Source organism: Fulmarus glacialis, unplaced genomic scaffold, assembly GCF_000690835.1.
Source record: "Fulmarus glacialis isolate BGI_N327 unplaced genomic scaffold, ASM69083v1 scaffold43505, whole genome shotgun sequence".
Lineage (NCBI taxonomy): Eukaryota > Metazoa > Chordata > Aves > Procellariiformes > Procellariidae > Fulmarus > Fulmarus glacialis.
The window spans coordinates 1-68,161 of NW_009215919.1; the positions used below are offsets into that span (position 1 = coordinate 1).

General features: G+C 38.9%; 1 protein-coding gene across 4 annotated transcripts; it reads right to left on the minus strand.

Annotated features, from left to right (window-relative positions):
- Positions 1 to 8,150: 8,150 nt before the first annotated feature.
- Positions 8,151 to 58,251, minus strand: EYA4 (EYA transcriptional coactivator and phosphatase 4). 4 transcript variants are annotated; one of them, XM_009579093.1, is made up of 17 exons: positions 58,131 to 58,251; positions 51,541 to 51,618; positions 45,601 to 45,667; positions 44,541 to 44,543; positions 43,526 to 43,668; positions 43,245 to 43,367; positions 42,174 to 42,253; positions 41,615 to 41,795; positions 34,022 to 34,158; positions 32,373 to 32,456; positions 23,346 to 23,435; positions 17,027 to 17,085; positions 16,759 to 16,919; positions 14,214 to 14,328; positions 12,293 to 12,414; positions 9,857 to 9,957; positions 8,151 to 8,231 (listed from the first exon to the last, which is right to left on the minus strand). In XM_009579093.1, the coding sequence occupies exons 1-17, from the start codon at positions 58,249 to 58,251 to the stop codon at positions 8,151 to 8,153; spliced, it is 1,746 nt and encodes a 581-aa protein (XP_009577388.1). The 4 variants fall into 4 exon arrangements, with proteins under 4 accessions (XP_009577388.1, XP_009577387.1, XP_009577389.1 ...); XM_009579092.1 differs by having other exon boundaries at positions 43,245 to 43,388; XM_009579094.1 differs by lacking the exon at positions 44,541 to 44,543.
- Between the last annotated feature and the right edge of the window lie 9,910 nt (positions 58,252 to 68,161).

The window sequence follows — 68,161 nt, forward strand, 5'->3', positions numbered from 1 at the left end:
TCTATGATTCTATGATTCTATGATCTCCACCCACAAGCTTTCTCCTTACTGTTCTTCCTATTTCCCCTGTCCCACTGAGGCGAGGAGTGAGCGAGCGGCTGGGTAGGAGTTTGGCTGCCCACAATGCTCCCCGCCATAAAAAACCCTGCAAAGAAGTCCTGCTGCTAAGTTCCACGGTTTGCTCAGCTATCCAGGAGGCTTACAATACTAGACACGATCTTCTTACACTAACCCGGCAAGCTGTACTTAATGTGTCGCCCCCAGCTCCACAAAGGGACACATTCATTCTTCCACAAACCCCTTATATTTATCTTTGTGCACAAGCCTTTGCTGCCAGTTTTCTGCTTCTGCTCCCACCCTGGAAGGACAACTCTGCTTGCCTTGCGTCCTGCTGCTCTATAAAAGCATATCGCATCTCCTGCCTGCTCTTACAAGAGTGACAGCTGGTCCCTATCACGCCGGCTGTAAACAGTGGCAGAGGGAAGCGTTTGCAGCCCTGCCCACCAAAGGGAAGTGGCACGTCTGGCTGGGCTGCTGCTTATGGCTGGTTCCATGTGTGGATCTCGCTCTCCTATAGCCCTGGTATCCCACGTGGGCAGGGAAGCAGGGCTGCAGGGACTCGCTCGCCTCTGTGGCCTGTGTAGCATAAGACCGCCGGAGCCCTCTTTCTTTTTCCTGCAAAAGCTGGAGCTGCTACACTTGAAAGGCTATTCAGGATCCTAGCAAATTCACAGACAGCAAAGGGCTGCAGCTGCAATGAGGTAACAGAAAGGTGTAAAACGAGAGAGAAACAAGGAAGCAAAGAGATCAGCCTGCAAAAACCCATGGACCAGAGTTGGTGGGACAGTTGGAGGGGGTAGCTGTATGGGGTGGGAGTTCAGAGCACAAAGAACACAAATGAGGCTGTGCTGTAAAACCAGAGAGGTCTACAGACACTGTCCAAGGAAAATGCCCTTTCTGGTTTCTGGTCTTTTCCCATGTCTTGTCTGCCCCCTCTCATCCTGCAGCCAACTGACCGACTAACCAGAGCTTCTCAGTTGCTAAATCCTTTCTGGGAAGATTTCTTTTTCCAGAACCCTTCACAATGGGCATAGTGGTTTCAGTGCTGGATAAGGAGGGAGATTATTTTTTTTTCATTTCTTCTTCCCTTCCTTTATCTTTCACTCGCAGTTGGTTTGTTTTTTTTTTTTCTGATTTCAGAAACATTCCTCTTCACTATTGGGACCAAATCGGGACCTTTTTGAGTCAGAAAGCTAGAAACCAAGATCCTAACCCAGACAAGTTGAAAGCAAAGGACAGGGGCTTGACATGCCAGCTGAGAGCCATAGTCACCAGACTCCTGCAATGGCTCAGACTTTCCTTCTGGCTGATCTGGTGGGCTCCTGATTCACTCTTTCTCTAAACAGGACTAGAAATGTTCCATTCATCAACGTTGGTGTGTGCAGTCCCAAATCACATTTTGGTTTCAATGAGTCAACAATTTCTAATATTTTCCAAATAGCTCCAGTTGTTTTACTTATATGTAGAAATAGTGTGTTCTTCCTGGTGAAGGGCACAGTAGGTTGTATAGTAGCCTCAGAAACATAAATCACTTTCCATTTGCCGCTCCTCTGCAGCACTTCATTTTCCCAGACACTGAGAGCGCAGAAGAAAAATCAAGTCTAATTAACCTCCATACTCAGTCTGACTCCTTGATAGTATATAGTTCATTTAAATCCTGTCCTTCATGCTTCTCTGCTCTCTTGCTTCATGTTTATTGAAGTGCATATGTGAATTTCTAATAAGCCATGTTTAGATGGATGCTTGATGACTAATTCATCAGGCAAATTGAGCAATGGCGCTTTGTGCAACAAAGGATTTTCTTTGCTTGTCCACTTAAAAATCAATTTGTGAAACCTTCTGGTGTTTTCTCCCTTTTCTTCCCAACCAGAAAAAAAAAAAATTCCTTCTTCATTTTTTATTAGTGGTTTCAAGTCAGAAATTCAGTTCTTGGAAAATCAAGCCTTGAAATTGGTAGAGACACTAACATGCAAAACCAAACTACTGAGATGTTTTGACTTTCTCAGCATTTCTCCTTCTGCCTGGGCTTTTGGCAACTGAAACAATTTGCCCAAATTTATAAACATTTGCAAAATGTTTCTGAATCCATTATTTTTTTGGGAAAAAAAAAAAGGATCAAACAAGTCAACCCTAAACGTGCATGCCCTGGAGATAATACGCTGGCAAAAAACGGACAAGACACACAACAAATAATTCCATTCCGAATTTCTGCTTGGTTTCCCTTGGGGAAATGGATAATGAGGAAGAGGTATTTTTGCACCCAAATGAGGAAGAGTTATTTCTCCACCCATAAATGCTCTCAGTATAATGTTTTTACTTTAGTTCAGTGCTGTGAATCGTCATGTGCAGAACATACTGACAGACATTTCACAGAATCATAGAATCATTAAGGTTGGAAAAGACCTCTAAGATCATCAAGTCCAACCATCAACCCAACACCACCATGCCCACTAAACCATGTCCCTAAGCGCCACATCTACACGTCTTTTAAATACTTCCAGGGATGGTGTCTCTAACACTTCCCTGGGCAGCCTGTTCCAAGGCCTGACCACTCTTTCAGTAAAGAAATTTTTCCTAATGTCCAATCCAAACCTCCCATGGAGCAATTTGAAGCCATTTCCTCTCGTCCTATTGCTAGTTACTTGGGAGAAGAGACCGATACTCATCTCACTACAACCTCCTTTCAGGTAGTTGTAGAGCGCGATGAGGTCTCCCCTCAGCCTCCTCTTCTCCAGGCTAAAGAGTCCCAGCCGCTCCTCATGAGACTTGTGCTCCAGGCCCTTCACCAGCTTCGTTGCCCTTCTCTGGACACGCTCCAGCACCTCAGTGTCCTTCTTGGAGTGAGGGGCCCAAAACTGAACACAGTATTCGAGACGCGGCCTCACCAGTGCCAAGTACAGGGGCACGATCACCTCCCTACTCCTGCTGGCCACACTATTTCTGATACAGGCCAGGATGCCGTTGGCCTTCTTGGCCACCTGGGCACACTGCCAGCTCATGTTCAGCCGGCTGTCAACCAGCACCCCCAGGTCCTTTTCCTCTGGGCAGCTTTCCAGCCACTCTTCCCCAAGCCTGTAGCGCTGCATGGGGTTGTTGTGGTCGAAGTGCAGGACCCGGCACTTGGCCTTGTTGAACCTCATACAGTTGGCCTCTGCCCATTGATCCAGCCTGTCCAGATCCTTCAGTTGAGTTTCTCAGCATTTTGAGTTTTCTCAGCATTGAGTTTCTCAGCAATGAGAAATGAAGCTAATGCTGTGCTAAAACCCAGACAAAAGCTTTTAAGTAAAAGCCCCCAGTATCTAATTTTTATCCTGATGTGAGAAGGGAAAAGTTCTGAAATCTGCCACGGTTTTAATGGGGAGGAAAACCATTTTCTGACAGCCTTTTATCTCACTCTCCTGAAACAGTACTGAATATCGGCTCCTCTTCTCTAGAGTCACATGCAAACCCATCTGGGAGACACAATGTTAAAACTACTGTTTTCTATGGGTCAGTCTGCTCAGTAGATGGGTCTTCTTTGTATTTTGTCCACCCTATTTTTGATGTATCTTCCTTTTCGTTCCTAAAATTGGAGTAGAAGGCAAATGTACATACAGAACAACAAGGCTAAGTACCACGTCCTGCACTTGGGGCACAACAACCCAAATGACATTTACAAAGTTTCATGAGGCTCAGCTTCGACTGGAATGGCTGCTTCCCTTCAGTAGCCCAGTCTTTCTCCTGAACCACCCATGTCCATAAGAAGAACATTAGCATAACATTAGTAAGTGAATTGGTAAGGGAATTTAAATGAATACACTGTGTGTCTAGATCATCAAATTGGTTTGTTCTGCATTTTGCCCCAAGGACACCCCAACGAAGGTGTTAGTTGTCTCCCAGGCTGCATCTGGAGCAAGGCACCTGGTGTTCTTGGTGAGGAACAGAGGGAGGTTCCCTCTAGTGGCTCCACCTCCAAGGGGTACGCAGGTGAGCCAGTATCTACCAGACCACATAGGCAGAGTGTTGCTCCAGGCATGAACCACAGAGGCAGTGCAGACATACTTAAAAAGAGTCAAAGGTCACGCTCAGTTCTCATAAGAGACATTGTGTACAGATGGTTTCAACCACAATCCAAACGTCTTACAACATAATACAGTGCAGAAAATTACATTTCTGAGTGTATTTATTGAGAAATAGTAAAGATGTACATAATTTTACAAGCTTTTTATTTAAATTTACATTTTCTTAAATTATGTACGCCCTAATAAACTATAATCTGCTAATACATGACAGAGACCCTTGGCTTCAATTACATCTCCAAAATGCTGCTATTGCTGGGATTTTGGCTCATGTCACTTCAGCTCCTCTTCAGAGATACTAAATACCTTATTTATTTAGAGCGTATGCCTGTTGTCAATCCTGTAAAGCAGAGATGACTTTTGAACCAAACCCCTGGATCTGGATACAACCTCACAGCTAAAATCCAGTCTTCCTATTGTGGGCCAAGTCCATATTCTCCATAAACTTTGCAATTCCGATTGGCTGCAGGACTTCATCTGCCCCAAGATGAAGTGTGCTTATATACAGGATTTTGATTCGGCCTCCCTTGTCAGTGCTTACACTGGAACATACTCTGCATCTGCTTTAGATGCAAACACTGCTGCTCACAGTGGTTTCTAATGAAAACAGATCTGCGAGCTGGCTGCCACCTATACCTTTGTGCACAATCTCCATAGGCATCTAAAAAGAAGCATAATTTTTAGTTTTTCTTGTCGTCTTTTACTGATATGCTGAACTGCACGGAGTTATATCTACTTAAGATACTAGCTTGTGACTGCGATCACACCGTATTTGTATTCTGCAAGCTGACTATTCAAATGCCTGATGAACGTTCAAGTTCTGTACTGACTGAGAACTGCTAGAGCATCAGCAAAAGGCATTCTGTACTTCATTTGCCCAAAATACTTGCAAACATGACATTGTGCTCAATCTTGCTTCTTGAGGAGAGGTTGAAGGGAAGGCAGTTTCTGATTAATATGCTGTTGAATTAAAATGCACTCAATGTCAAAATGACCAGCCTTCAGTTTAATCTACTTAGGCCCATCTGGAACAGTCTGGCGTGATGTCTCTGCCTTGGTTATTTTCTCCTCTGTATTGTTCATGCAGGAAAATGTATCAGGGTAATTTCTCTCTAGAAGGCAGGCATGTACTACGCACTTCTATTTAAAAATATATAACAATTTTTGCTTAGCAAGAAAGTATTTGTGCTCTGAAATTTTGTTTTAGAATTTTAGTGTTGTGAAGGCTTTTGAGCTAAATCCTTGAATTTTCTTTGGATTTTCATTTTTGTGGATTATTTATTTTTATAATTAACAACTTCTATGGTAGCACACAGATTCCAAGTTAAAATCAGAACTTTGTCATGCTCTGTAAAACTTCCCTCCTTTTGCCTCCATCTCCTCTCTAGAAGTCCAGTGTATTAACTGAGCCATACCTGCCACCGAGAGCTAAGCACAGCTCCAGCGAAGGCACTGCAAACCTTTTGTAAGAACCGACCGTTGTTGCTGGGCTATTGTTTGTTCTTACATCTGATTAGGAAAAGAGCACTGAAAAGCTGAACAAATATAACCTGAGAAATAATATTGCTTCATGCATTTAAATAACACTATGACTTGTCCAAAAAAAAAGAAAAAGAAGCTAGTTCACCATACCAATTTTTTGTTTTATAACAGCTTTTATGTTCATATTCTCATGCAATGTTATGATGCTGGAACTTGAGAAGGGCTTTGTTTCACTTTTTTTCCTATTCCAGTAGAAACACTTTTTTCCCACTTGAAAAACAACAAAAAGCTGGTACCACAGCTTTTTATGAAAAATGTACGTCCAGGCCAAATTTGCCTAGACAGGTACTGTAAATATAAAGAAGGTATGCATCATTTTTACTTGTTGGACACACAAATCTGTCACCCAAGTAACTGATGTATAATGATTTCATATGTGGCAAGTCTCGTGTGATGGCTTCACACTGTCCAGTAATAACAAATCATCATTAGTTTGTTGTGTAGTGACTTGTATATCCAATTCCAACAAAACAAAGAAATTCCATTTTTATGAATTTATAGAGGAGTTTTGCCTTGGACTTTTAGTGGCTCCAGGCTTTCACCTAGCAACTAACTTTCATATAACTTACAAAGTTTAAACCAACAAAGTTACTACCTGGTAACTAGACATATGGTGGCTTCACAGCACAGAGAGGGAAGATCTTCACCTCAGTGCTGACTACTGTGCTGTAGGCATCCTGGAGTTTACATTTAACACCTTCTCTTGCACACACCTCTTCACGCAGTCAAAGCACAGGCAACCTCAGGTGTCCCCACGTACAGTGTTAAAAATCAAAAAGCAGTTTCCATCTTGCGCCATGAGAGACGAACCATTTGCTGTTGTTTCAGAGTGCTCGAGCCGCACGTATAGCGCCAGGGACCGTGTGTGCAATATGGACCTTGCTCATTTTCCAAAGCTGAAAGGTAGCATGTTCGAAACTTGCAAGGTAATTATCACTGTATGGACTGTAATTTTTAATAGAAATGATGAAAATTAAGGTATATATTTCTCAGTATTTCTTCATAAAAATCCCCTCCTTATCCTCTCCTCAGATGCCTATTGACATGCTATTGAAATTTCTGATTCAAAAACATTTAGGATTGCTCCTGTGTAATATTGTTGTGCAATCAAAAACGGGTGAGGAAAATAATGTTGATCTGAAACAGAAGACACATAAATGTGGAACAGAATGGAAAAGCTACCAAAACGCTGTTATATTTACCAAAGTGGACTGTGCTCCTGAAATGGCCAATGTCATCATGCCGGCAATTTCAGCAGCTTGTGTTGACCCTGAATATGCTAAATGTAGCATCATTTGTGCATCTGACTAGTCAGAGATTCTTTAGTAATTTTTCATTCCTATCGAACTTGTGTTTTATTCCCCATCAGGGCTTAACTTCACATTTTCACCTTCCAGTAATGCTACTTGCACACTTTGTCTGCTGGGTGGGAATTTGTTCTTTTATACACAGCAGATGCACTCACTGTATGGCTTTCAGTGGACTAATTCATGAATATGGCTCTTAGTTCTTTTGTTGGAGAATCAAGAAATGATGCTGAAGGTGTTAAATGCTTTTTTTTAGCTTTCAAGGTAGCGGTCCCCAGTATCAACCTCCCAACATACTCTTAACTTTCCTCAACCAATCAGTGGAATTATTCAGAATCCAAATAAAAACACAAACTTTCCTTTATTATTTTTTCTTACTGCAACAAATACTTAAATGCTTTGGTGCAGCCCTGCTCTTTGATTTCTTTGAATTTCAAATTTGGTCATGTCAAAAATTATCACAAAGGTTTTTTTGTTTATCTACATAGTTTTTAACCAAAATTACATTATAACACACAAACACAGTCTTCTCTTTAAGGCACAACACATCATTATGCACATTCTGTTTGCCAAACTTATAAAAGAGACAATATTATATAACCCTCTCCCTCCCTCCCCCCCCCAAAAAGAAAGAAAAATTGCATCCACTTTCAAAATCAGCTGCTAATAAAGTCACAGTAAATTATTTTCATCAATAATTTACACAAATTACAGGTCTAGACAGGATTGTCATTATACAGTCTGAGTGCATTCCAATTCAGATTTTTTGGGTTAGGTAGGCTAAAGTCTGGTTCAAACCTCAGTGCTGAGAATATATCCCATTTTGAGGAATGTTGTTGAACACCACCTTGTCGGCTGAAAAACGCATGTTGGTGTTTTGCCAGTTCGAGTCCTTTGTTCACTCCTGTCAGGGCTCACTTGGTGTGTACCAGCAACCTCCACAGTTTTAATTCATTTAAAAACGTTGCATATATAAGACCATAGAGCTTCCTTACGTAGCACTAATGTTTTAACTCCATTCAGCAATCTGAATTCTTCAATTTGGAATTTTTAATTCCAAATATTTCTTCCCTTCTTAAGACAATTCATATGTGTAAAGCCAGAGGCATTGAATCACACATAAAAATTCAGTGTACTTGAAATATATAGATTAAAAAAAAGGATCGCCAACTTTAGAACACAGTTACAAATACTCTAGTTCCAGTGCTTGATGGAGAGCCAAGAGGTCCGAATGACTGGATATCCTCCAGAAAGGCATGTTGTGCTGTGTTTGTTAGAGGGGGGAAAAGGTCAGGAACGATGAACATTGCGACACAGAGCGGTATATGACACACGAGGCTAGTCAGATTACCACCATGTATTTTACACCACTGTGTTTCTGGATTGATTTTTGCTAGTAAAGTACTGACAAAAATCAGACCAAAATAGATCTGAGCTTAATAGTTCAACTGATGTTAAAATAATTAGATAATCTTTCTTAAAAGTTTCTTTGGAAAGAGCCCGTTATTTAGTAAGTGCTATTTGCTTGTTGTTAGCATGCAAACCCATACGAAGGAGCATTAATAGGAAATCCCTTTCTGCTCCACTTATTAGACTTTGCAAAATACTGAATGATCATTTAAAGGGCTATAAGACTTTCATTAAAAGAGGCTTCACACACAACACTTTCAAACAGAGTTGAATTACATTTTTCTCCATCTAGGGGGAAAAATTAAATCTCTTTGGATAAGAAAATAACAATTTCTGGTTTAAAAAAAGATAATTTGTGTTGCAGAAAGCATCAGTGTCTGTGAGAGATGCAGATATATGCACTATTATCCTTCAGCAATTCATCAGAATAGAAAAAAAATCATACTTTCATCTTGTGTTCAGATCTATTTGTAATGTGCTATATTCATCCACCTCTCTGAATTCTGTATCTATGCATGCAATATAGCCAACGTTAAGAAAAAAGCATGCCAAACTGGAAAGTACACAATCCAACCACCTTTGTTTAGCACAAACTATAAAAGACCCATCACCAGTACTGTACCTATATTAAGGAACCATTTGGAATGAGCATTTTGGTTATTTTCATTTTGTTTCCATTCCAGCTACAACACTAAAAGAACACTTTATTTTGCTACTCCTAGCACAACAATATTTACATCACTTGTCCTGTGCAGACATCGTGAGGCAAAAATTTACAACTTCTGCACACTTCCAAGGTTATACTGGGAAGTATGGTGCAAATTACTAATTTGATCTGTTTCTGAACACTGAAAACTTATCTGGTGAAATTTACACTTGAATTATTATCATGAGAAAACTGAGTATTTCTGAAGAAACAGTTCTTTTTTTGAAATACAGGTTTGTTGCACAATCTCTATGTTGTGTTCTTTTTCCTTTTGCAGATATGTCTTTCTTGAAGCAAATTGTATGTTCATCATATTTGCTCCAGTAAAGTACAGATCTTCATCTATGTTAGCAAAAAATTTGCACAGCCCTTTAGATGTTTTCCCACATTTTCTGTAACAATTCTCTTGAAACCTCCCTGATTTCACCATTTAAAGAAAACCACCACCCAACCATCATGCCATAGCCCTTTCTATCTCTTCTGTTTATCTTTAATTTGCTTGAAGCTAGTCAGACATCTTTGCTGCAATAATTTTTCATTTGTTTTAAAAATAATTTTGAATTTTTTTTCTTTCCAAACTGAAGTGGAGCAAATGCTAGAATCCAAATGGTTCATTTTACTCTAAGTTTTGATCTCATCATGCTCTTGTTTCCTTGCATCTGTGGACTGAAATTATTTGTCATTCTGTCATTGTGCAACACTGACAGAAATGCAAACAGAAAGGCTTGCATTAGTAGCTATGTATCACACCAACATTTCAGGAGACAGGTTACCTTTTTTGCTGCCTGTTCTTCTTCTACACCATCCCCAATTACAACATATACTACTTTTCTGCCAAACCTTTGCATTATTCGTTCAAAGCAACTTTCTTTTCCTGGAAGATAAATGAGATAAGAGTTCAGAGTGAAGTTACCTGATTAGCTGCATGTTCTTCATCTCGGCCATCTCCAATCACAACATAAGTTATGTTAGTGCCAAATCTGGACACTATACGCTCAAAACAGCTCTCTTTGCCTGAAAAACAATGCACTACTTATTCAAGCTATCAAGTGAGTTATGGTGAAGCCCTACAAAGGATTATTGCAGTGGTAAGACATTGTTGCTACTCCTTTTTAAAAGTTCCCAGCCTTGGGATTTAGAGCCAAAACTGGTGAGAAGCAATTAATTCCCTTAGTGACACTAAGCTATTCAGGTAAAACTAAATGTCTTTCTTAAGAGTTACAGGAAAGCCACTAAGATAAAGGAATTAGCAGCAGTGCAAAAATGAATAGGTCAGTGAATGAATAATTGAATTTAAATATTTCCCTAGTATTGTAGCAATATTTTTTCAAGGAAAGCAAAAATTTTAATTCTAATGTATCTGCAACAATGAGTGATGTAGCAATGGAAAAAGTGTTCAAAGAACAACGGACAAGCAAGATAGAATCAGTTCCTGGGAGAAATTCCGTGAAGCATTTGGGTTTTTTTGAGAAATGTGGAAGCAAGCACGCTAAGCCAGTAACAACAATAAACAGAATTGAAAGGGACCAAGCAAAGACATCTACTGATTTTCTCATTGTACTGGAGGTTCAGTTTTACCAACAAATGTTTGTGCTATCAATCCTAAAACTGTCCTAATATGATGATTTCACTGTTTCCACAGGTGATCTCCATATTTAATTAGCCCTTTCCATTAGGAAGTTTCCCTTTGACATGCGACCTACACATGCCCTATTGCAAAGAAATCATCGCCTATTGTCATACCTCCCATCAACGTAGAGAAAGATTATTTCTCTCCTCCCTGCGATAGCTTTTTACCCTGTTTGTTATTATGTCTATCCCTGCCCCAGGTTTTTCAGTCTCTTCTCACAAGCTCATGATTTCTAGATCTCCGATTCTTACTGCTCTCCTCTTGCTTTTTTTCAGCTGGCCCACAAAAAAGAGCTTATGATTAGGAAAAGCATTGTGTGTATTAACTGTTGAGTGAGGACCAGATTTCAGTGTGTGCAAGCAACAGCTGCAATTATAGTCCTGTGTTCAGCACAGCGCAGAGATCACTGAGATGAAAAGTAGAGAGAGATCTTGTACCCAACAGAGTTTTCTGTGCTCCTTACAGGGGTCTAACAGCGGCCACACCGTTCCTAGAAGGAATTCCTGGTGCAGAATTACTTCGACAGAGCCTCCAGAGACTGCTTCACTTCACCACCCCTTTCTGTGCTGTCGACACTATTTCTTAATGATCCTTCCTTTGGTCCGAGTGCAATCTCAGTGATTGAATCCAACTTGTACAGGCTGTGTGACAGATGACATTCATTCCAGAGGCTGCTCAGTACCATGTGGTATTTGGGATACTTCATGCCTTGACTTAAGTTTTTAAAGTTTTTGAGACATTTCTGTCCAGAGGACAGCTACAGCTAATTAAAGGATGACTGAGGTAATAGTTTTTCCTGACACTGTTAGAATATGCATTGTTTTTTCACTTGTGAAAATCATTTAGGAAATATATTGTAATGCTTTTGTCAACAAAGTGTCACACTCCATGTTATGTAAGGCATCATAGGTATAGAAATTAAGCATTCTTGAATTAATAATTGGTAAATCACAAAAGCTGCCAAAATTATCAGTCATTGTAGGCTGTGTCACATTTCACAGGAATGATAACTTTTCTTGGTTTACAAGAAAATTTTGGATGCAATTTCTGAAAACCATAAATTTCCAAACTGTAATACACAAGAGGTACAAAGTTATCAACAGAATAGGGAAGTGCTCTTGTGGCATCCATCAACACAGCTTCTGTTGGTAACAGTTGTCATTACCATCACTGATGTACTATGCTTCCAGAAAAAGCTTGTGAAGGGATGGCCTAGCTTACATAGAGCTTACATAGAGCTGAAGATCAGAGCAGAGACTATTTTAACAGAAGTTCTGCTTAGATTTGAATACAAAACCCACTTTTATTCATTCTTTTCTACACATTTTCTGTTTTCTGCACCATACTTAGGAGTTTCTGAGGCTTTTAATCAGTATGGGGACCTTTATTCCTTTAGGCATCATTGAAAATAAGCTGAATTTGGAATTTATCGACATAAACACATCTGAACATATGCAATGCCTAAATCTTATAACTAACACTGTAAGTGTCAGGGAAGTGGCTTGGAATCCATCCATTACTGGCAAAAAAATATTGGTATGCAGTGTAGTCAGAATGGATGAAAGAGTAATTTTCTTACCTATTTTGGTTGCACTGTAAATATTTTCAATAGGAAAAGCTCCTCCTAAGCTGTATAGCAGAACTTTTGCAAGTGCTGGGATAAGCTGGGTTGTTGTTACCAACACGTTTACACAGTTACTCCTAAAATGAGAGAAATAGTTTCAGTTTAAATAGTTTAAAACCATTACCCAAATGCTGATGAGGTGAACCAGCTGTGGAAAGCATATTCAGGATTCCTCAACATTTACTTTCACTCAGACAGCAGTGCTGCTCGGCACCATCACTTCCAGAAAAATGTACATAAAACTTCTGGCAATATCCTTTAAAAAAATACGCAGGCCTGATTTGTAGGAAATATTTCACACTGGTTTATAAAAAACAGGTCCTTGAAGACGGGTCCACTAAAATACAGACATTTAAGATCACCAACTATGTCTGAAAATAGGCATTCAAATGCTTTGAAAGCATTATTTTCATGCTGGCAATTAATTAGTAGCTACCAGCCAAATAAAAGAGTTAGGAGAATGTGAAAACATCATTTGTTACTCCTGTCTTGGGGGAAAATAAACAGCCAATATACATTTCTGCACAATGACATCACTTTCTTCATGTTTTAAGAGTAAGAATATTTCTGAGAAGAGGGAGAGATAAGAATAATCATGTTAATAAGCTAGCATCGAATGGTGAGGATGAAGACTTGAATGGAGAAGTTGTGCTAGCAGTTACACAACAGAAGACTCACAGCCAGGCTACTTTAGGCACTGACAGGCTGGAACATGAGCGTGACCATGGTGTGAACATGGAGCTGAGAGTAAATAGTTGTGATTTTTCCTCCTGGTTCTTCCACAAACTCCAAGCAAGACCTTAGGCTACTATTTCTGCCTTCATGTATCTCAATTTCCTGTCAGTAACATATAGGTAATGTTTAGCTGCCTCACGGGTAGCTTCTGAAGATTTATAGCTGTACAGTTCTTTGAAGACAAGACAAAAGACTTATTTAACAGTCCTGAGTAACTGATAACAGTTTTCCAGACTCATCCACCAATGCTCAACTGGCCTTCATTACCAAGTGTCTTTTTGAAGACTAGCAATTCGGAAAGAAATGCAGAGCTAAACACAATGACTTACACAAATTTTTTACTTTTTTTCTCTCGAGCTGCTTAAGATACTGTTAAATAAACAACAATTAAGAGATAAACATATTGCAAAAATTGTGACGTTTAAAATAAGTTTTTCACATCTTTCCAAGTTTGCTCCTTCCACTTGACACTGAGTCTTTTCCCAGACATGTTCAGAAGGCAAGATAGCTTACCATTGGCTTTTTTTTTTGGTTTAAAACCAGGATTTTTGAGGATTTCTGATGCAGTACATATTGCATGGCTGACTAAGCAGCAGCAGTGTTCACAGTTTTATTGTTTCAAAGGAACAATTTATTTTATGTCTCATTACTGGGAACCCAGACTTTTAACTCAGTTTAAACAGATTTTTGCTCTTCTGAAAACTTAGCTATATGCTTAAGCATACTGATTTGTCTGGAAGGACAGAAGGAAAATGATTTTGTGTTCTGGGATCTATACAGTATTTAGGTAGCACTGTGAATAGGCACAAACATTGAAGCACAGAACAGAGAGACGGGGAGTTCAGAAGATGCTGCCGGAAGATAATAAATTAAAGGCTGGCTCTGAATTCTACAATACCCTTTCAATGTACTCAGGGACATTTATCACATTTTAGAAGACACTTCCTACTATCTTTAGTAAATGCTGCAGTCACTGAAAATGAAATCACTTTCCATGGAATTTTTCCTATGTTGTATTCAAAAGTTGTATTAGACCTGTTCTGTTCTTTAAAGGCACTAATTTATCGTAACCTAAAATGTCAAAAAATAGCCAATACAAGTCCAAAACTAGAAAATTTTTACAGTAGACTCAAATACATACCTTGTGCTGATAATTGATAATGATTTAAGTGCATTTGTTAGCCAGGAGTCTGTCAGAGCTTCAATCTCTGCTCTTAATTGCAACCACGCATCTCTTTTAGCGGGACCCAGGAGTCCTTTTATGTAAAAAAGCAAGAAAAGAAAAAAAAAAACCAAATTAAATTCTGTATTAGCTGGAGAGTATAGATTTTATGGTCATTGTTTTTATTTTCAATTCCACTAGAACTTGAAAAAACATCAAAGAGAAAATCTATTGTCTTCAAGGCTCAGTAAATTGCTCTTTTTTATTTGCACTCCACTATATCAAGCAATGTCAGAGAGTATTGCAGATCCTCATAATTAGTCGTCTGATTTTTTTTCGTCTATTCAGACTACTTTACTACGTTTCAAAGTACACCCTTCAGAAATACACATTTTTTAAACCAACTCCTCACATACATCTTACTCTCTAATTATCAAAGGCAGTGACAAGGAGATCCATGCCATAGAGATGATAGGCAGAGACACTCATAAAAGAAGAGATTTTAGAATAAACTTGCCTTTGCAGTATCTGCATATGTTTAAAACTGCCCTTCTTATGACTCTGTATATAAGTGAACATCAGGTTACACATATGGAAATACATTTGTTTGCCGATGGCTTGCTCTTCATGTCCTGTAGTAGTTAGTAATGATAGCTCCTTTTATAGCATTTACAGCTGTACATCTTATGTTCTCATATCTCAGTTAATCCTTAAAAGCACCTTAAAATCTCCTTTTGGAGATCTGACCATGTGAAGGTCAGATTTTTAAAAGTAACCAGCCTATTCAATGTTGAGACATGAGTTCTTTGAATCCAAGCTATTTTAAGTTTAGATTTGGTCCTGGAAGAGCAGGGAAGCAGGTTTCATGACCTTTAGTACCCCTCCTCTCTTTCACACCCTATGTTCCCAAGAAGTGGTGATGAGTGTCTTAAGAAACCTGAAATGAAGCAACCTAAAAATACCTAGTTTGATCTAGCCTTCTGTTGCCTTCTAACAGCTATTTTGAAATAAATAGACACATATGTGATAAAAAGATTATTAAAAAAGCTAAGAAGTAGAGGATGAATGAAGGAACTTGCCCACTAAGGATGGAATATATTTCAGAAGCAGGATTTGTGGGAGAGAATAAAAACCTTAATACGATGCACCACATATCTGCACTCTGCCTTTGCAATAATTGTTCCTCTTAGTGTGTTTCCCTATGCTGTGCTCTTAGACTTAAGCTCTTACTAATGTTAAAGGTTTTATGAAATGCAACAGCTTTAGAATCTTAGATGCCTTAGGAGATGTAAGAAAACCCAGTAAATGTTTGGATAATACTGTTTCCAGTATTCTTAAGGTATAAAAACTCCATTCATGACACCAATGAAGGGCAAGGCAGGGCAAGTGAAAGCCAATCATTTACTATCAGCTTTTGCTCCTATTGCTTCATCCTGTGGCAAGGAAAGACTTTGAGCTTCTAAGAGGAAAGATATATTTCAGGTTTACATAGTTTAGGAAATGATTAAGGTAATGACTAATTCACTGTCCATATTAGTAGTACTGTTTCCCATTTTTGAAAGACTGCAGGAAGGGAACACCAAACTGTCTGGTTTTGCTGAAGGTGAGCTTTACTTGAGTTTCAGTTTTTGGTGAGTTTCAGGTTCCTTTGAAATAAATTTCAGATGAGTTGAAAAAGCCCATGCTATAGAATGGGAGAGTGTTCACTTGGACTCCTTCCTGGTTGGGTTATCCTCATCCTCAACTGTGGCTGTTAGCAACACTTGAAGACTTCTAAGTATTCCCTGTTCTCGCAGGCTCTTCTTGAGTGAGCCAGTTGACATACTCCCCTCCTCAGAAGAGGGCTGGCTGCCTCTGCAAGTCACACAGGACTTTCCAGGACAGATTCTTTCAGTTCTGCTGCTTGATTTTCTACAAGCCTGCTGGCACGGACATGAGTGAGTCCATGAATGAAAACAGTAACAGGAAAGCTCTCAGTCCAAACGAGACTCAGATTTCTTGCAACACGATTAACTGAGTAAGCTACAGAGTCAACAAAAGGGGCTAGTGGTATGGCAGTGCTAGAGTTTTCTTGCACCCACCAGTGAAAATAGACTAGCAGTTACCCAGCAGAGAATTTAGCAGACAGTATGTTGTTACCAACTAGATCATGAAAATGTAGGATGGAATAGGCCAGCCACAACCAGTTTGTGCTGTGGAAACCATACAACCTCTTTCCTAGAGTAACAGCATATTTGAGGTAGAGTAAGTGGCTCAACCAATTGGGAGCTGGGACTGAAGGAGGAAAATGGGCTCTGTGGAAGCTAAATGAAGCCTGCTCCGTTTCCCCATCTCTGGTTCTCCTGCACAACAGCACAATGTTGGCTCTGCCATTACAGTCAGTAGCTTTCAATAGCCCAAGGTCCAGTCACATCACTTTCCATCCACTCTGTGGCTTCCAAGGCACATTCCCTCGGGCGGGAGTCCATCGCCATGCAGTTTAACCTGTTCAGCATTCTAAATTGGTTTTGACAATTAAACTCACCTCCTATGTTGTTCTTGTAAGTATTATACAACTCTTTTACTCTTCTGTAACGGAAAGCCAGCTTCCTCATCCAGTCAACCCCTCCTCTTACACCTGTTGGCAGACAAAGGTTTGCACTACTTGCAGCTGCATGGAAGCCATCAGTTGCAAAACTGTAGGTACTGCAAACACCCAAAATACAGTAAAAATAAATACAATGTATTCCTGTAAATGCTCAATTTATTTAATCTTTGAATAAAAAAAAAAAGAAACGAATGCTCTATCTTACCTTAGGTCTTGTCCATTATCATCAGAAGAAACATCATCTATATGAACTTGATCACACTCCTGTTGAAGGAAAAAAAAAAAGATAAATTATCTGATAAGAGAGTATGCTCTCCATAAGCTTAGTACAGATGTTGAAGAAATGATCGGTGCAGGCCACTAAGTGCACCAGAAGATGGCAGCATATGTACACTTACAGCTTCCTATTACCACCAATTTCTTTAAAATAACACAACCTTCAACTCCTTCTACACTGTATAAATTATTAGTTAAAATAGGCCTTTAGAAAAGCGATATGTAATTTTAGTGTGATTTTAGATTAAAATTATTTTAATTGAAAAAACCCCAACAATTACAAGTCTCATTTATAGTCTCTCTAGCATACCAATATTCCAAAATCACCTAAACCTTATTTCTCCACTTCCTAAAAGCTAATGATGATGAATCTTCACAGGCATGTAATTTCTCTTAAGTCTCTAGGAGTTTGGATGCTTATCAGATTCTTTTCTTGATTTATCCAAATGGCTTTGGCTGGAAAATCACAGATAATCAAGCAGTCCTGGAGAATTTCATTATTTCGTGGTTTCGGAAGGGATGGAAGTAACTCCAGGGAACCAAGGTACCCTGGAAAACAGAACTCATCTCCAAGCTGGTTTTATAATTGGATAGCTATCAAATATCCCTTTCTGCACAGTGGTTATGGCAGAAAGATAGGAAAATGTGGGGAAAGCACAAATAAATAAATAATTCAAGCCACCATGCAACAGTAAATATGAACAGGCATCGTATAACTGTTTTCTGTAGTTACTAGAATTAACATCTTAACCCAAAGACACACCTGAAATTCAGCGTCCAGAGATTTTACTTTCCTGTATGTAAGTAATTTTTTAATATCTAAAATAGCTATGTTAACATAATCCTAATATAATTTATGAAAAAGTTGAAGGACGTATTTAAAAATTACTCCCCAACTAATGTTTTCAGATAATTTAATCTCATCACTAAGACAAAATGAGGCTGAGCTTTCAAAATGCACAGCTCTGTGCCTAAAATAAAAAGTCGTCTGAGTCATCTACTTCAAATAAAGTTGCTGACAAGCAGCACTTAATTCAGACCCTCTGTGACATGCAGGAGTACACAGTTCTAAGTTTCCAATCTGTCTCGTATCAGTGCTACATTGTCCAGATAAAGGATAAATCTGAACAGGGGAGTGATTTTCAAATGTGTATGCCACAAGTTCCTACTGTGAATTCCGGGAATTACCATTTCTTCTTTCTGTTTTGTTTGCTTTGCACTGAATGAAAACTTAACAGACTTCTACCCACATGAAGTAAGTTGCTAAAAAAAAAAATTAGCAACTTTTGTATAAAATAAATACATATAATTTTATTTTCAAATACATAATTTCATTGCATCGTACAAGCAATCATAATCTAAAATTTTCTGTCAAGACTAAAAGAATGAGTGGCCAAACTCTGCTCATCTGGCTTAATCCATTAAGACAGGCTTGAAAGAGCTGCATTCAAGGAACAGAAATGAAGCACTCTTCTCCCCACTGTAGAAATAAAATTTTTTTAGGAGATTATCTTGAGCTGTAGAATATTTTAAAGAAGCTGCTTTTGGATGTAAATAGCAGATGAAAAGAGAAAGAAAAGGGGAAGTAGCAGCTGAAATAAAAGATTCATTTCTTTATCCTTATTTATTATTTACACTCCAGAAAAAAAATGCAACTATACTGCACCCAGTGTAAGACAGGAACTTAAAAATCAGACAAAAAGCCCCACTGGGACAAATTCTAACTCTGTATTTTGCAATATCTGAGTAATATATGGCTTCCTAATCACCTTCACAGATCTCCCTGGAACTGGTCAAAGCGTAAGATAATTTAAAATGTTTAAAAATTAGTCCTGTGGATTTGAAGGTGTACTAATTAAATGGAGAGCACACAGAAGCCCTGATGGATAAGAAGGAGTGTCTGCTCCTGTTTGGGTTTTGTTAAGCCTTTCAGCCACATTGTTCCAGCCTTGAAAATTCCAGATAACTGTTCTGGAGGTAATTTCATTATTAAGTTAAATATGAGTGGGTGGCAAAGGCTGAGCTGTTTACTTTTAGTTTTTTATCTCACAGTTTGTTCATTGACTCCAGGAACAGGAGATGAGGGGAACATGCAGTTTTCTGATTCCTTCCCCCTTGACCCTGCAAGAAGGTTCTTAAGTTTCCAGCCACATAGAGGATCAAACCCAAGAACACTCTCCAGCCTCCTCGTTTTCCTCCTTCCTCGTCTCCTCTCAGATCTATGGCTCACCTCCTCACCATACTGGCAATACACATTTGCTGACCAACAACAAACTCATGTGCCCACCGCTCCTTGCTTCGTTTTACTTTGTTTTCTCGTTTACTTATCTACTTCAACTAAAATGTTTACATTTTACAAATTCACTTACATGGTGTGAAAAAACTTTCCAGAAAAAAAGAAAAACCAGGCAGTTTGAGCAGATTTGAGATAGTTCTCTACTTTTCCCAAAAGAAACAGGAAACTGGTGGCACAACACTAAGTCTGAGTTTGCTTGTAAAAGAGACCAAACAGTTGCAGGGAGGAAGGAAAGCAAGCAAGCTGTCTGTCACTTTAAATGTTAAGGTAAAATACTTTTCACATCAGCTACAGTACTGGCTACACTCAAGTTACAGTGGCTCACTGTCAGTACAAGGTCAAAACTAAGAAAGATAAAATATATTTCCTATTACTGAGAGTACAGGAAAGTAATCTAGGTACAATAACTGGCTTTTGCTTGAAGCAATACTAATTTAAATTATATCTGAGTGCAGTCAATTCTTTGCAGCAATTTTTAAAGCCTGAAAATTTGAGAGTACAGAATCAACAAATCATCCATAAAAATTATCCTCCTGGAATGGACAGTAATTTCATTATCCAGTAAAAACACTGACTCGCCACGCTGAACACAAAAATGTTATTGCTGAGAGGATATTCAGCACTATGCTTTCTCAGGCTATACAGAACACCCCTTTTTACGTATATGCTTCAGTCTCTCTTAAAACTAGTTTGACCTGCCTCCCAAATTCTGAGACTTACCTAAATCCTATTTTTTATTTCTCATTTCCATTTCTAATGAGAAAAAAACAATGACAAAATCTTATTTAAATTATGGTAGGATTATCACAAAAATGGAAATGTAATTCAGTTTGTTTGAAATAAATACTCTTTTTTCTTCATCATCGTGAGAGTGGAGGGGGATAATGGAGTTGGAAGATTCATGTCCAAATTCCTGCTTGCAATTTGTAGAAATTGGGGTTTTTTGCATGCATAGTATGCCCTACCAACATTTCTAAAAGCTGTCTTAAAATCAATACGGAGATAGGGAGAAAAACTTAATTTCATTCCTTACTGGTTGAGAACAGAATGCATTAGTCTGGATATTATTACAGAACTGAGTCCCATCTCTGAGCATTGTTTAGGCACATGAACTTTCTAGCGCACCAGACTCCTATTTTCATGGCAAAACACCAACTGCCCTCCCAAGCGATATTTCTCAAGCTAACTAAAATTTATACACTGAGAGTGAAATAGCTGGAGAACAGCCTAGCCTGAAATAAAAGTGCAGCTTGGCTGATTAGAACATCGGTTACTGGGTCAGCGGGGAATGTCTCAGCAGATCGGAATTTCTGCATCAGCAGTCATTGTAGTGAGACAGATTTGCATAGAGGAAGGAAAACTTTATTTTTGTATGTGATAGCTTTCAATAACTTGGTTATTATTACTAGACCTTGGTATGCGGTGTTTGCAACCAAGAAAGACAGGGAAAAAAGAGACCTTAGAGGATATAGTGACTGGAGTCAATATTATAGGAATATAGGTTCACTAGTACATTACAGTTGTCATGTCCGGAGCCACGAGGTTTATTGTGGGATGAAGATGAAAGCAAGACAGAAGGTATGGGACCTGATGGCTCAGCATTAAAAAAGTGAGATGATGAAAGGGTGAGTAATCTATCTAGTGAATAAAGGCCTATCTCACTTCCTCCAGTAAGAACTGAAGGTCTTGTGTCTTGATAGCCATGACAATCAACAGCTCAGCACTCACCTCCCCTCTCCTGGGGGAGGACAGAGAAAGAGAGATGGAGAGGGGGAGAGATGAGAGAGAGGCCCCAAGTCAGAATTGGGGAATTCTCAGAATTCATTACACATTCATTATGCAGATGCACTGTAATATTCAGCGCTGGTCATGTGCTCTGCAAACATATATAAACAGACAGATTTATTCATCTGCATATTAAAGGATCCCTCTATGTACTTTGTCACAGGGTGCCATGCAATTATATCTTAGTCACTAAGAAGACAGAAAATTTTTGGTCTTCCTCAATATGCCAGAATGTGTGCATACAGCTCATTTCAGAACAAGAAGTTTTGAATTTTGGTAATCTTATAAGAGATTATAAGATTGTAAGAAACAAAGATGAATTCTGGGCTAGAAAATACTTAATTGCATATAGAAATTGGTTTTAATCAAATCAAATTGATTGAGTTATGAGATTCTCCAAGAGAGTCCCCAAGTAGTATTTTTTGATTTATCTAAAACTGAAAAGTGTTTGGATACTGTTCAAACTCTGGAATGAGCTGGACTATGAATTTTTGGGCAGGATATTAAAACCACCCTATGAAGAATATACAAAATGTGATGATCCACCTATGGCAGCTGAACCTGAGATCGACAAAGAAAATAAATAATGAAAGAAAGGAATGAAGCTTCAATGGCCATAAGCAAGAATAAAGAGGTATGGAAAGTGGGCAAAGCTCCATTTTGCTGAACTCTTCCACTTGAACTCAGCACAAGACCGAAGAACTCTGGGCATATGCTACTGAATGGCTTAAAGTTCATTGGGTGCCCCATGAAATCTGAACACGCAGGGGTAAAGGTCTGCTAAAAAGAAATGTAAGCAATGCTTTGAAAAATTCATTTGGAATCTATCGCTGGTACGGGGCACCAGAAGGAGAACATTCACCGAATGCACTTGCATTGTCAAGCGATTACTCACTAGGACTGTGATAAAACACTGACTGGTGAAGGCATGTTCAGGGCTTTACTTTCTTATGTTTCTGCTGCTGGAAGGAGGAAGTGCAGCTCAGTTATAGGGTGAAGTAGATCCCCGTTTCTTGACTTAAAAAGAGCTAAGAATAAATGAGGTCTGCAAGGGACGACAAAGACAACTGCAGCCTGGTACCTTCTGCTTTTCTTATTGCCTACAGTCGACAAAGGAACAAAAGAAGTGCACACTAAAAAAATCAACATCCCAGTGAATGGAAAAATCTCACTTATCCTCATTTTTTCTGTTCACTCACCAGAGACCTTTTTGTGGCATTTTAAACAAAACCTCGAAGTCTTCCAGCTGCCATTAGTGGCAAAATAGCTGTCCACAGAAGGAACTCTGGGTTACACTCTGAGTACAGAACACAACTGATTTAGACTTGGGGAAGGTCTGTAAGGCCCATAGCTTAATTTAAGAACGGTTTTTCACCCCGTCTCTTGACACACATGGTTGTAAGACTGTCACTTTCCATGTTAACAGATCCAGACTCCCAGAGAGAAATGAAAAGTCTGTGAAGCCCAACTGATGGGCCTGCTTCCCAGACCACTGTCCCTGCAGCAGTCCATCTATGTGTTTCTGACAGGTGAGCGGTCCACAGTGGTCATCCCCTAGGAAAAGGTCTCTTCCTTTTCTGACCGGATGCCAAATTGCACACCCTGGGTACATCGTGACAAAACATGTGGTCGCCTGGTTACCTCGGGAAGAGACATCACTGATGAGTACATCTATCATAGTCCCAGCTCTCTGATGCTGTGGTCTTTGAGGTAGATGAAGAATATTCTACCTTTGAGCAAGAAAGCGGGGCCTGTGGCCAAAAGGCTACTCAGGTATGTGAAGAGAAGAACACAGTCTCTTGTGGTCAGATGATGGCACCCATTGAAAGCAAATACAGAGAACTTCAAGAGAAAGAATGGGAGGCACATATGTCCCCCTCCTGGAAATGACTGCAGACAGCTCTAAATCCATGGAAACTGAAAAGATGGCCATAGGACAAAGAAAGTACAGGGTAGTTTGCAGATTCCCTCTTTCACCCAGTTTCATGGAAGGACTCTGGTGCCACAGGAAGTCACTGCCACCTGGCTAACCTCTCTCTGATTAGAGTATGAGAAACCCAAAGTCTAGATAGGCAGAAAATGTCACACACAACAAACACTAATGCATAGCAAAACCACTATGTTAAAAACCCAGGCGTAATGGCGTTTATGTTCCTTTGATTCTTACCTCTAAATCATTAAAAAACAAATGTGTGTCAGCAAGATTAAAAATCATTTCTTCCATTCGCAGTCCAAGGGTCACTGCCATTGGTGGATCCTTGAAAAACAGAAAGCAAGGTTAAGTACTTAAATACCTTTAAGTTATATCAGAATTACTTTAAAAGCTGCTATATAGAAAGTGTTTTGAAAAATTAACACTGCAAAAAATTTCTCTAAAATCCTTCCAGTATTAAGCTATTTTAATATAATGCTACAAGAAGAGACTGCTGAACTTCTGTGGAACGTTTGGGGAGCTGGGGATGTTGAAACATCAAGGTCTTTGAAAGTCAAGGCATTTGTAACCTGGCTAAACTGACAGGGGAAAACCTGGTGGCCATATGTAAACCTGCATAAAGAAGGCTGTAAACAGGGAAGGAACTTCTCACAAAAGATATATGTAAGAAAACCAGTATTTATTATAATAAGGATACACAACATTTTTCATCCCTGAGCCTTTTATAAAAATATGTATCTTGACTGTCAATTTGTGGGCAGAAAAAAGCTGAGTCATGGAGCAGTAACTAATTTTTCTGACCCGATGCATTGAGTCAGCAGCAGAGGTAGGAACGAAATTACTCCATGTGACACCCAGTCCACTGCACAATTCCTCTCATCTCTTGGCTGTTCTTCCCAACTTTTGGGCACACAGAAGTTCTCACCAAGGTCATGCTAAACCGAACTAAGAAAGGTAGTCATCTCTGCCAAATGATTACTTTGTAAGCAATTATCCTACACTGTGATAGGAAGGTATGATTTAAGAGGCCTTTTCAATTTCCAATGTCTCTGCTTTATAAAAATACAAAAGGTAGGCTGAACCTATACCGTCTTCCCCAAATTGAGTTTCACTTTGGATAAATCATCACTGCCTTGCCTATGCTTAGGCCTATATCACTTATTTCCCACACTTTCTGCTGCTCCAGTACGTATCCTCAAACGCTGCGCTTGGTCCTTCTCTGTCTCAATATTTAACCTTCTTCCTTGCAGGCTCTCACTGATGGATTTCCAGGCTCTCCTTTATGATTTTATTTCAGGTATTCATTCAACAAAGTGCCTGTAAGTGATCTTCTAAGTGTTCTTCAGTACCCCTACAACCTATGGCACAATTCTTTAGGTGGTTCATAGGAATGGGAAAGCATATGTAAGTTCGTTTGTTTGCTACAGATCATCCCTTCATTTCTGATGAAATACAGGATTCCCGTCCCTGGATGAGATTCATTCAAAATGTTGCATCTGTTCGTAGGTCAGCTTTCACACTATCAAATCACTCTACCTCAGCAAGATACCACAGATCTACTGATCTGTAACAACAGTTTGCCTGAGAACATTTAGCATTCAGTAAATGTGAGATAATTAATTTAACTTTGCTAGGCTTGCTAGGAAAGAGGTTAAGCCAATTTGCATTACCTTACATTTGTTTTAGAATACGAATGCACACGGACAGTTCCTGATGCTTAGCTGACACCTGGTAACTAGTTTTATCATTGCCTTGATCATCTGCCTGAGTTTGTGGGTTCAGTTAACTTTTTTATGCTTAACGTACTGCAACGGACTTTTAAAATAGATGCGATCCTCTCCTCATTAAAATAAGAAAAAAATCTGTATTTCATCATTATTTAAACTCTGATTGACACTAGCAAGTTTTCAGAAATCCTTTCTTAAATACCTTGAGATTAAAAGTCTAAAAGTTTACCAGCATCTGGCAACAAAATCACACAAAACCTCATATGATCATTTGTTAGTATTAGGATCAAAGGCTTCCCAATCAGGATCAGACGTCCGCTACTCCAGGGCTTCGCAACGACAGAATAAAAGATGGCTTCTGCCCTCAAGCACTTAAAAACTAATGGTAAAATCTGAAACATAGACATATTTTGACCCTTGCTCATGAAAAAGTCAGACTTGAAGGGGAGAATAACGTACAAGAAATTGTAATGATCCAAAGTTAGACCCAATTCTCTGGCAGTGAAAGGAAATATTTTTCTGTTGACCCTTGACCTGGTCTAGACTACCTTTCAGAAGTAAAAACCAAATGCAGTGCTTTAGTAACATAACTTCATCCCCTACATCTTCTGCAGCCATGTTCACTGGATCTGAAAGTCACATGGCTGAAGGCAGCAGTAAGTGCAAAGGTCAGTTTTCCAAGGGAATGATTAAGGAACACACGTTAACAGATTTGCAAAAACTCATGTAAGATACTTAGAACACAAATCATCAAAATACTCTGGACTCATGAGATTCCTCATCAAGCCATAATGCTTTTATCAAAATGTCATCACATATAAACATTTGTTTCTCTCTCCTTTCTCTAGCGTTTTTTTCTGTGCACAGTAAATTATAAATTTTTCTTCCTAGATACAATATAATAAAGAGTATTTGCAATATGCTGCTTTACCTCAATCCTATGAACACTAAGGCATGTGCATAACTTTATGCACAGGTGGTAACTCATTATTATTTATGTGAGTTAAGTTATTCACTGGAATGCTTCCAAGACTGGAATCTCAGACTTTTGATTCTCAGACTCTTTCTTCCCTTTCCTGGGTAGAAGCAGACTTAAATGCGGAAATTTGCTATAACATATTCCATTATAATCCAATTTATTTTTACAGAAACTACCAACTACGTATCACAATTTCCTGCCTTGCCTAGTATAGTTGAAAGATGTAAATGTGACAAAGCTTTTATGATTTTCTTATTAGTAGTATTTTTGTAACCAACCATGCCTGACTTTATTACTGTTAAAATGAGATTTCCTATGTTCCTGTTTTGACAAAGGCATGTGTAGGATATTGCTAGGTACTATACGTAAAATAAAATAAAGCAAAGAGAATTCATTTCAGCTTAGCATGAAATCAGTCTGGGATTTCCCCGCTACAACTTCTGCTAAGAAGAGTCACTGGAATTGAATTCTCAAGACATGAACAATTCTTCCTTTAATAAATTGGCCAAAACTTGCACTGCAACTGTTTAACAAGAATTAAACATCACGTTCCAGCTCTTCCCATGTTAAGTTCATTCCTTCACATACAAAAATAGACAGAGAAAGCAAATTTGTCAGGGTCTTGTGGTTTTATAATGTTTGCACAATGTGGAGGAACATCCCAATCATCGTTTTACTGTCTTTCAACTTGAAGCAGAAGTTGCAGGCTGACTCAAGTGGCACAAAGAACTGAGTGTTGAAAAGAAAGCAAGAAACATGTGCAGCTGATACAGATTTGAGCACAGCAAATTGAGAAACTGAATAAAAGGCAGACTGAACTTCTGCCAAAATGGTATTTTGTGCTACTCTGCACAAGCATACACACAAGAGGAAACAATAATAAAAAAAAACCTGGAAGTTTTCCCCAGATAATTTGCAGAATAAAGAAGCACAATTCTTTGGCCCTCAGAGGCATGATTTTAGCCAGATATCATTAGCGTGCAAGAGTCAAGACCAGCTACAGCACTTCTATATACCAAAACACAAATTACTTTAGTTACGTTAGTATGAAGGCACTAAACTGGAGCCAGACTGTCTGTCTGTGGACTTCTGCACTAGACTGGTCCATCCACTGGAATGCCTCTTGGGAGACTAGGTAAAAATATCCTGGGAGGACCAATACTTAAATGTTTTGACCAAGAGGAAAGTGACTGGAATAAAGCCCCAAAAGCTCAGTGTCCATTAGTGGAAGAAAGCTATTTAATATTGTCTTGGAAGGTCAGGTTTCAGCACAAGACGTTCAACATAATTTAATTTCATGGAAAAAAATATAAACACACCAAACTCTTTTTTATAAAATCTCAGAAAACAAATAGATAAATAGACTGTCAGGCAGATTCATTGTGACAGGAATTTGTATGCATGAAGCCTTAAAAATAAGCAAGAAAACAAGCCAAATGTATGAATAATATTGTAAGAATAGATTTTCAATGGGTGGTTGACCTGAACAGACAACAAAGTGGAAATGCTTAATTTAAGTACCAATATTTTTAGCTTAAAGACACTTCCCTACATTATGTAGAAATCCCAGATTTAAGTTCAGCCCTCACTCTCTCATAGGGGACACTTGTTCCCAGGAGAGCTTCATGTGGGTGGCAATGGAGGAAGAGAATACATCTCTTCTTAATAACCGTATCTGGTGGCTGATGAGGGAAAACTCACGTACTCCATAGGGAGTTTCTGTCCCACGCTCTCTAGAAGGCGGTAGGAAAATGGACTCAGAGGTCTCAGACAACGAGGGAGTGAATGGAGAGGACAACTGGAGGTCATGAGAGATACACTATTAATACAGGCGGACAAAAGCGTATTTATGAGTGAATTTGGGAATGTCACCATGGGTGCTAATGGTGACAAAGTTTTTCTGCTTAATGACTGGACAAACAGAGAATGAGCAATAAAAAGCTTCTGAGCCCTTTCCAGAGAAGTGTACAAGGTTAATGTGGCCTCCCTGACAACTTTCTGTCATTGGCAATGCTATCAAAAATGTCCAAATGTGATCATCAGGTGTGGATTTGTTTTGGTTTTTGCACTTGGAAATCACATTCTCCCCCTTCTAAGGTCACAAGGGACTTTCACTCTTTTTTTAACCGATTGCACCTTGAGTCACAGCATTTATCTGGGCATCCTTGCCCTCTGGATTGACTTGAGAGAAATGAACGAAATACAAATGCTCGGAGGTAGACAAAACACCAGCTTAATCAGCCTCAAATCAGCAAGAATAACTGGAATGTAATGGAACAAAGAATATACACTGTTCACAGGGAATAAGAATGTACCTCATAAACTTTAACAGATGATGACATCTCCTAACACATGTCCTGTCACATCAACAAATCCTCACTTAAGAGCTTAGCATTGTAGAAAACTGTATCTGCCAACTGGTGCTCAGCTGCAAAAACCATCATCAGCCACACAAGTCACAATATAGCAGCTCAAATGCCAATGTTCATAATTTGCTACTGCAGTAAATCATTAAAAATAGAAATGTACTAGTTTTATGAAGTACGAAGCAGATGAGCAAATGAGCTGAACAATGAGAGGTACTCTTACTTCTGGGAAGCAGCACCGTCTCCCTGAAACCTAACAGAGGTGTAGTGTAGTTTTTATTCTCTTTTTGTGTTAGCTCTGACCAGCCCAATAAAGTAACTACTACACCAAAAGTCAGACAGAAACACCCACAGGTAGAAAACAGCAAGACATAGAATATTCCTCTGGATAAGTTTTATATTTTAAATATCAAGGTGATGCACTGACCAACCTCTGGCCAGATCTCTCCCCCTTCAGTGGAGTTTACAGCTATAATCTACTGGTGCCTAGATAAGAAGGAGCACTGTGCCCTGTGTTTCAAATGAGATGCTTACAGATGCATCCAACAAGCTAAATTTTTCACCTCATCACTAGTTTTGTTTTTAACATCTTTATTATAACTGCCCTATATAATTCTGAAATCAAATTAATATCATACCATGCAAAGTGCTGGACAAGTATATACCGAGGAGAGTGTCCATTCTCAACTTCAGAAATCCTCAGGCATAAGTCAGAAATCTGATGTTCTCTTGACAAATACATGACCTGAAACTTGACTACTGAATCCAGGCCTTCCCACATAATCTCTGCCAGTGCATGCCCCATTGCCTGATTTGCCTTTCCCTTTTCTCTTCTACTTCAACTGCTTGTTAAACTGTAGAAATCTTTTGAAAGAGAGACTGTTTGTCTCCTGGTACTACTGCAGCTCTCAAGTGTTCCTGCACACATACATTGGTCTCTCCACTGGCCATAACAGCGTGACGGCCACCTCCACATGCTGCACCTCCCCACACTGCGTTTCCTGCGCAGCCTGAATTGCAGCAGAGCAGAGAGATTAAAAGACTCATTTCTGAATGTTTTGTTTTCGCCCAGTTACTGCAAGAAATAGGGTGAAGAGCTAGCGGAAAAGGAGGATGAAATTTTACATGTCAAGGAGTAGATGGGAAAAAACTGAAGGTGAATATCCTTGCCTGTCTGTATATTCACACTAGCTCTAAATCCAGTATCTCACCCCTTGAAAGTATGAAGTGAGCATACTTGGAATAAGAAGATGCCTTCCCTTAAAGCAATGTTCATATTAAAGACTCACTAATCTCATTTAGAATACTTAAATATGGGGGAAGGGGAAAATTCTGCTTTCCTGTGAGATTTTTTTTTTTGTTTCTTTTGTAGTAACCTAAGTTACTGGGAGTAACCTGATTATGTTATACAAAATGGGCTCACAAAATACATATGGAAGACCATAGCATGCACAGTGAGCATCTGTGCAACATTACACGCCTTTATTTTTTAAAATCAGATAGCAAATCACCACAATTAAATAATTTAGCATCACCATTATTTTACACTACCCTGAAATTTTTTTCATTGTGAAGTAACAATTTTACACCACCTTTGCAGGATAAACAGTTCTCTCAACACCTTTGAAAGATCTATGTGCTCACAAGACTTCCACTGAGAACCTCACAATTCATGGACTATTTACTCTCATAGCAACCCAATTCTTCTAACAATCCAGACTCCAGTCTGGATTAAGACCTTGTTTACAGATGGAAATCATATGCAGAAAAGATAAGGGCCACAACTGCTAAACAGGTCATGCACCAGAGACTGACTGAGGTCCAGCTGTGCTATCTTTCCCTTCTGCCATGTCTAACCTCTTAGGCACTTAGGCTCGGACACATCCCATCTTAAGTTCAGGCAACAACTTCAACGACATGCAGAAGTTAAAGCCTACTCATGATAAGCTCTCCCTGTATTCGCTTTCCTACTGCTCTAGCCTTCTTGCAGTCAACAATATAGATATATTGAGTTTCGTTGGCAATTACTCATTACTTTCCCAATGAGTTCTCTATAAACATGGCAAAGGTAGTCACTGCAGGAAGGAAAAGGAAAAAGTCTACTACTTTTATTTTACAGTCTCTGGAAAGGAACACATTTCCCTACTTGTATGGATGCCACCTATCAGTACAAAAGAAAAAGGATTTTACTTAAGAATTCCTCTCCTTTTGCTTCATGGTTGCTCATGACATTTGTTTACTGATTCTGATCTCAGCAGTGTAACTACATTAATTTCACTTGCCCTTGAGATACTCTTGGTTTATACAAGCCAACTTTATCTGCTGTTAGTACTACTGGCTGTTAATACACCATTACTGTTTCTAAGGACTCTGTATGGAGAGTCAATTACAGCAGCAGATTGTGCTCTTAAAGAACAGTGGTACTGGGATTTTTTCAAATACCCCTACTCATAACAAAATGAGAAACCAAGAGGAATTACATTTCTGCTGTTGTCTCGAAGACAGTTTTCAAAGTTATTCACAGATATTTGTGAGCTACAAAATGTGCTCTGATTTTTAAAACTTTGTATTAAAGTTGACTTAGACTTTACTCATATATTATGTGAGACGGTGCATGAGATGTAAACATCCTAAGGGCACAATCAAAAAAGGATGAAAGGAATGACTGGGGCAATTCAGCAAGTTCTGTGGCAGTCTATGGGCTACACTCAAAAGTGATAAAAATGTTCATGTTCAGCTAGTTTCTCTCTTGTTTTGATAACTATAATTTAGAAATGGTCCTGACAGTCACTGTTGCTACAGTGTTTGAAAAACAGCAGAAGAGGAGTTTTTGACAGAACACTGAAATGTGCACTGATTTGGCACTGTGAAGCTGCAAAACAAGAAAGGCTGTTTTTTACAAGACATGAATCACTACCCTTATCTTAGCATTCCAAAAATTCAGATTTTTGTCTGGGCCTGTGAGTTTTCCCATTAGCTTTCTCTTTTAATAACCACAAACAGCTGTCTCAAAACATGGAGGACTGGCCCATCCGTGGTTATAATTCACAGATCTAGTTTTGGACATTTCTAACCCACTGGCTGCGGAGGTGTCTGTGGAAAGCATTTTTCTAATGCACTGTTTTTCACATCCTTTTCTTGAGCATCTGATTCTGGCTGGAATAAAGAGGCAGGAAACTTATGCTAAATGAGCCCTTTGTCTGACATAGTATGGACACAGTTATGTTCTTAAAAAGAATTACCTTTGTATTAATTACAATTGAATGGCACAACACCTAGAAAACCCACATCCACGTACGTACATACTAATATTCTCCCTGCCCATTTTCTTCCCTTCCATACATATGCCCTAATTTTTTGTTTTATCCAGGCCTTTAGCTCTACCCCTCCCAGCAATCTGCTCCTGCTGTGACGGACTGGTCTTCCCACCCATCCCTTCTCCCCTTGCCCAGGCACCCTTCCTGGGGCTCCCACCACCAGCCCAGCGGGGCTCGCTGCTGACTCGGCAGAGCAGCTCCCGCTCCTGCAGGCTGCGACTGCCTCTCTCTTCCTCCCTCGCTCTTCCTCCCACTCTCCTGCTCACTGCTCGGTGACCTGAACTGCTTTTGGATCTCATCGGAGGGGAGAGGATGAGTACAACTGTCTGCTTGGGAAAGGGATTCACTCCCCAGCATTACTCACCCCAGAGCCAGCCAAGGGAACCGAAGATTCAACGGAAAAGATGGGGAGTCAAAGAATAACATCTGCAGCTGGCATTGAAGCAGGTCTGTCTCTTACTTGCTCATTCTGATTTATCAATTTCTCCATAAATTCACCCATCGCTCCAGTTTATTTCTTATTTCTTCCACTACACATCCAAATAGTCAGTTATTTCCATTTGCCCATTACCTCTATTATCTCCCTGCAACGTCTCTTCCAATGTACCTCAGGAACTTACCCTTGTTCCTCTGTAAACTCTTCCCTCATTTGCAGCATCTGCTTCAGCCCTGCCTCATATATTGTGCATAGGGTTGTGTCTCATTTCTCTCCTTGACTTTCTCACAGCAACCCTCTGAAAATGGGGTTTACTGTACACTTTCCCTCTACTTTCACCCAAGCCATGATGAACAGGGAAGGTGAAAAACACGTACATGTGCAGGCCAGATCATTCTGATACAGTGAATCGATGCAGAATTCATGGCTCACATACCTTGCCATACTTCTGTGCATAGGATCCTGTGAGCAGCGAATGAAAAACTATGATTGTTTCATCCAAATCCCAAACAAATACACGCTGAAAAAAGAAGTGGGGACAGTATTATTAAACAAATAACATCAAAGTCCCACCACCATCCCACCCGGGGGGCTAACAGTCAACTCAGTCCTAAAGTTTAACTAATCACTTAACCAAGCAGGTTTTCTCTGAAAATCAGCAAGAACAGTGTATCATATATGGTAAAAAGTCAGAAGGAAAGTAACTTTTGAACGCTTAAACCATTTCTTATTTGTTCCCTACAAAGCTTTTCAAAACAGCTGCGTAACACAGATTTCAGAAACGTGATGGGGGTCAAACATAACTGTGAACTTAAGGATAAACAGTACTCTCAGATACTTCTCTGCAAGTCTTACTGATTCAAGGTTCTTCTTTATTTCTCTTGCATAGCTCAAATTAAGTCTTGGGTAAAAGTGCTATATGCCACGTATAATGTCATACAGAATTTAAAAAATATTGTAGGACAAAACGGATTATTCTAACTCAAAAAAAAAAAAAGGAAAAAAACTCCTTATATTGATAAAGCGTTCATTTTCACTGCTAAACTATAAAAGAAGCAGGGAAACTGAAATGTAAAAAGTTAGAGTCTTTTCACTGGAAAGTTAAATCCTTTGAAAAGCAAAAAATGTGTAACAGTTTCTGTATAAAAGCAAAGGCATTTACATTCAGTGCCTAGCGCTGTAGCCCACCCGGCCACCCCATGAGCGGCTGCGCGGCCAGCCAAATCCCAGCAAGAGTCTCGTCTTCTGCTGTACCCGGAGCAGGTCAGTGAAGGCACAGCAGTGGGGCTGGCCAGGCTGCTCGCTCCCAGTGCCGGTGTGGTGGCAGCAGGGGACACACTGCACCGGCGGGCAGCATGTTCCCCTGAGCTGGAGTGTTTCACACACACACAGGCACTCTGCTTCCTCCTCCTCCTCCTGTCACTGTAAGGCAGCGCACTGCTAACACAGGAGTAGTAAGACCATAATTACTCCGTTGCTAAGAGGTCACTTGTGTTTTAAAACGTCACCCCATATATTAGGCAGATGTATTTCTTCACTAAGGCACTGATCTTGTGCATACTTAAGTACAGCCATAACTTCACTGATGTAAGCTGCCTCACTAAAATCCACTGACATTACTTACACGCACAAGGACAAACCTGTGCCTAAGTATTTGAAAGGCTATGGCCAGATGATTTTGCATATTTACACTGCATTCATAAATACATGTAATTAAGCTGAGCAATATATTTGAGATTTCCTATTCAAAAAACTAAAAGAAAATGTGACAGTTTTGAATACAGAAGTCTCACAATTTTGTGGTTCTATTGCATGAGAAACTGAAAGACATGCAATCTTAGAGCTAAAAAGTGCAAGGCTAAATCACACTTACTTTTCTGCCTAGCTTTGTCATACAGAACAGTAATATCTCATTATACATCTATGTTAAAACAGCAACTAATATCTGTTATATTCAGTTAGTGAGACCGAGTCCATGATGTTTTCTAAAACGCTTTAAGCTATTTCCACAGCTGTAGTCTTCAGAATTTACTTTTCGTCAGAAGAAACCTCCACATTACCATTCATCAATTACTGCAGTCATACCTCCAAGTCACTGTCCGGAGGGGGTGATGGATTATTCTTCCGCCCTCTACCCCGAGACTTTGACCCAGAACTCCTACATGTTCTCTCATCAAGATCTTTGATTGGCGTGGAGGGGCTCTGCACTGTGTCAAACTCCCCTGTAAAGTCAACCATTCATGGCAAAATTAGTGCTGGATTTTTAAATAATAAACTTTTTTTTCTCAAAGCTAGACATGTCTGTATGCAAACTCAACCACAAGATGCACCTAAAAAAGTTGTATAAAATGAGTGATAACGTGGTTTGTCTTACGTAGATGGAATCTGCAGATGCCACACACACTTTTGACTTTACCAAGGAAACATTATAAACCTTAGCAGAATAAGAGACTAAGAAGAGAAAGACATACACATGTGCAGACATATATACAAATACACATGAGCCCACTCAAAATATTGATATACCCAAGGCAGATGTAATTAGAAGTCACACTAATGACTTCTCAAAACATGAAGTGCCTTTTAGTTAAGTTGTTCATTTCCCATGTTTGGAGTTCAGCTAGACTTCTTTCCGAGTCCTGCGTCACTTTTACCAGAACACCCTTTGGCACTCGTCCACGCAGCAGAACAGCCAGTCAGCTTCCTGCTTCACCTCCTCCTCCCATGTCACCTGCTCTTTAGTAGAGTTCACTGTTTTTTTCACCTTACCTCTGCCCATAAATTGGCAGAGGAAAGTCATAATATTAAATGCAATATTCCGGTTACGACCAGAAAGAGGGTGAAGTCCTACTTCTTGTATTCTGATCATCTTTCTCTAAGTATCAGCTATTGTCTGCTGTCAGAGAGAAGATGTGCTGGAAGGACCTTTGGTCTGGCATGGCGTAGTTGCTCTTAACACTCAGGCCTATCCCTGACTTACCCATTTAATCTACTTTGCTTCTGCTGGTAACAACAGGCTTTAGAGGTGATCACAAACCAGTAGCTATGTAAGACAGACAGACTGAAGAAGGTGTCTCCAAGAAGGATGGAGTGGAACTTCCCTTTACAAAGTACTTTTATGCCCCAGCTCAGTAAATGGAAAATATCCTTTTCTTCATAACACAGTACCTTCAGCGCCCCTTTAAAACTGCTAGCAATAAATGCAGTTTGGCTAGGTTCCTAAGTGCTAAATGACATAAAACCTCCTTCATCATCTATCCTGTTAACAATTTTATTTTTCTCCCTTAAAGAAGGAAAGGGTACAGCTTTGATATGACATCTACTACAGAGTTTGATTCAAGGGAGTCCTTGTGCTGCATGTAATTGTGTGTTTCTAGGCCATGTTGGTAATATTTGTTAAAAGTGCTCATGATGGCACATCTGCAGAATAAATTAACACTTGGTACAAACACTTCCCAAGAATCATCTATGATGCATCTGATTTTGAGCTGGAATCCGAACATTTTTCATTTTTACTAAAGAGCATCACTAAGTGACCAGCAGATCAAGGAAAGTGATTTTTCTGCTCCGTTCTGAACTTGCAAGACCACGTCTGGAAAAATGTCTAGTTTTGGGTCCCCAAGTAGAAGGGAGATATTGACAAACTGGAGTTAGTCCAGGTGAGGGCCACCAAGACAGTTAAGGGGCTGAGCACGTAGGAGGAAAGGCCGAGTGACTCTTCACAGAGGTATGCAGAGAAAGGACAAGATGCACCAGACAGAAATCACAGCAAGGGATATTCCTGTTAGATACAAGGAAAAAATCCTTCACTGTGAGAGTGGTCAGGCCCTGGGACAGGTGCCCAGAGAGGCTGTGCATTCTCCATCCTTGGAGATACTCAAAACTCCATTGGACACAGCCCTGAGCAACATGATCTAAGCTGGCTCGTCCATAAGCAGGTTGGACCAAAAGACCCGCAGAGGTCCCTTCCAATGTGAATGATTGAATGTTTCTGTGATCTTCCCTGAGTCATTCACCTCATTCTCCCTCCACAACAAAGGAAAAAACAATTCTGGTCTAGCAGGCTCTAAGAAGAAAAAATAGACTGCAGTCTCAATTAAGAGTCTGTGCATAGTGTAACACAATAGTTAAATTCTTAATCTCTTCCATCATTTGTTTATACCTTACAGTGAACCACATACAGAAGATTATTAAAATAAATATACAGGGAGATATATTTATATATCTTGACTGGAAAAATACTGTTGTATTTCTTGGAAGAACAAGATTTAAGCCCATAATGTCACATTCCTGAATGGGAGATCTAGACATTGTGAGGAAAAAATTCAAGATTCAAGGAAAGGGGAGGCTAAGAAGAAAGTTAGTTCCCGAGCGTATTGGTTACGACATTTACTTGGAGAAGGACATATCTAGGTTCCATTGCCTTCTCCGGGGTACACTTGTTTATTTGACTGAATGATTGATATATATGAAGTATATAGACATATTTTCATGGCCCAGAATCCGCATCCCTGTACCCCCAAGTGGAAGGTGATGAATCCTCCATGAAACATGAGGAAATCAAATCTGTCTCTCACTTCCTGGGAAAGTACTCAAATTATTCTGCTATCGCCTGGAAGAACATACTACTACTTTTTCCTTGAACTAGGTGATGACTACTTCAATGTTGCAAAACCAACGTGCTCCTCTTAATTGCTTCTCTCTTAATTGCTTGTGCAGAGCAAAGCCAAACTTTCAGGCAGCAGCTAAGAAGAGATTTTCAAAACTGCAGTTTGAGAATTTATTCCAGATATCATTTTAGATAGGTCTGTCCTGATTTGGATAAAGATCATATGCATTCTATAGTAGTTTCTCTTTCAGCAAAAACTCTTATTTGCCAAGAAATGATGGGAAAATTATGCAGCGATAATAATATCTAATGAATAATGTTCCCATGGTGTTTTCACTCGTCCTCACAGAACGGAGAGAGAGAGTTCTTGTTGACTAATCATTTCTATTCCCAGTTCGGTGTTGATGTCAGTGAGGATACTGCAGGCAGTGCAACGATCAATAAGGTCACGTTATCTTAGTTCTTTCCTCCTAAGAAGAACAGCAAAATATACTTCAGTAAATGTACAAATGTACAAAAAGATGCTTCATAACCAGAATCCTCGTGCAGCAAAAACCTACACTGGCTTCAAAAGAAGTTCTGAATGTGCGAGAGTTCTGTATGAAAACATAATTTCCTAGTTTTTTCTGACAGAGTGGAAAAAATGTCCCAAAAAAAACCCCCAGAAATGAAAAGGCAAAAATTAAATAAGTGAAGATGAACGTTTACATTCTTACCACAAAAGTCTTCATATTTATAACATTTCAACATTTTACAACAAAATCAAGACTCATTTCTACAGTAATGTATTAAAACATCTGTTCTCAATGACTGTGTTTACTCTAATCTACCGAAAATAAAATATAGAAAAAGCCATGTTCTAAATCTTCTCTGAAAGTATCCAACAACTGAAGTAAATAACTTCAATTTTCATTTAGCATTAGCTATTACCAGTTGCCCCAGGCTTCTGCTTGGGTCAATGCTGTACATGATTGCATAATTATCCATTAATCAGTACTGTAACTAATCACTGTACCTTGTAAGTTCTAGATATTTAAAGCCAACTTTATTTCATTACACTAATCTCTAAATCAGAATGAGCAGCTGTCTCTTACTTGAACGCAAGGTATGCATCTATTTTAGAACTGCAGAAGTCAGTAGTGCATGTTTTTTTGAACAACTGTAGGCTTAATTGCTTGATTTGCTTTTTACCAACAGCAGGCTAAAGGAGCAACTGCATTTTCTTATCCTCCGTTTCCTTTAGAAACAAGGTCAATGCTGATAAAAGGAAAACTTATTAAAAATTCAGCCATATAACATAAAAGAATGTAAGAAATTCTAGTATCAAAGAGTACTGAAAACATTACCCTCATGAAGAGTTCCTACTGCAGCTCACATTAGACAGAAATTTTTATTGCAATGTTTGAAATTTTTTAGCTTTTCCAATATTCAACACATGCCTAATAAATATACTTCATAGCCTCCTCCCACTGGAACTATGAGCAGCATCAGAGATCCAATAAAGCAAGAGGAAAATGTTAAAACCAGAACATGGAACGACCACTTTATCACAGATGTTCATACACATACTCATACACTGGTTCATGTCCAGCACGAAGCCTTCCATGCTGCAGAGACCTTGCAGCAGCAGCTGCAGTTAGAGGACAGGGAGTTCCAGCACCGCCATTACAAATGGAGGCGGTCTTTCATAGCCAGAACGTTGTTTCCCACCTCTAGTTTGATGTGAACATCCCCTCCTCCCTGTTAAAACACAGTTGTACCACTTAAGCAGGAGAAAAGAGATGTGGGCACAGTCTGCATATAGACCTAATGCCATCTCCTGGAGAAGCTGCAAAGGGTGACTTCATTGTGGGTACCAAATTAAGAGAGACCAAGCTCTGCTGCATCCTAGTAACCAAGCTGGAGCTAATATCCTGTAGGATATTAGTGATTCACCTCGCCTAACTCTGGACATATGAAAGTGAGGTGCCTAAACATGAAGCATTTACCCAGGCCTATTTTCTCTGCTAGGATTTTATCTGCCCTAGATGAAACGTACTCATGTACTCATCAAATGTACTCAAATGTACTCATCTCCTGAGACCTCATCTCACGATTCATCTGACTTATCCCAATTTGAGATTAAGTGCCATGGAGATACCTATTTGCCTCACAGATACTCTGTGGTAACGAGTGCATTTTGAAAAATCTTAATATAGGGCAGGCACAATACAAGCTCCAAAGAGAAGTCCATGGGAAGTTAAGGAGCTGAGCCTTACACAGATGTGAGATGGATGAACTTCTGAGCCCCTTCATACTCTCCTTATGGATTGAGTTTTGTTACATATTCTTACCAGACAGAGCAGCCAGAAAATGGCTTCGACATTACAAGCCTTTTTTCTCCTGGCTTGTAATGTGTTATTGCTTGTTATGAGTAGCAGAAAGAGTAAAGCCTATTTCAATTTTCATCTCATTTTCTTTACTCGGTCAATAAATAAAATTGTAACTGATATTAACTCTTGATCTGATGGGGCTTTATTATGAAAACAAGAAATCCTGTATGTGTGGAGAGTACTAGAGGCTTTGATTAGTTATTTGAATTAATAGCTAGCAGAGGTGGCAGGAGAGCGAAGTGCCTTGCTGTGTTTAATCTCAGGTTTTAATTGGAGTAAGTCTTAAGGACCGAGCAATAAAGGCCTGTTAGACAGCAAGTGAACAGAGTGAGTGCTGAAGCTCTGCAGTATGATCTACTGCATCTGAAGTGATCTCCAAGACACTGCACCTCACTGATGGAAATTTATTTTTACAGTGACGCAGAAGGGCACAGGCATGTCATGTATTCGCAAAGTGGGTGTTTCACTCTCAGCAGAGGGTCGCATGATCAGTGCAACACTTCACAGAAATAAGGAGTGTGTGGGCAGATTTGTAAGTTCAGATGCGCAACCTACTTAACACGAAAACAAGTTCATGTGCTTAAACAATCCACAAACAAGAAAAATCCTTACTGTTTCATAGATGTGAAGATTTCAATATTTTTTCAACCTGTTCAAACTACGTAAGATTCCTTTTCTTTGCCAATGCTATTCAATACTAAGGGAGTTTGTAATACATGATAAATTTACATAGCATTTCTAGGAAACACAGATACACAAGGGAGAGACAATATGGGAAACACTGACTGATTTTCTCAAATAAGAATATGGAGGAATAACAAAGGGACAAGGAAAAGTACACAGGACATGCGCAGTTATCAAAACATCACTTGTGAGTACTGTTCACACTCTCTTAAAAATACTTTACATGTGATTTGTGTCTGTTATGGATGTCCTGCGACTGTTGAAATTTCACTTGATTTCAAGTTACCTCTTAGCTTTTTCTTCCTAAATTTGCATTCTGAGACTACTGAATAACATCTTACACTTTCATCAAAAACGAAGGGAATGTGTATCTCCCCATATCCATTCCATACCACAAACACGTGCATGCACACACACACACACACACTCTCTTTAAAAATCAGCCTGAGGAAAACAGCTGGCTAGGAAAAATTTCAACTCATGCAATTAAAATTCCATGTTTTTAGTAAATTTAAGCAGCTTATATGAAGTATAAGGCTTTGCTTATACTTTTCTACACAGTATTACCCTTCCTTTGTACAAATTCATTATTATAATACATTAGTTTTTCTATTATACTTTTCAGTGAGATGGTGCAGTTGTTAGGATGAGAATTAGGAAGATTCATGCAATGACTCGATTTTGTGATTAAAGCACTTTTCCCCCCTATTCAGAGCCTAATCCAAAACCCGGTTTGTTAGTCTTTTTAGAAATGCTCACAGCCTGTGGGTAAGGCAGACACTACCCATGCTGCATGAGTGAAGCCAGTGTCCCGGGAAGAGATTGCTCTAAGAGCGCTGAGCCAGGCGGCTGGCAATTGATAACCTCTCTCATAGATGCTCTGTGCAGCCTTAGTAGGCTACTTAGGTTATGAATATATGACATAATACTGTGCCAGATCTTTAAGAACTTCCTGTATAATAGAAACAATACAGGAAAGTGAGCATGAAAAAGCAGGCTCTGTTCACCCAGTAAGGATACCACACTTGTCTGACTGTGGCTGTGAATTCCTAAACTAGCCCATGAAGATCTTCATAGCTCTGCACTATACTATGCAAAATTTCAAATATATAATTTTAACTTATCTTTACTTCAGTCCCATTTAGATTAAATGGGGGAAAATAAATTGGTGAGATGTTCAGGAACTTACAAATCTAGCATGAAAAAAAAAGAAGAAATCCGTATTAACATTTGTGTTTGCAGAACACATAGAATGGAGCAGGTAAATGACTGGGAACTGGGTTATAACGATAATGAGAAAAAATGAAGAGCTGCCATTATGCAGCGGCGGTGCCCTAGGAATACCCCTGCGTAACAAAATACTGCGTGGAGGTGGATGTGCGCAAGGGGGCAGAGTTGGGCAGGCAAAGCGAGTCTCCTGATGCCTCCTGAGAACTTTCTTTTTGCAAGTTCAACTACTTCAACGCTATTTCATTAAAAAGACTTGTGCTAATAACCGATTGCTCTATTCTTCGTTACCTAAATTCGTGAATTAGCAAGCACGGCTTGTATACATTTGAATAAAGCCCACATACTCTTGCTAGCATGATTGGGGCATAATTAAATGAACAACAGTATCTTGTTTCAGATTCTTTACAGCAATACATCAGAACATATAGGTGGATACAGGAATGTTCCACTGTCAGTGATAGGAGAGCTCACTGAATTTTTATTTCAAAATTTGCTAAAGGTTTGTTACTGTTTTGATACTAACAGATCCCTACCGGACTGCTGTAACTTTTTGCAGGTCTACTCCTTCCACAGACAACCATCTCAGTCTGCAAAGGGCTTTATTTAGCTAACAAACAAACTAGACAGGTTTCCTAACTAAACAAAGAAAAAGCTTATTTTGGTTGGTTTGCATGATAAAGTTTTCTGGAAGGCATGAGCTTAAAATGTCAATATTCAAACAAGGTGGATATGGAAATCTTGTCTTTATACAAGTACAGAATAAAATACAAAAATTGTTTTCACCTGAATGTAGATCTGTACCTGGTTGACTAGTCAGGCCAGGGAGAGAGTCCTGTAACTGATAGGTTGATGATGATGAAGTGCCATCAGCCGTGTTGTTTGAGGTCATATATGCACCATATGTTGATGCTGAGTAATACTGTGCATACTGATTTTGGCCAAAAGCTGTGTATGATGGATAATCCTGAAACAGCAAATGCAGCAGAGTACTTAATTAAGTAGAGTAACGACTGATTCTTCCATTAAGTATTTCTAAGCGTGCAGTCATGTGACTTTTGCAAGAGTTTTGGAGGTTTAGTTTAGATTTTTTAAATTTAAGGATATTTAACATTTTTAAATTTAAGGACATTTACTACAAGACTACAGCGAGGTTGCTGAAGTATTTAAGTGCCAAAAGATGCAGCTAGGCTTCCACTGGGATTTTGATCACTTTCCACAGAAAATAGCATTGAACCACAGTGAGTCTAATTCAACATAACAGTTCTAAATTAAAACAACATGCTATCATTGGAGTTATATAAATCCTTTTGTAATTGATAAACAAAAATGTTAATATTCATACCTGTTGTGAACTACTGAAGTTTGTAGAATTTGAAACAGAATTGTTTGCATAAATAGTGGACGATGGTGTAAAACTAGAACCTAAAATTAAAAAATACAATTAAGTGTGAGAACTTGCTTGTGAATCAAAATAAAATTCTAAATACAATATTCCATGTTAAAATATAGACAAATTGGAGAACAAACTACTTTTATATTCTGTTTAAACAATAACACACTGTAATGAAACTTTAAAAGAAACGAAATGCTACTTCCATGCATACAGGCATACATTCCTCTTCACACCATGCAAGGAAGGTATTGGCAGTAACTCATTACACCGATGGAGAAAGCATTTTTCAATTTATTGCAGTGTCTCACCTCTCCTCAAATATTATTTTTGTCTTTTGCTTTAATTTCTAAGTTCTAGCACTTTAGTGTATGTTCACTTATGAAACAAAAAACTTTTCAAAGAATATTTTAATGATCCAGGTGTTTTTAATCGACCTGTAATGAGGCATGTCCTTGTTTTCAACATGTCAGATGATTCATATTGTAGTTTGCAATATTTAAAAGATTAACTGTTGTATAAGAAGTTTAAAAATTATCCACATAAAACAGGTTATCAATGACCAAAGGGTAATAAGTGAATTAATAATTGAATAATAAATGAAAGAATAAATATGAATTAAGGAGAAATTCTAACAAATTATATTAATCCAAAGAGAAACAAGTATCAAATGATGTCAGACACACGGGAACAAGGAAAAATGACTTGTGTACGCTAATAAGCACAACAAATGCTTCCAGTCCTGCCATGTGATTTCACCCCAAAAGAAAATGAAGGTGCAAACAGGGACTGCATTGCATGACCCGATCTAAATTAACAGATAACCAAAATTGATAAATATATGCATATCAGTACTGGAAAAAAATACTTTGCTTTAAATTTTAGAAGTAAAAGGAGCTGTCAGCGACAAGGGTACTTGCCAGAGTTCACAAAATGAATGGAAAATGTATCATAAATGTGAGGGAAGAAGGGGCCGTCGGCGGCAGCAGGATGGGATGAGCCCTGACGGTGGTGGCTACTCACCTGGCATCTGATAAGAGTAGGGTGTTTGGCCTGGCTGCGGGGTGGAAAACCCTGGGCTGTAACTGAGGCACCCGCTCTGCAGTGGTGATTGGGTCTGCGAGAGCCCACTTTCCGTCTTGATGCCTGGCAACATTACACCCAAATCTGTATAAGAAATTAATTTTCAACCGATTCTTTAAAATACTTTCTTACAGTTGGGAACATAAAAAAGAAAGCGAAAAACATTCACGTCGGCATTGCTCTTACTTCTACGTAAGGTGAAGTAATAAGAGGTCAAATACCGTAAGTGGGTAAGCTGTACGGCTGTCCTGTCTGTGAGTAGGCTGTATAGACCGCTGGTTGCTGCATTCCTGAATACTGGGTTTGTCCGGCATAGGCAGACATTGTTTGAGCTGCTGGTGTAGAAAGAATGTGTGGATAGGGCCTAAATATTAGGAAAAATAGCATTACTGTGGCAACAAATACTTTGTATGTTGATTCAAGCAATAAAGTAAAGAAAAAGGTTTAAAGATGTCCAAAGGCAGTTCATTATTCTGCCAGCTGTTCCTCTTCTGGGATTTATTCCATCACCCACTGAAATGAGCTGAAAACCACTCCGGCTCACATTCCCCAGGGCACGGTGAATATTTTGTGCTGTCCCATCACTACAATTTAATTCTCAAGCTACTGTGTCCAGCTCTAGGTGGACTGTGCCACCGCTGTATGGCTTTATATGGATTTGACCCCTTTGAGCCAAGATCAGCCTCCTTAAATCAGAAAAGCCCTCACGCTTTTTTAATCCAGTGGAGGGAAACTTGGACTAGAAGACTAAAGGAAATATGGAGGTGAACATTAAAGCTACTACATTATGTCCTCTGTGTACGGTTCTGCTTCAACAGACATCTAGCCTCTGGCTTCAACGGGAGATGGATCGTGCCCATTGAGAGCAGCATGAAAAATATTGATGGCAATACTTTGGTAACCAGATGGGCTTTAAACATTTGGAAAATATGGGCTAGGAAAATAGAATGGAAATAAAAAAGGTCTTTTATTTATAAATACTGGGGTTTTATAGAGAGATTGAATAAAATCAAGTTTTAAATTTTTGCCCTCCAGAGTTACAAAAACATACAGAGAAACATTTGTCTTGGATAGTATTGTAAGTCAAATAAGACTTTATGGACCAAGAGTTGAATAAACACACTCTGCAGAATTACACTAACTGAAACCTGACCATTAAAAGCCATGACTAAATTTCAGATTCTAATTTTTTTTAAAATTTTTTCTTTCTAATTAGTTCCGTACAGTTGGCAGCACTTACTATCAGAAAAGGATTACTCATTAATTTAGATGCCAGTAAATTATTACAGTAGATTAAAAATTCTATTAAACCTTGTAATGTATTTGGCCAAAAGTATCGGATATAGTTTGCCAAAACCTGTTTTAAGTGGAATAAGGTGGACTGTTCTTAGTTCAGGCTCCTATTTTCTGTATCAAGCATTGGCTATCATGATATGAATGAAAATTTGCTAAAGAAACTTGAAAAAGACTTATCAGCTACAGTTTCAATGTTTTCTCTGTATCAAAGTCACATAGGTAGTTGTATCAAATACATGGAAACAAATAGATGGCATTCTGGAATCAAGCACCTTTGTGCACAACACTGATTGTAGGACAAGCAAACTAATAGCCTGCCAACTGCAGCAATTTCATACAGTATCTTCGGTGCTTTTTCCTAAAGTTCCCACTCCTGGATTCATGTGATTGCCCATGAGTCTGTTTTCCTCAAAAAAAAGTGAAAGAAATTTTCTATTCCTAACAACGCCCATTGGCTTAAAAATAAAAAAAAATGAGATTAAAAGCTAACCCAATGTATTTGATTTTTAAATCTTATAATACCAGAGAAGGAAGAAGAAAAGGTGGTTCATGACTGTGGAATGTTTGGAAACATTTGGCAATGCTGGCGCTGGGAGGGTCTGTGACAGAGTTACCCCTCAGTATGCATCTTGCACATGCAATTGTGATTTCTAAATATAAACTGTCTTCTTCAAGATATGTCTATATATGTTGCCAGCACTGTTAAGATGCTGATGTCTGAGAATGCAATAGTCTGATTTTTTCCTTCTGTTGTATGCAGATATTCAAAGGTATTTCTTGTGCAGCAACACTGTACTGCACAGAGCAGGATCTTACTCTGCAGCCATGTGAGGAAAAAGAAGTTGGAGAGAGAGCTATAATGGAGTCAGTACTAAGGCTTAAGTATTTTCCTTTCTCTCTGTTTCCTCTGCTGATGAACACTTGTTTGCAACAAACCACAGAACTGCCTACAGCCAAGGTCAATTCCCTATAAAAGACCAGAAAAGCTGCAAACACTAACTTGGAGGGATATATCTGCGGAGAGTACTGGTGCGCTGATCTTGGGCTGTAGCCACTACTTGTTATTACTGCAAAACAGAAAACAAGAGTACAGCAGTTAGAAACATCACGAGACCAATACAGCCAAACAGTCTGAATACTAATGCAGCAACATTAGCAGAGAAACTCATTGAAATGGACAGCTTTTCAACAAAGTAGATGTCACCTGAACTGCAACACCTTAACACAAAAATTAAAAAACTCCCAAATCATTCATTGTGTACAGAACTCTCTAGTTGATATGGGTATGTCATGCTTTTTCAGCTTGACTGGCTTGTTTCTGAATACATTGCAGAGGCAATTTCATATATAATCTGATCCACAACCATAGATCTTTCAAATTTGCAAGTTGTATTAAAATTGGTAGTTAAAAAGAATCTTGTGATTTAACATATGGTATTGCACGGGATTGAAATAACAGACACATACTTTTAAGTCTCACATTAACAACTTTAATACCGGGTAGGAAAAATATGTTTTATATGGGTGTGGTTAATTTCAGTCAGCTTAGGTGATGGAAGATACTTGATTGACAACTAGAAAACTAATACCATTCCTTATCAACAGGCAGACTAGAACATAGCCACCAATAACAATATTTTTATTTCAAAAGTAAGCATAAACAGTCCTGTCCAGTAGCCATCAAAACTGTGTATGTCTATACTATTCACAGCTGCATTCGGCCAAGAAAGCTAACAGAACAATAGTCATATCCCATTAAAATTTCATTCAGAAGTGGTGCTCACACTGGATTAATTCCAAGTGTTTGGAAGTTTCTCTTTCCTTTAGCCATCTGTCTTGACTAAGACAGATGTATTCCAAATATATGTACTCTAAAGTGTTGAACCAATCCCTTCAGAGCAAATCCATACTGGGCAAACATACAGAGTGTCTTTATTAGGCCATCTGCTGTTCATTCACTTTTCAAAAGATTAAAGTAGTACACAACGAAGCACTGGAATTTCTTTAGTCTAATCAATCATAGTTGTACTTCAAAGTGTACCCTTTTCCTGAGTTGTTCGTAATGGTAGCAGAAATGAACTTTCAGAATTATATAAGTGACAAATAGGTTTAGGTTCGTAACTATTTTATGAAACATGATGTACATCCAGGCCTAATTAACGTCTTTGAGATCTACTGCTTTGAACATATGCAGAACTTCGTATTTTTAAAGCTAGTTTAAATGCATTTAGAACATGAAGGACTTAAAAGGAAAACACAGTAGAAGAAAAACAATTAGCTTCTTTTTTAAATGTGCAGTTGAGTATGGCTTGAAAATAAAGAATTGGATAATAACTTTTGGAACATGTGCCACCAGATTTCATAAAAGAGTTGCTGAATGAAAAGATATTGAGGGTTTGCCTGTGATGAAAGTGTCCTGAATTTAATTTTGTGTGGATATTCTTTTTTTTTTGAGAATGCCCTTCCATGGTTTAAGCTCAATCCACAGAGTGATTCACTAGGTGTGCATACAGTTATTCCCGGAGCTAGACGAACCTACAGCTGTATATATGAACATAATCAGTCCATAGAACTCTAAAGGATGCTCTCTGTTATTTAAGGCTTGAAGAGTAATTAGTCTTCCCATAAAGATAAGCAATAGCTAACAGAGTGACCTTGGTGATTCTCAGGGCAAGGAACTTTTGTGCTCCATTATTGGCTTATAGGATCTTTTTTGCCTGTACTGCTCCACTTTTTGTCTGATCATTTGCTGGATGACAGCTCACTTGATTAATCAGTTTAGTTAAAGCACATTTATCATTCCACCATACCTGATGTAAACTACAAAAAATGAATGACTGTGCATTTAAACCACTTGAGCTATCAAAACCTAATTTTTTCAGCAAAAACTGTCCTGCCCACTTTTTTATTCTTTCTGCATATACCTTGTTTTATAAATTCAGACACGAAAACAAAATACTTTTGGAATGTGTCTGGTTTTAAATTTCCTTTTTATTTTTTTTTTCAATTTCCCTGATGATACTACCGTGTGCAGGGAAGAGAGAGAGAAAGAGGCAAGTGCCCCCAAAGTAAATTGTGTACTTTTCAAACTAAAAGTCTGTTCCTTTCACTCTTTCTCTGGTAGCTTGTCCCATTGATTTGTGCTCTACATTTTAGACTGTGAGATGTTTGAGAAACACAGGCTGTAAGACCTACCATAAGAGAACATGACTGAGTAGAGCCTGTGGACTACGCTTGTATCTCATAGATCAGATTGGTAATTCTAAGGGTTATCAAACTTAAACAACTTTCACTGCTGGATAGCCTCCTAACCCTACTTCTGAGGACTCTTGGCAACGGAGGAGATGGTGGGGGCAGGTTGTTATAGTTTTTATAATTGTGCCACTTTATATAGCCATTTAATGAATGGGGCTAAACACTGCTTTATGTTGCTTATATTAAAAACAAAATCAAAACTGTTTCTTCTTGAAAAACTCAAATATTTCTAAGACATCACTACTTGAATTCACCAGAGGAATGCTCTTCAGGGCAGGTATAAGACCCTTGATTTCTCAAGTCTCACTACAGCGCTGAGAGCATATTCCAGTCCCCACTAACGTTGATTCACAGAAGGGACAAGAAGCGGACAGCCAGCTCTTACCAGTTACCCTGTTAGCTCAACTGGCCAAGGTGGCTGTGGAGAATTTAAATGACCATAAACTGTTCTGATAGCATGTGTTGGGTTCAGTATATTAACACAGGCTGGAATTCTGTATTTTTTCATTACGCATCTGGAAAATTCTGTGCAAAGAGGTTAGGATAAAGGGATCTCATTTAAATAACAAATCACAATGTCTACACACAAGGGGACCAAACATAGGTTATACAGCAGTGGTGTTTCCTACCTTCACCTTTACAGCCTTCAGAAATTGTTTTCTATATCCTTTTTGTGTGTAATAAATACTAAGTAAAAAGGACGATGAGAACTTCAAATGTCTCTCTCTCTGCTCCATTAAAATGATAAGCAGTTCTCAAATTAATCCAGCATTGTAAGCAATATAAACACAAGAATGCATGCCCTTACAGTTCAGCAGCTGCAGCAAATTCACAGAGTATGAAAATGTTCAGTTCAAGGCTGTTCAGCTCTCCTCATCCTCTGAATACCCACCCCAATGGTAGTCTGCTGCAGGACCACAAAGCTTCAAATCGAGTACACCGATATTAATTACCAACTGTCATTCTTTGAAGAAAAAGGAGGGGGAAGAGGGGTGTGCAATGTGACTCTCCACCTGGCTAACCCTTGCTAAGAGGCACAGTTTCTCCCAGGGACAGCTCTGCAGGACAGAGGAACCGGAGCCCTGAGCGTGAGCTGCAACATGTGAGCTGCAGCCCTGAGCAGGAGCTTGCCCAATGGCCTGGGCAAGGTCACTGTCGCAACTGTCACTCTAAATTCAGGAGATCTATGATGTGCTTTATTTTTCAACTTTTCAGTCAAAAATTGAGGTTCATGACAGTTACCTGTGAAGCCTAATCTGTGTCTTCTACCCTATAACTCGCACGGTCTGTTTGACCATCACTTTCTGTGTTACAGCTGGTCATTAGGGACAGAGCTGGCTACTTTACACCCCACAGGGCTCGTTCAGCCGTCTGCTCAGCGCCAGGACACGTCACGGGTTTTGATTGCCCTTGGAGCATGGAAATCAATTTTAATGGGTAGAATATTTAAAGAAGAGGATTTCTGCATGGCAGACTCTCAAATGGGTCTCAGCACAAGGATTCATCTTTTCACCCATGTCTCATTTCATAAAATATTTAATAACATACCTAAATCCTTCCCTACTCAACCAAGGATGCTTGAGTCCTTCTGACCTACGCTTGTATGAGACAGAGTAGGTGATATCCCTGCTAGTGGCCCATATGTCTAGGCATCCTCATGAAATGAGCTCACAGGTGCTCTGAAAGCTGCAGGAAAGTACTAGCATTATCACCTTGTCACAGCTGGGAATAACACATATATGTAACTGATTATTAGGAAAAAATCAAACTGTTCAGTGTTGGACTTCGTTATGTATTATTTTTAATTGCAGCTGGTTTGTCTGAGATGACATCTTTCTACTAGTCAGTATTTATTGTCTTTGGCAACCCACTGAACTTCCCAAATAACCAGTTAGCTTAAAAAGTCAGAGAAATACTTTTTTGGTGAGTTTTTACTGTTCTTTAGCACTTCTTCCACAAAACTGAGCCAACCAAATTGTCCAATTTGCAAGTACCAGTAAAAGACAAGTGTGAAAGTAATGGATTTACTCTTATGAAAGGCTCAGTGCTTTACCAAGGCAGCTCTGCGTCTCGCTCTGATGATGAAGACTGCACATCACCCAGATAGGCAGACTATTGATTTCCCACTGTGAATGACCATACTCATTTAATACTTGAGTTTGTGGCCTAAACTGAGAATCAGGTTCATATTTCTTTTGAGTATGCAGGTGGCTAACAGACAAAAATTATTGTGTAAGGCTCAAATTCCTGACTTTTTTTAGAGGCACCGATTGTTTCCAAATCTCTGAAGTGTAGAGGTCTCAACGCTTCTTTTGAAGTCAGTGGACGCTAACGGGTGAGTGGCACCTGGGGAAATCAAGCTGTTACTTAGCTATCTAAACCTGAACTGGAGGCTGCAATTTTTGGCACCCCTTCATGAAAATGTTGCCTTAGCCATGTTTTACACATGGAATCCAACTCAGATGTCTTAAATACATGGCAGAACCTGATAGAATTTCACCAACAATGACAAAATCATATATATGGTTGGACATTTTATAATCTGTAATCATTACTAATATAATTTTAGGGTAGAGTAACAACAGAGTGAAAAAGAAAAGCTAATTTTTAGCCAAGACTATTAATTTTTTTATGGAACTTGTAAGACTTTAAGTTGATGGGGTTCCTTTCAGTATAATCATAATGAGGACACTGTTTTCATTTTTTCTAATCAGAAATAGTATACGCTTGCTTTACACCTCACAAAAGACCTTTTCTTCAGGCACCAAATTTGTTATAAATACTTTTCTGAATAACCAACTTTAGGCATTTACTGATGCCTAAAAAACAATTCCAGAAACATAAACTCAATTTTTAAAACATTTTCATTAGACAGAAACATTGTGATCTCCAAAATATTTTAAATAGGGCTTGACTACATCAGTCTACCAAACTAAAAGTAGTATCCGTGTGGAGTGGCGATTCCTGGCTTCAGTGACTTTTCAGTCAGGCCGCTACTGAACTGGTATTTCAGACGCAAAATTTATTCTCCCCCCTTTCTTTGTTAGTATTATTATTAACAGGATTCAGCTTAATAATTAGAAGGCAGATTATCTCTACTTTTCCACAGTTCATCAGCTTTTAATAATTTATAGGAATCTACTTAAAAATTGCTGTTTGTTTGAATTTTTTAAGAAGTAACTGAAACATGATTATTTAAAGTAAAATATAGACTTCATTTTCATGGAAAGTAAGTAGCTTATGGCAATCTGGTCAGTGTTTAAACTAACACACTGCTCATAAGAATAAAAAGATTAGCACTGAAATATAACCCTTAAGATTTTAAATTTTAAAAATTAGAATGGCTGTTACAAATACAATTCCTTTTTTTCTTCCTAAGATCGTACAAGACTAACACTGAGAAAAATCTACAGTACAATAATAACATTATTACTATAAGATTTTTGCATACAGTAATCGTCTTAGACATCATTAAAGCTTCTTTAAAATCATAGCTCATGAAAATTGTAGATTTTCATTTACAAAAATGAAAAAGCTATCATTATTATTATTATTCAGTATTAAAATGTTACTTTATTGTAGTTTTTTAAAGATTGCTTCCATGCAGTGAAATGTTCATTAGCGAAGGTTATTAAATGCTCTATTAATGTGCATCTAATAATACGTGATCTTATTATGGCTTTACCTGACCCAGTAAAAGTGTCAAGCGATCCATCTCCAGTTGTTGTTGCTGTTTCACTGCTGTTCATGGGTTCTGTTTTGACTGCAAGAAGAGACACTACATAGAAGAATAAGTAGACATGAGATTTTACTTCTAAATTTATTCTGGAGTCTTCATGCCAGTCTCACTAGAGGTAGTCCAGCTAGAACAAGCATGCGGTGCAACAGCTTCAACCTTCGCTCTACCACCGTATTGAGACAATCTACACTTGCTCCGTCTGGAATGGCCATGCACCTACATAACTTTTTATCTGTGCATTCATCTATCTATTGGTTTTAGCAACTGGAATATCTTCTGGGGAGATTTCAACCTAAATCTAATTGATTCTAACAATTCCCTAAGAGTAGCAGAGAGGAAGGAAACATTAGCTGTCAAGGCATGTAGCACATAACAAAAATAGTTTTGCCTGACAAGTGAAACAATAATAATGATATGGTTTCATGCTCATATAGAAGCAAACTACTTTCACAGTGCCAGCATTCTGCCTTTCCCTTTCCCCTGTTACAGAGTCTGTGGGGGACTTTTTGAGCTAGGTCACCAGCAAGCAATTTTCCATAAATGAAGAGAGAAGTTTAAAAGAAAAAAAAGCAAAAAGAACTGGGGTAGGATACAAACGACAGCCATGACAAGTTAGCTTCTAACTCAGAGGTTACCAAACATTTGGCTTCACTCTGAACTCAAATTATTTTTTACGGATCATCATGCACTCTTACCATCCAAGCTATAACTGAAAGCACCACAGAGGCAATCTAGATTTTATAGTTTAATATGTTACCTGAACAGACCATCTGGCATGGACTTTTGTAATGGAGTTTGGGACTCACCCTTCTAATCGATGTGGTAAGAAAGAGCGGTACAGAATACACTACAGCTTTTATTAGATGTTTGACTGGCAAATGTGGAAACCATCAACATATTATCACAATCGCTTTGCGAAGGTCAGTTAGGTGTGTGTGTGAGCATTTATCACATATATATCAGCAACTTGCTTATAGATACCACAGGCCCACACAGAGCGAAGTGGCAATGAGGACCTGCATGGGCCACTACCCTGGTCATATGCCAGGAAGGGAAATTCCAAGGACACAGTCCGGGATTTGTGGAGAAGCCTTTGCTGTGACAGGCGGGCTGGTGGAGCCCCGCCAGCAGGTCTAACATGCCAAGCAAAGGCATTTTCTGCCAGCTAGTTACCTGACGCCTCTGAGGGACATCAGCTAAGCTGACCAAAGCTCTTGTCTGTCAACATCACTGCATCCATGTTTGACTTCACTGGTGATAGTAAGGGGAGGGGGGAAGTTTCATGTTCTGAGCTGGCAATGTATTTACAAACTATGGCTCAGATTCAAGTCACCTAACTTAAGCATATAAATTAGGTGTATACTCATCTCCCTTTATGTCCACTTGAGAAAGAGGCGATTCAGTCCAAATACAGCCTGAGCTGCCCTTGAGTTCACCATCCCTCTTACAGTCTGTAGACAAAAAGGTAGTGGGTGAGCTAAATAAAGGATTTGGTTCTCTCATGGGAGAACAACACCTACAGAACCATACTGTTGTTCCTCCCTGTGTCTGTGAGCACAACGAGGAGCTCACCGGGAACTGCACAGCTATCAGTACAGCCGCCTGTGATGGGCCCTGCGTCAGTCACCCCTCCTACGGTATCACACCCGATTTCCAGACACACTGCTTAAGGGATCTTACTGCAGTAAGTCATATAGGATGCTGCAGATGTCTACAGTTGCACAAGTGACCTACGCTGAATTCAAAATACACCTGTCAAGTGATGTATTTGTCTCTGTGACAGGGAGGGTGCCCTGCAGGGTCGCCGGTGCCCCAGCGCTAAGGAAACCAAGCAGCGCTTTCTTACGCAAGTTTTGCAGTTTTATCTTTCCATTTACTGTGCAAGATTAAAAAATATTTGAATGTGTGTCTTTTAAATGTAGACTTCTTTTCATTATCGTTTCTCTTTAATAAAACTGCCCCACCCATATATTCTCCCTGCAAGCAGCAGGATATTAATTCAATATGAAATCATCAGGGAAGAATTTTAGCCACATTTTTTCAAGCTGCTGTGCACTCCTTGTCATTTTGCAGGCTATTATCTTCTGATTCAAAAAAAAAGCGGTGACAAAAATGAACAAAGTAATTCATAAGAGTAATCAACCATTCCCATTTCTCTATATAGATGAGAAAGATGCGATTTTATTTTCATCAAATCAATAAAATGTACATCAAGAAAAAGCTTAAGGGTCATTTGTCACAAAACAATTGCCTCCACTGAGCCTCGGGCCTCTCAGTCATGTGGAACATGTATTGTTGCCCGAAGCATGAAAAGTAACTAAATTGGTTTTCTGCTTACTATATACAGATGTCTGCATGTACTTCAGCAGGAGAATGAAAAATCATTCTAAGTTGGAAAGACTTGTATTTTCCCCTCTGAAGATCTTTGGTCATATTATACTTTATAAGATGCCTGTCTCTTTTCTCTGCAGAGTTTGGACATTTTACCTACATGAAAAAAACTACTTTTTAGTACCCTTATCTGTTTCTATTCAAGACGGTATTCCACTATTGCCCATACCAAGCTACAAACCTATGTTCAGTATTGCATCCAGCAAGACACTCCAGTATGTGTCTAACTGTTTTATTTAACAAAAACTTCAGTAATGAATTGAAATGTTTACTTTAGAATTGTGTCTAGTTCTGGTTAATGCCAGCTGCAGTGCACTTCCATCAGCACCAATAGTCACCATCTTTTTCTCTCCCTGTCAAGCAGAAAAGGATCTAAAACAAAAGAAACTCTCTCGTGTACTTAACTTGAGGAAAAACATCATATTGGCACTGTGTTTTGTTGAAAAATACACGTAAAGAGTATTTTTATATGTGCTTGATTTTAAACAGTTCTACTTTGTTACATTCTGATTTTATCACAGTAAGGAATTCATCAAGGTCTTTCTTCAGTATAGCTAGACATTTGGACTATTACCTTTCTTTCTTTATGATGTTGCATATCATTAAACCAAGAGGGGACAAAGAACAAAGCTAACTAAAAAAAAAAAGAATTCTAACATCAGATCAAAAACCCAAGAACATTTAAAGCTGAAATCAAAATAAAAGCTGACACCAATTAAAAACACAGAATCATCCCTACGTTTCCCACATGCGAGATAAAGCGTGGTTCTGATACTACTATGGCAACTGCTCTAGACATAATGCAAAGACTCAGAGTTTGAATCAGCATTTTGGATGAATACTTTGAAGTCTATACATTTAATATTCTATTTTTTAAAGTGTGGATTAGTTTTAATTTTTTTTTACATATTGAAAGAGTAAAAATGACATGAAAAACAATCTCAAGCTGGAAATACATTTGAGCGTTGCTAACAGTGAAGACTGCACATGCTAACAGAGCAGAGCTACCACGACGGTCAGGGGATGGGGCATATGATGTACAGGGACAGACAGAAGAAGCTGGGCTTCTCTCAGCTGGGAACAGAAGACTGAGGGGAGAGCTAATTGCTGCCTGCAGTTATCTAATGGGAAGGTGCAAAGATGACAAAGAACAAAGGCACACTCTTCTCAAAAGGTGCCCTGTGAAATGACAGGAGGCAACAGACACAAGCTGCAGCAAGGGAAAAATCCAATTAGATGTAAGAGGAAAATTCTTTGCCGTGAGAGTAGTCAGGCCCTGGGACAGGGGCCCAGAGAGGCTGTGGCACCTCCACCTCGGAGATATTCAACACTCAACTAGACGCTGCCTTGGGCAACGTGATCTAACAGCAAAGGTGGCCTGCTCTGAGCAGGGGTTGGCCCAGCTGACCTCCAGGGATCCCTTCCAAAATTAATTATTATAACGCGAACTCAGAATACAGCTCCCAACAGGCAACAGCTTCTACAACGTAAGTTCTTCACTTGATGAAAGGACTTAGCAGACCAACATGACTATTACTCTGCAAAGCTCTCTTTTTTCCTAAAGAACCTCTTAAGTTAAGGACTGAAAACGAACACAGAGTTTTAGGGGCAAGAGGTGCTACTACTATGCATGAAGCAGGACAAGCAAGTGCAATAGCTATTAGAGCAAACAAGTCTGACTAAAATCTCACATAAAACAATAAACCACACAGCTTGTCATAGGAATGATTTTCCTCTTTCTTTTAGCAAGCCTTAAGGGTTTTCCCAGGAATATACTCAACTAGAAGCACAGATCTAAATGTTGTACTGCCTATGGAAAATCAGATTTAATGCAAGTAATGCAAGGACTTTCACATTACATTTCCTCAATACTGATAATCAGTACTTAAATTATTACCTTCCACATTTATCTGAACACGCTGAACAGTTAACTGAGGTGACAGACTAAGTTAGCTCAGTCCTTCCTTAAACTTAAATTCTTGTAACTGAGCAGGAGCATTCACATGGAATCAGTTATTCTAGTGCAAACAATCTTTTTGCTCAAGTCTGAACTTTTTTGGGGGTAAATTCTCTCTGGGTATGTGGCTTACAAATGGCAAGCTAATTCTGAGGGTTTTTTTAAAAGGAAACTTTTTGATCTCTTCCTAACTTTAGTCCAAACCTGCACAACTTAAGCACCTGTGTAATGGCTTGTAGAGAGTCATGGTGACGCATGTTTACACCTATGATTAATCCCATATGTACTGCAACAGTGTCACATATATAATTATTATTAATCATTATAACTCATAACAATCAATAACACATGAGAGGGAACTCATAAATGAAAACAACAGCTTGGAAAATTTGGCCGAATGTTGTAAAGTGGCAAGTTTCATGCAGTAGCACACTAGACACAAGCTTTAATTAATAATGAAAGTAGTAGAGTAGTAACAATAATGTCAACCTTGATTTGTGCTCAGGTAATCATGCAATGTTGCACCTAAAAGTAAAAGAAAAACAAATGGGCATTCTGTGGAAAATTCTTTGGTCTGACTTCCAGCAATGCTGGCAGTTCCCAGCAATGTTGATCACCACGGGGCTCTACCAGTCTCTTAGAGCATGTAGACAGTTAAGCTAATTTTAAGTGGGTTAAATTCTCCTTGCTCACCAAATGACTTTCAAAGTATGGCAAGATAACTATTTATTGCAACTTCCTACCAGTTTTCGGGCTGTGGGAAAGGCCTCTGAGAAGGGGTGGAGAAAAAGGGTTGGGGGGAACCCCATGAAAATGCTCAAACCGCATAACAGAAGAACAGAGCAAACCAAGAGAGATGTTACACAGCAGTCACGGAGACACACCACCACACACATGCACTGTACCAGGGTCTCTCATACTCGTTGCAGAAGAGGGAGTACTGCAATTCAGCAACCAGTCTGCAGTATTTAACACAGTCATGTTGTCTCCTGAGAACAGGAATGGTATAACGGTTCATTGTCCCAATGTCTGTTCAGGGTACGTGAATAGCCTTCAAGGCAAGTCAGTGTTTTTGCACTTTGAGCCAAGTCTTTTAAGTGCACTGTATTGCTTTTATGAGTATTATTTTAACTGGTTTATTTATGCAAATATAATACAGAGGCATCTAGTTATTAGTGTTCTTTAATGGTATGCTTGAAGTTTTCCCTTCTCTTTATGCCGGAATAAAGATTCTATTTAAAAATATAAACAGGTTGAACCTCAATGGTTAAGCCCTTCTCTGCAGAGCTCTGTTACCCTCACATTTACATACACTTTTTATTGACATTGACGGATATATTTTACATAAATAAATATATAAAATATATAAAATATATAAAATGCTTTACATTGTGTCCAGAAAGAACAAACTAAAAAAATTTTCTTGGTGCCAACTGTTAAAATAGACAGCAACGTATAACCTCCAAAAAAGAGGACTGAAACTCCAGCTTGACTCGTATCCATGGTGTCACTCTCATGGACACTAATGGGAACAGGGCTCCATCTCAGAATGTGGTACCCTGCCTCCCACTGAACCAATTCAGCTATGGCAGAATCTATTATCTGAAAGCACTGGAACATCTGTGTTGTAGCTGTGTGGTTGTGCTGTCCCTATAGTAATAGATACAGCAGTAATAACCAGTTACTTTTGAGGAAAATCTAAAAATCTCTTTATGACAAACTTTCATTAGCTGCCAAGAAATGGAATTAGCATGTTCATCATGTAAAAAAATTACCTAAGCCTAATTTTGATGCACTTCTTTTGACAGAGATTTTAAATTAGCCTAAACATGTGTAGCTCAGAATATAAGAGTAAATTATTACTCAGCAATGAAGTATGACGCAGAAAATGCAATCTATTCCAAGTTACCAACAGGTATAACCAAACCTTTAACACTTTGTTCAAATAAACCATTCCAAGATTTTCCTTGTTTCACCTTTGCACAGTTCTGCCTCTTGCTTCAATTGGTACAAATCGAAGAAGTGCTGTTGGAATTAGTAGATTTACACTGGTATGACTGCCATTTTTTCATAATTCTTTCTGGGCTTATAAATGGGGTCCATGCTCATCCTTGAAATTATGTTAAAAAATGTATATGACTAAAAACTAGCCAAAACTTTCTATGTGCCATCAGTGTCTTATACTTACCTCCTGTTCCATTTGTTGTAACTGATGTGCTACTGAGATTAGGTTTATCCAGTTTGGAACTACCCGGTGCATCACTACTTCCAACAAGATTATGAGGACTGGCTAGATCTTGCATTTCCATAGACCTGTTAAAGAAGAAGGTGACAGTATTTAGACACATTGTGATATTATCTATAATAATATGCTTTTTCTGTAACAACTTTTTTTACATGGAGAGTTTGTAATGCAGCCAGATTAACAAATCAATACAGGTTCCTTTAAGGTCTTCTTCGCTTTTTACCAAACCTAAGAAAGTAGCTAATGATTTGATGTGAACAGCGACAAGGCCAGTATTTTTCACTTTTCCTTTAGGTATTATGAAGTAAACGACACAGGCTTATGAAACTGCTCAAAGAGCTTGTAAAAGATGTGCATGAGGGAGTGCATGTATATGGATGGACAGATGGAGGGATAAATGGATAAATGCACATATATAGGTATTTCTTAGAAGAAAACAGAGAAATTAGTGAAAAGTCAGTCATTACACAAAAAGTCAGAATAGGAACTTCTGCCTCCCACTATCTGTATTCCAACCACCATAGTCATTGCATCCACACTAAATCATAGGAACAGACCATACAGGTGAATGAACAGACTTTCACGCACATCTGGAAGATTTTTCACTCTTACAAATGCATATATTCTTAGTAGCTCACTTGATATTTTTTTCTTCTGAGTCATTTCTAGGAAACTTGTAAAATTTCAAGTGGATTTAGACCGCAATGGATTTCAGCATCACAGTTATACTGGGTGACCGTGGATGGCCTTCATTCAGTGACAACAGATCTGCCTTTCTCAGACAAAGCAGACAAAGCAGACAAAGCAGACAAGGAGCACTTCTTGTTAGACCGGTAATTGCAATCCAACTTGCAGTGTGTGCTTGCCTTTTCCTTGCTTCATTTATAAATTAATTACACAGATTTTTTCCCCAAAGAAACATTTTTGCTATGTATAAGCAAAGTTGCCAGCCCATCTGTGACTGGAGAACCATTTACCATATGTATACTACAAAGGCCAACAGAAAGATTGTCTTACAGAGCTGTAAAAGCCCAATTGCATTGTAGAAGACTAAAATGTCTAGGAAAGAGATGAACAGTTGGGATAGTTCAGTAAGAATAACCACTCCTGTATATTGATATTCTGGACAGAAAGAGCAGTGGCAAATTGTTAAGGCAACACCCAGTATCTTAAGTATTTATTTCAAGTTTCACTTTGAAATTGTCTACCTTCTGTGCTCCACACATCCTCCTCTGGGGGAAAAAACAAACAAACAAACAAACAAACAAAAACCTACCATCTTTCCATCAAATATGGGTCTGCTGTCTGAATCTATTTTTTTTCTCCAAGATAAGGGAAAGAAAAAGAAACACAGAACGAAATTGTCTCCCATTTTGTGCCCCTAATCCCATTGTTCTCCTAGATGCTTTAGCTTGCCTCTCGTTTAACCCAAGACACAGATTTAGAGCTCTCCTGTCTTGAGTATCTTCCAGGAAATGTAGGAAATACTACATCTCAACTGGGAAAATGCACCAAGGCCTTACCTAAAGGCACATGAAGCCCCGGCAAAGAATCTCATTGACTCCAGTAAATGCTTGAATCAAGCCTGAGATGCACCAATACTCCACTGGCAGGGCAGCCTCCCAGCAGCAGTCTGGATGAGCAGGGGAAAACTGATATTGCAGCAGGTCATGCATCAGCAGGTAACAATTTTATAGCCATATTCAAGGAAATGCAAAGGCATAAACTGAGATTTGAACTGCCTTGACCCGGATTTCTTCATCTAATTGTATATACGTTTCTACACATCTGTCAGCAGTGCATTATATTTATTGTCTACTGGAAATGTGATCAGTGTTAGACGAAATAAAATGAACTCAAGTGGTTTACTAGTCCGTTGGTTTCTGTTTAGTAGTTTCTGTATAAGGATAGCAGCTAAAGGTTAAAAAAAGTCTGTGAGTTTCCATCTTGTATGTATTTAAGGAAGCAGGAGAACGCTACACAAAATAAACAATGTGTGTTTCATTGCATATACAGTGTAATACTCCCCACGTGTTCACTTAGCAGTTTAAGTGTCATGATTTCCTGTTCAAGCATGATCAGCCCAGAGATACCTAATAGGCAGTTCCAGCTTAGAAAGTTCACACATGATTTTTTTCTTGTTTAGCATGAAAATTACAATAATTTCTTTTCAGACAGGCATATATCATGGCCACAGATGCAAATGTTTCAGCAATATTTTGTAAGCAAAATAATTGATTTACCTAGCTAATATATTTAGCAAGTATCCATCTTAAGCACTTTTCGCACTCAAATGAATCAGATTTTCTTAATCAAATCAGATTTTCTTAATCAGAAAACTAAATCCACTGATTTTCATTTGCTTGGCAAAGAATGTAAACAATCAGACTTTGTAAAAGGAGTAGTTTTGTTCCATACTAGTATGAAACCTTTTGTGCAGAAAAGTATTTTATTTGCCTTACATTTGTTTTCTATAGCAAACGGCATCCCAGTCCACAGACACGGCAAGTTAATTAACTAATACTATTTTAAAAGTAGTGTATTTACAAAGAGACATTTTCTCTGCATGAGTGAAAGACATCTTGCACATATTGCTGGTCTATTAAGGATAAAAAGGATATCCAAACCAATAAAAAGTTTCACAAAACCATGTGTATACATTATACTTATCCTGGGTGCTCTATCCTGTGTGAACAAGTAAGGGGATTATTTTAATATATCCCTATGTAATTTATTTATTCAAGTGCACATGTTACCTTCTGTGTAACAGATGTCATTCAGTTCACCTTTCTGGATGCATTTAGTTTATCTTTAGCCTGAAAAATTCTCGGGAAGACGTAACAGACCTACTAAAATCTTACCGTTTCAGTGAATGGAGGATTCAGGAAAAATGCTTAAAAAATGGATGAAATAATTCCAACATCTTGAATTCATTTTGTCAAACTAAATGTTTATCAGAGTCCTGCTTTCACTGACTTAATCAGAAGCAGGTTTGGGTTCAGTATGTGTTTTCCTGCACTAAAAAAAGTAAAAAAAGAGTGATCTCCGAAGGACCAATTAATACTTCTAAGTTTATGCAGTTATTTATTAAAGACTGTTTTCTAGTAAATGCAGCGTGTTTCAATTTAGACAGAATAAAGTCTATTATTAAAGCCGCTTAAAAAATAACATCGTACAACTTTATTTTCCATTTTTTGTTTCTCTGCCAGGCACGTAACTGTTTGAGCTTTACTTTTCCCCCTCTTGCATTGTCTCAGACTACTTTTCAGAGCAATTAAGTAAAATGCTAAATTGTATCAAAAAGTAAATTTTGAGAGGAAACAGATTACTTGGTAAGAAGATGTTTTAATCTTCTCTTGACTGTTTGTTTGAAGAACATTAGCGTGATTCCAAGCTCCTGAGCGAAAATCTGAAAACTGGCAAGATGGATTTGCCTTTTATTCTGCTTTGGCTGTGCTTTAAACCTTTGAAAATTGGTATTTGCACATGCTTAGTGGATCATTTTAGAGACTTACTGGAAAAGCCTCCAAAACATCCCATTCGCACAGCACAGCCTCCCAGATCCCCATAGGTTTCAACTCCAACCTGGACATGGACAACCCCAACAAACTGAAGCGGGTTTGTATCAAAAAGATGGCTGTGCGTGAATCCTGGGTCTTCCAGATTTTGTCCCCTGGCTTGAAGTGACGTCTTTTCAAGGGTTAACCCTCTGTTCAGAAACGGGTTAAGGAACAGCATCCAAAGAGAGAAATTTTCCCCGTCTTCACAACGGCAGACGAACAGAACTTGTGATGCATCCCAGACCACTGGAGTGCACAGCCCAGCATCATAACCCAACCTGGCGTAGGAAGGTTTAACTATGGCTAATTATGGTTGCCCAATTTGACAACTGCATCACTGTATTTCTGTATAGCTTTCGTTTGTATCATTTTAAAGGTAAAAAGTTCAAGCCTTGTTTCTAGGGTTTTGTTTTTAAAATTCCTGGGTTTTTTGCTCTCATTACAATCACATATCCATTTGTGTGCTGCTTTTCTTCGGCAGAATTAAAATCTATTTCCAGAAAACCTGAGTTGTTATAACTCTGTTATCCATTTGCATTCCCAATTAAAATACTATAAACATGGACTGAGAGCTGGGTCCTTCCACAACTCAAAACTCCATTGATTATTGATGAATTCTACAAGTAGATCATATTTAGGTAATTTTCTTCTTTAAAGAGATCATGTTTTACAATGTAAACTTTTTGCTACATAATCTACTTTTACTGTATTTCAAACTTTTTTACTAACAAGTTTGAAAACATGAAATCCTGTGTCAAAGATTTACAGAAGAATAAGTATTCTAATGTGAAAACAAAGTACTTCGAATCCTAGTCTAGACAGAACATTTTACAAATACTAATTCCTCATTGTGCAGCGTTTGCAGCAAATCCAGAACAAAAGAGAATTGAAAGAAGGATTAGCTAAAGGCTACTTAAAATTGAATAATTTCATTTAGTTTATAAATTAATCAGAACAAAACTCTTTACAAGTATTTAAAAGGATTTTTCTTTTTAAAATTCTTTAAAAGGAAATTCTCTACATAATTTTCTTTAGCAGAATCTTTACTAAACTTCACTGTGGCAAAAATCCACATTATCTGGGGGTTTTGTTTTGGTTAGTTTTCCCCTGCTTTTCTTACATCCCCCCTGTTGTAACCCCAGTTCTTACATATCCCAAACTTTCTCACAGAAACCTGGAGCCTTGTCCAATTAAGATGTCAGCTACCTTGGAGCTTCTGAATTTAAACAAACAGGGAGTTTCCCTTTATTTAAAATTAACTTTTAGAGCAATATGAAAGTTGGGTAACAGATCTGTTCAGACTTGGCTAAATCTGTTTCCTACTGCTGTCAGCTCAGCTCTCTGACCCACTACACAATTTTGAAGAAAAGTGGGGTGGGTTTTTTTCCATTTCCCACAGAAATTTTTTTAGCCAGTCTTTCAGTCATGTTCTGGACATGACTATTGAGCCCACCTCTCTTCCATATGCAGTCTGAACTAGCTCATACAAGTCTTTCGCTCCAACAAAAAAATCAGAATGGATGCACATACACAAATGTCATTAGTCCAATAAAATCTACATAAAATCTGCAGCAAAGTTTAAAACAATCAATAACAATAGATACATCATATTTATAGTTTTTTTCTAGGGTTTTTTTTAGAAAACTGTATTTTACACATTACATTAACAGTTAGGCCAGAGATTTTTCATGTTTATTTGCACCTACACAAACTGTAAATAATGCAGTTAAAAAGAAGTTACACCAGCACTTTGACAGTCCTCAAAGACCACAGTGGGCAGTAAGAAAGGAGGTGGAGAGGGAGGGATTCTGGATGATGGACAGGTTTCAAGGGCATACACACATGCATACAAATACATGTACACTAACACACAGCTACATGCAAACTTTTAATAATTCTTTGGTGCTAAATATCCACACACATATGTGTATAAGTGTATAAATACATAATAAAAAACTTCCCAACATCTTTCCACCAAAGATTTCCACAAATAGTGTAACACAACACACAGCCTAAGAACACTCCTCAAATGAGTAACATTTCCAATCACTACACTAACCCTAAAATACAGGCTAATAATGTTTTCTTTTCCAGGTGCTTTTATGCTGTGTATGGCAGCCTTTGTCATTTTTTTGCCACTGTAAAAGGTAATGAAGAAACAGCGAAACCTATGAGATAAATTTGCTCCATTGAGATGACTGCCTCTCTTGTTTTCCCAGGCTCATCAACCCCTGCTGTGTATCTTCTCAAGCTTAATAGATGGCCAAAATAGCAAATCTTTTGCTATTCTAGGCACAATCTCGCAAAAGCATGCCCCTCCATCATGCGAATTCTGGGAGCCTGCCAGAGATTTAAAAACAAGTAATACTGCTGGACACTAGCAAGACCTCCTTTCCACTCTCCTTGAGGCCTCATTTCTTAACTTGTAAAGTGATCTGATACAGTGCTAAGAAGCAGTAAAAACTGTCATGTTATAGGGATAAAACCAGCAAATGCTCTTCAGAGTTTTATTTTATTACTTTTTTTTTAACAATCTAGAAAACAAGTGCTAAACTTTTTGCAACCATTTATGAGAAGGTGGATTCTGGCTACATAATTTCTATTTCTCATGGTTTTGTAAATAGGGTGTCAACTTTCGTATTAAAAAAATAAGAGAAAAAAGCAAAACTAATGCCACATTGATATTCCAAAAAAATACTTCTCTTCTGTCAATCTACAACCAATGTCAGACAGAGAGTATCGCAGGGAGAAAACCTTAGTGAAAAGAAGAATTGCAACATTAGAGTTTTCTGCCATGTTTATAAATACCAGAGAGTTCATAAATAGCAAAAATATTATGAAGTTCACTTTTGTAGAACTGTACAGTAAGGATTGTGGTAGAGTCCTTAGGAGTATGTATGTTTAATTACAAGCCTGAATATCATTCTGCAGCTTCCCAGTGCATGAGTTCAAGTTCACAGGGAAACAGCCTCTACCCAGGGATTGCAATAACCACACTGTGGAGAGGATCCTTCCAGTACAAAGAAACAATAATCTGAGGAAAATCAAAACTGCCCGATTTTGTTTAATAGCTTTTTAGATCTCAACAATACTGCTTATCTTGCAGAGGATGGGACTCCTTAGGCAATCCTTTGGGACATGAAGTGGCACTGGTCGTGACTGTATCTCAGTTTTGCTTTCATGCCTATTGTCTTTCTCTTGGCTATTCAAGCTCTAATTCCAGGAGAAAAAACCCTCACGCAGACAGGATTACTTTACAGGAGCTGCCTGACAGGCAGCCAGTGTCCGTGCTTGGGATGCACTTGGTGCAGAGGGCTCGGCTGAGAACACGGGCAAGCAGGTTGGGTGACAAAGGCCGGCATTGCAGTGTGCCTCCTTATGCCGTTCACAGCTAGGGAAAAAGGACGTTGCAGCTTCTTCCCCAACCCCCTTCCCACTCCCCCAGTTAAACTTTTGCTATCGCCCTCTCTTTTTGACCCTGTGCCACCTTGAGATTCTTTGTGCTTCCTGATGACTAGGTGTCAAGATATTTTTTGTCTTCATTAAATCTATGCTTCCCTCTTTTCTCACCGCATGAGCAAACACCAAAGGCCATAGCTTTTGTTAATCTAGCATACAGCTATCGCTACATTAATAAGCAGATATTGTTTTACTGAAAGGGATATATGGATTTCTTCTTCATGGGTCTAGTGAGAAAATATGACTAAATACTGTGAAAAATAATTGCTTACAAATTCAAGTTTATTTTTGTTGGAAAAGAAAAACTGACATTTTCTTTTTCTGCCTGAGGAATAAAATGAAGGTGAGAAGGTTAGGTTTGCTCTGGTGATGACTAAACACAGCGATAAATTTAGAAGGTTTGGACTGTCGTGCTGTATAATTGCTGAAAACTATTATTTGCTTAAAAGTCAGTAACTGTATGGTTTCCCTGGTTTCTGATTGACTGAGACATTTTATTTCAGTTTAATGTCATTTAATGTGGTTTCCAGAAAACCATAGAAAACTGCCTATTCTAGTGCAGTTCAGTTGGCCACAAATTCACATTAAGTTATTTTCTCACTGCTTTCTGACTTTTATTGGGAATGAATGTCATTTCCCTGACACAATTAAAAGACAATGTAAAATTAATTTGGATTTCCACACTTGTGGATAAAACACAGAATAATTCCTAGGAACCATTTCTGGATTCTTCTGTTGGACATGTAGTCCATTTGTCCAAAGCCAACAACTATTAAAACAAATAGATAAAAATCAAGACAAGTTTGGCGGTGGAGCAGGGGGAACTTAGTAAATTATTTACCTCGGCATAAACTTCCAGCTTACCCTCTCTATGCTCAGGAGATTTCTTCAGTTACAAAACACAGGTCTACACTAGCGAAACGGGCAGGCTGTCACTGAAAAGGTAGATAATGGGAAGCCTTTTTTTCCGTATGGCTCCCCTTCCACCTCACCTCCCCACCGCGCAGTTTGGGATTGGTTTGATTTGACGAAAGCAAGTGATGGTTTTATATGGGAAACTACTACATTCTGATATAATAAACCGATGCACACACAAAAAGCAAAGCTACGCAAAGCGATACCTTCTGGCCAGCTGGATCCCAGCCTTTGAGATCTCTTTTCTGGGCTATCCGAATGTGACAGCCGCAGGTTTGATGTGATACGATTTTAGCTCAGGGTCTATGCTCCAGGCACTGGAGGAAGTATCTGGAAAGAGGTAATGTGGTGTCTGAACAGATATTTCCCGTCTTCCCAAAGAAAAAGGCAGCTGGTTGGAGAAAACCACTCCAGACAGAGAAGATCTAAACTAATAAGCGGCGAGGACCAGGGACTGATGGAGTAGCAGAGAGAATGGCAGGGAGCTCAGTTCTGTCAGTCCACATACAGGCTGGCCCATCCTGAAGCTGGGCTGTACCGGAGCGTGCCCGAGCGCCAGCCGGCAGGCACCAAACCTGTGCCTAGCACAGCCCAACAGCAGCAATGACCCCCTGCCACAGCCCGGGCTCGGGCAGGGGCATGTTTCACATGCTGCCACAAGCTCGGCCACGCAGCCCCCACTCTGCAGGCTGCATTACGTGGCTCCTAGTCCCAGTGTGAACAGAAAACACGTAAAGGTACACAGGAGTTTAACCTGCTACTTAAAAAAAGGTGACTAAAGTAGGTTTTGAAGTCATTATGTGAGCATTTAAATAAATCAAAAGCGATAATGACACTGCGGTTCCAGGGGGAGCTGTCAAGTATCCGACTTACATGAAATACAGACTACTGGCTTACAAATACGTAAGATCTAAATGCAAGTCTGTGGATCACAGGGCCACATTTTCAAAGAGTAGTTCACCCAACAGCTCCCATTTCCACTTCTGATCACTTCCAGATGTGATCGGCACTTGCAAACTCTGTGGTTCTTACAACATGATGAGCTGTGTCATAAACAAATAACAAACACTTCTGTGGAGATGGCTGAAACGCAAACAGCAAGCCTGTGGCCTTCCCTCCTATGCCACAACTTCTGCAGAACAACTGTTCAGAGTCCCATCTGAAAAATCTGCCAGGAATTTCAGAGTCCTTTCCACATCTCTGACAGGTGACCTGGTCGGAGGTAAGGAACAGGTAACAAACCCAATGACTGGAGAATCTCACTAAGTCTTTCTTTGGTGTTTTTAAGTCTAATTTAAGCAACAAAGACTATTTCTCATATATACAGAGGAACGCGAGGATGATCAACTCTGCCAATTACTAGCCTGTTGCTCATCTGTCCTTATGTCCGAAGACATAGCCTTCGAAGCCACACTGCTTACTGCACAGAATTTCAAAACATCTCAGGAAAAACACAAGGCAGTGTTCCTCATGGCATGACAATCTGATTTTAAATGGAACAATGAGAGGTGTTTTGAAATGGCTGTTTGAAGCCCTGATTTCCTATGGACAAAGAGTATGGGGTGGTCTAGCACCTTCGCTCTTTAATGAGAGGAAATGCTCTCTTCCAAACCACATGTTAATGGCAGACTGAGATGGAAAGAAGTGTCAAAGCACAGAAGGTCCTCCAAATCCCTGGTACTCACCCACACATGAGAAAGAGGAATTTCTAGGATAACTTCATAACTATGTCATAGAATCATAGAATCATAGAATCACAGAATCATTAAGGTTGGAAAAGACCTCTAAGATCATCGAGTCCAACCATCAACTCAACACCACCATGCCCACTAAACCATGTCCCTAAGCGCCTCATCTACACGTCTTTTAAATACTTCCAGGGATGGTGACTCAACCACTTCCCTGGGCAGCCTGTTCCAAGGCCTGACCACTCTTTCAGTAAAGAAATTTTTCCTAATGCCCAATCTAAACCTCCCTTGGAGCAGCTTGAGGCCATTTCCTCTCGTCTTAGCGCTAGTTACTTAGCAGAAGAGACCAACC

Bases quoted from the DNA above. Each gene is read 5' to 3' on its own strand.
- EYA4 (XM_009579092.1), bottom strand. From the start codon at position 58,251: ATGGAAATGCAAGATCTAGCCAGTCCTCATAATCTTGTTGGAAGTAGT. The intron at 14,329-16,758 runs GTGAGTTTAATT...TTTACATAAAAG, and splicing joins TTACAAGAACAACATAGGAG to GACTCCTGGGTCCCGCTAAA. The intron at 9,958-12,292 runs GTAAGAAAATTA...TTTATCTTCCAG, and splicing joins TTACAGTGCAACCAAAATAG to GAAAAGAAAGTTGCTTTGAA.